The sequence below is a fragment of the Archocentrus centrarchus genome, chromosome 6, assembly GCF_007364275.1.
Source record: "Archocentrus centrarchus isolate MPI-CPG fArcCen1 chromosome 6, fArcCen1, whole genome shotgun sequence".
NCBI classification, from domain to species: Eukaryota; Metazoa; Chordata; class Actinopteri; order Cichliformes; family Cichlidae; genus Archocentrus; species Archocentrus centrarchus.
In genome coordinates this window covers 9,063,139-9,135,227 of record NC_044351.1, presented here as the reverse complement: position 1 = coordinate 9,135,227, position 72,089 = coordinate 9,063,139, and the positions used below count along the sequence as shown (strand labels likewise).

At 39.7% G+C, this 72,089-nt stretch overlaps 2 protein-coding genes across 2 annotated transcripts; both read left to right on the top strand.

Moving 5' to 3' along the window:
• Window positions 1-14,480: 14,480 nt before the first annotated feature.
• On the top strand, window positions 14,481-50,149 carry lrriq1 (leucine-rich repeats and IQ motif containing 1). Its single transcript, XM_030731819.1, has 26 exons — window positions 14,481-14,766; window positions 15,573-15,669; window positions 15,750-15,829; window positions 15,941-16,049; window positions 16,836-17,011; window positions 20,314-20,388; window positions 20,663-22,324; window positions 22,658-22,810; window positions 22,898-23,048; window positions 23,710-23,903; window positions 24,686-24,813; window positions 25,104-25,177; window positions 25,857-25,950; window positions 29,906-30,085; window positions 33,600-33,989; window positions 34,524-34,707; window positions 36,798-36,923; window positions 37,438-37,527; window positions 39,293-39,411; window positions 40,089-40,160; window positions 40,261-40,349; window positions 41,265-41,366; window positions 46,904-47,018; window positions 47,273-47,333; window positions 47,857-47,977; window positions 49,953-50,149. Exons 1-26 carry the CDS (start codon window positions 14,689-14,691, stop codon window positions 50,078-50,080), a joined length of 4,848 nt encoding a protein of 1,615 aa, XP_030587679.1. The 5' UTR covers window positions 14,481-14,688; the 3' UTR covers window positions 50,081-50,149.
• Window positions 50,150-55,426: 5,277 nt separating this feature from the next.
• On the top strand, window positions 55,427-60,516 carry alx1 (ALX homeobox 1). Its single transcript, XM_030731933.1, has 4 exons — window positions 55,427-55,735; window positions 56,029-56,333; window positions 56,680-56,808; window positions 59,384-60,516. Exons 1-4 carry the CDS (start codon window positions 55,546-55,548, stop codon window positions 59,717-59,719), a joined length of 960 nt encoding a protein of 319 aa, XP_030587793.1. The 5' UTR covers window positions 55,427-55,545; the 3' UTR covers window positions 59,720-60,516.
• The last annotated feature ends 11,573 nt before the right edge of the window (window positions 60,517-72,089 follow it).

Genomic DNA, 72,089 nt, shown 5'->3' with positions numbered 1-72,089 from the left:
CAGTGGTGGACTTGCTGGTGTGTTTAGGATTATTGTCCTGCTGCAGAACCCAAGTACGTTTAAGCTTGAGTACACGAACAGATGGTCTGACATTCTCCCTCAGGATCTCTTGGTAGACAGCAGAATTCATAGTTCCATTTATCACAGCAAGTCTTCCAGGTCCTGACGCAGCAAAACAGCCCCAGACCATCACACTACCACCACCATATTTTACTGTTGGTATAATGTTCTTTTTCTGAAATGCAGTGTTCCTTTTACGCCAGATGTAATGGGACACACACCTTCCAAAGAGTTCCACTTTTGTCTCATCGGTCCACAGAATGTTGTCCCAAAAGTCTTGGGGATCATCAAGATGCGTTTTGGAAAAATTGAGACGAGCTTTAATGTTCTTTTTGCTCAGCAGTGCTTTTCTTCTTGGAACTCTGCCATGCAGGCCATTTTTGCTCAGTCTTTTTCTGATGGTGGAGGCATGAACGCTGACCTTAACGGAGGCAAGTGAGGCCTGCAGTTCTTTGGACGTTGTTGTGGGGTCTTTTGTGACCTCTTGGATGAGTCGTCGCTGCGCCCTTGGGGTAATTTTGGGCGGCCGGCCACTCCTGGGAAGGTTCACCACTGTTCCATGTCTTCGCCATTTGTGGATAATGGCTCTCACTGTGGTTCGCTGGATTCCCAAAGCTTTGGAAATGGCTTTATAACCCTTTCCAGACTGATAGATCTCAATTACTTTCTTTCTCAATTGCTCCTGAATTTCTTTGGATCTCGGCATGATGTGTAGCTTTCAAGGATCTTCTGGTGGACCTTACTGTGTCAGGCAGCTCCTATTTAAGTGATGTCTTGATTGGGAACAGGTGTGGCAATAATCAGGCCTAGGTGTGGCTAGGGAAATTGAACTCAGGTGTGAAAAACCACAGTTATAGTATGTTTTAACAAGGGGGGCAATCACTTTTTCACACAGGGCCATGATGGTTTGGATTTTTTTTCACCTTTACTAATAAACACCTTCATTTACAACTTGCATTTTGTGTTTACTTGTGTTGTCCTTGACTATTGTTTAAATTGGTTTGATGTTCCGAAACACTTAAGTGTGACAAACATGCAAAAAAACAGGAAATGAGGTAGGGGGCAAACACTTTTTCACACCACTGTATATATATATATATATATATATATATATATATATATATATATAAAAGTACATATTTAAATGAAGATAAACTATGTTCCATAAGGAATTGGAAATAAAAAAGGGGAATTTGGTCTTGTGGCAAGTGTCACAGCAGAAACAATCATCATCATTTCAAAGCACTGAGACCCTGGCTACTGTTTCAGCTCTAAATGGTCCTTTTCAGTATATTAACTGTCCACAGACTGGACAAATCAAACAGAATACAAAGAACTGCTGAGCTAATCAACAGAGCAGACAAGTCTGGGTTACTTTACTGGGGATTGGGTGCAGTGGATTTGTGGCATTACGTCTTATGAGGTTCTTTGGTAGTTTGTTAAGTTATTAAGCTAAGAAGAAGAGCCAGCAGCTTTGGCTTCAGAGCAGCAGCCATGAACTTTAATACTCATCATGGTCATCAGTTCCTTCCTCCTGATGTGACCTGTGGAAACTTATAAGTCAAAATCAATATGTCACAGATGAACTGAGAAAAATGTCTGTACAAAATAAATAAGCTTAGTGAACACTGTGTTAAAAGAAGGGTTGTTTTTTTGTCAAAGGACCTTCACGGTCACAGTAATAATGCGGTTATGGTTATGTAAAAGTTTGTAAAGGATAAAAACACGACGTTCAATGTTTTGTTGACTTGTATGGAGATGCAGTCACACTGCATCTGTGGCTGTGAGTGTGACTCCACATGTTCTGAAATGAGCTGATCCTCATGTGGTAATGCAATAAAGATCTCTTTGTAGTATCACCCAAACAGTACCCACCAAAAATAATATCAACTCAGTGAAAGTGTTTGGTGTGTGTTTACCTTTAATGAAGGTTTTTGGATTTGATGCACCTTATTGTTTCATTGTAAAGTTGTGTAGATCAGACCCTGTGCTAAAGTCATTTAACAGCTGACTGCAGCTGACTGTTTACACATAAAAGAGATGGCAGTGGGTGTTCGGCCTGTACTTTATCTCCCGAGATTGCAACTGGAGCCAGCAGAAAGCAAGTGCAGACCAGAGAAGACCAAAATACGTGACTATAACTATAAAAAAAAACAGCTAATCCATGAGAAAAGAAAACAAAAACCACAACACAGGAAACAAAGGATAGTACAAGTACAGTGGAGTGGAAAGAGAAAGCTTGCGGACAAAATAAACAAAAGGCAGGTCTCCTGTGGAAAACAGCTGCAGCTGATGACAGAAAAATCCTTCGAGCTATGAAAAAGAACCCCAAAACAACTGTCAGTGATGTCAGCACCAGTCTAGGGAAAGCAGGTGTTAAAGTACCACAATCTGTATTTTGCTGAAGACTCAAACAGCAGAATTACTGAGATGATGTTGCAAGATGCAGATATTATCAGCTGCTGGGATCCAAAGGTAGGACTGAAATTTAGCAAAAAATATTAAAGCCAAGTCAGAAGGCTCTTGGATAAAGTACTATGAGAGCAAAATGAAGCTTTACCAAAGTGTTTGGAAGTGTATTGAGAATGCTACAAAATGCCCACAATACAAACGAAATAGTCCAACCTACAGCACAGAGAAATTCAAAAGCCATATTTTACCCGTCAGTTCCTCCAATCCTGCTGGCCACACATTCATAAAATACTAAATGTTTAGTTATGTGTGTAGGTAGACTGAATAATTTGATGAGGATGAGAGTAATGTAAAACACATATTAATGATAACATATTCATAGCAGTGAAAAGAAAACGTTTATTTACAGTACATTGTATTTAATTGTGCATATAGAGCATTAGCAGTTTTTTTTCCTCTCATGCCTCTATATATTTGACAAATGAGACTTGAATTCATTTCTACATTTATTTATTTGTTCTTCTTGAAATCTATATTGATTTAAAAACATGGCCCAAATGTCCCAGTTTCAGGTTGGTTGTTTTGAACAAGGTATAAAACATATGGTTAAGTACGAGATGTTCCCCATCCTGTGACACTGTTTTGATTTTGTGATGGTAAACACAGTCGGTTGCAGATGGCAGCTTACATTGGTGACCTGTTGAATACTTCATGGACTGACCCTGACTTTGGTAACATGATGCCTTTTGGTTGTCACGAGTTTTCCCCTGATGGAAAGTTGTGGCGTGTTGGTTTTCACTGTGTCACACAAATGCAGGTTGTCAGCCAATGGGAATCACCCACTTGATGGAGGAGAAGTATTTTCATCTTACAGACAGTGACATTGCTTTTATTTTGTTTGAAAGTATTCTGGATAGTGTCATTCAGTCCCCTGATTATTCAGTTAATGAATCATTCATTAATAACTATATATACTGTATATACTACATATATACTACACTACTGTATGTACCACATATATGGCCTGTCTCTAGTTTATGAGAATGCATTACTGGAAGACATAATTACACACTAATCTATGTAAATTTATGAGTGCAATATTCTTTTTTCTATTAAATAACCCCCCAAAACTAATGACTGTACCTTTAGCGAGTAAAGGGTGATTTCTTAAAGGTACAGTCAGTCACTTTTTAGGTTATGCAACTGAACAAAAAGGATATTGTACTCATAAATATACATAGATTAGTGTGTAATTATGTCCTCCAACAAACTGATATATTCTTATAAGCGTATAATTCCATCCATCCATCCATCCATCCATCCATCCTCTTCTGCTTATCCTTCTCAGGGTTGTGGGGGGGCTGGAGCCTATCCCAGCTGTCACAGGGCGAGAGGTGGGGTACACCCTGTACAGGTCGCCAGCCTGTCACAGGGCCAACACAGAGAGACAGACAACCATTCACATTCATATTCATACCTATGGACAATTTAGAAGTGTATAATTAATCCATTAAAATGAATCCATTAAAAATGCCGAGCAGAGGGTGCTGGTTTGTGTGAATCTTAATAAAATGTCATCCTCTTCCTCTTCACCTCATGCCTCAACTCCTGAACAGAAGTCAGGGCTCTAACACACACAAAAACTTGCATAAACATGCCTATTTATTCCCGACATTTTGTCCATCATTTTGTCAGCAGATTAGACATGTGAATGACCCTCCCGTCTCCAGACAGCTGACGAGCTCAATAAACAACAACAACAACAGCTGGTTAAAGGCTAACATGTTTACTGACTGTCTGTCTGAGTGGTGTCCATCTTTGAAAAACTTCCATCCATCCATCTTCTTTCACTTATCCAGGGCAGCCTAAGCGGAGAAGCCCAGACCTCCCTCTCCCTAGCCACCTCCTCCAGCTCATCCAGGGCGCACACGAAGGTGTTCCCAGGCCAGCTGAGAGATATAATCTCTCCAGTGTGTCCTGGGTCTGCCTCAGGACCTCCTTCTGGTAGAACGTGCCCAAACACCTCACCCAAGAGGAGTCCAGGAGTCATCCTAGTCAGATGCCACCTCAAATGGGTCCTTTTGATGTGGAGGAGCAGGGGTTTTACTCTGAACCCCTCCCACCCTTTGGAGGAAGCTCATTTCTGCCACTTGTATCTGTGAGCTTGTTCTTTTGGTCACTATCCAAAGCACGTGACCATAGGTGAGGGTAGGGACGTAGATTGACCCGTAAATCGACAGCTGTCTCTTTCACGCTCAGCTCCCTCTTTACCACGAGAGACAAGTGCAGCATCTGCATCACTGCAGATGCTGCCCTAATCCATCTGCCATCCACTTCACACTCAGTAGCGAGTTCACACAGAAGTCCAATAACAAAACACCACTGGGGGTCAGATCACGCCCTTCCAGGTCAGACAGTCATTGCCCACGTGAGAGTTGAAGTCTCCCAGTAGAACAATGGAACACCTTTGAGCACTCTGCCCAGCAACTCCAAAAAGGGTGGGTGTGCTGAACTGTCATTTGTGAGTAAGCACAAACAACAGTCAGGACCCGTTCACAGGCCTCACCGCCTCTCACCGAAGGCAACTCCAGACTGGAACAGAGTTCAGCCCCTGTCCAGGAGCCTGGTTCCAGAGCCCAGGCCATGCGTTGAGGTGAGCCCAATTATATCTAGCCAGTTTCTCTTAACCTCACGCACTAGCTCAGGCTCCTTCCCCACCAGAGAAGTGACATGAAATGTCATGTCTCGACAGCCTGTCTTGATAGCCGGGGATCAGTGCGCCAGGGCCTCGGCCCTTGGCCTCTGCCTGACACACATTGCACCCGACCCCTACGACGCCTCCTGTGGGTGGTGGGCCTACAGGAGGGTGGGCCCACATCTCCAGTTCGGACTGCGCCAGGTCGGGTACCACAGGCTAATGCCCGGCCACCAGACGCTCTTCTTCTAGCTCTATAGCTCCTGAGATCACTGGGACACACAAACCCTTTCACCACGATAAGGTGGCAATTCATGGAGGAGCAATAAAAAAACTTTCTGGGGAAAATCTGGTCTTTTTAGGAGAGATGACATCCATGCCACTTTGGATGGAGCAGCTCTCATTTCCAGAAATCTGGCCAAATGTATTAAACCCCCAAAAATGTGACTATACAGTGTTCAGCCCAGGAAGCAGCACCACAGTCTTACATGCCTCTCTGCACCTTCTCCCCTCCTGGGTCACCAAAAAACAAACAAAAATCCATCCATCCTCTTATTCTGTTCACGGTCACAGGGGGGGTTAGAGCCTATCCCAGCTGACATAGGGCGAGATCAACAGCCAGGTCGCCAGCCTAACACAGAGAGACAGACAACTATTCACACTCACATTCACACCTATGGGCAATTTAGAGTGACCAATTAACCTAACCCTGGGCCAAGGTGGAATCAAACCTTCTAGATGTCATTCTAGCTGCAAGGCAGTAGTGCTAACCACTACACCACTGTGCTAACAAACAAACAAAAAAATCAGGAAAAAACTAACTAGAAGGGCACTCAGCAGAGCACATACCACCCCAAATTTTTCATGTGCTGTTACTACTCTGCAATACATACCACCCAATATTGTCAAACTCTATCAGGTTCAGCTATATTTTGGAGTTGCATGTCACTGGGTTTATTTCTTACTCTGCAGCAGTGAAATTGTTTTTCTTAATCCCAGAATTTTCAGCATTCTGGATCATTAGATCCAGAATCCTCCATTAATCATGAACAAACTTTGGTATGTGACACAACTTGTGGTCATGTTGCACCCAAATTCTTTTTAGAAGATTCTTACTTTTCCTCATAAGGTTAGAAGCAAATATGTAAATATTGTCCCTGTCTCACAGTGATTAAGAATCTTTTTACAAAATCCTGGATCCAGATCATGATGCGGATCACCACCAAAATTTAAACAATTGTCCCTTGCACCACCCCAAACAACTCCATAAATTTTAATTGAAATCTTTTCATAATTTTCCAAGTTAACCTGCTAACAGACAGACAGAGAGACCAATGTGACAGGAAACATAACCTCCCTCCACCTATCGGTGGACAATATGACAATTTATGCAGAAAAATTCACAAAGAACAATATATAATCTTCAACTGCACCAAAGAATAATGTAGATTTTTAAACATTTTATTTTTTATTAAACATCATGTTGCATCACCGCCTCCTGGCCAGCCTGCTCCTTCTCCTCCCTTCTGCCTGTGTGTGTGGGTGTGCTTAGGCTCCGTGGCTGTTTCTCCAGAGTAGCCTACGTAGCTACGCACCTGCATTCCCTGATCCATGTTACTCACCTGTGGGCTATCGGGCTGATTGGGATCCCGGCTTTAAAAGACGGAAACTTTCTTCAAGCTGATGACAGACTGTCTCATCACTAGCGCTCACCAGCAGCAGCCCCAGAGCCACGGAATTGGAGATGCTCACACAGAGGAGTGGGAAAGCAGAAGAAAATGAGTGTGTGAAAATCCAGCCTCAGCCACATTATCTACGACAAAAGACTGCTTATGATTAATAAAGACTGACTAAACCTTACCACCATGCTCTGCGCTTGTGTCCAGGTTTACAGAGGGGCTTAACGCATCATCTAGTAAATGATTTAATAAATGATCAACATACTGATTTATTCCACCTTACAGAGACCTGATTAGTGCAACATGTATATGTTAGTTTAAGTTAATCAACACCCCTGAGTCCTACTAACTGTCGAGGAGGAGGAGTAGCAGCAATCTTCCACTCCAGCTTATCAATCAATCAAAGACCCAGGCAGAGTTTTAATTGTTTGTTGTTTAATTGTTTGTTGTTTGTGTTAGCTATCATTGACCTGGCCCTTATTACCTCGCTTGCCAGTTGGTTGAGGGAGGTTATGTTTTCACCTGTTTGTTTGTCTGTCTGTTAGCAATATAAATGTTTTCAACCAAAACTGATGAGACTGTTATTCCTTAGGTGGCCAAAAGCGATTTTATTTTCTAGGTCAAAGGTCAAGGTCACCAAAAATTTACAAAATCCCTCTCATCATTGCTGAAAATTCTCACTGAACTTTTCATGTATATCAATAAAATTTGGTATTAAAAAAAATCCTGTTTTTAATTCCTTGTCTGTTTCAATTTGAAATTAAAATACTCACAATAATACAAAGTGAACTAAAAACCCTCCACAAAATCACATAAACATATACAATGCATATCTCAGCAAGTGTATTTTTTTCACAAATTATTTGACTACAAAGACTAGAAATTTGTGGAAGGATGAAGTCTGAAGTTTTAGGACTGTCAGTATCCAATATTTCATGTACAGCATATGGCTGCTAAACAGAAAAGCTTCAGAGTCTGTGGATCTCAGACAGCATTTAATCTAAAATAAAGATCATTCTAAACCCATTATGCAGTTCTATGATATATATATGTTGTCTTGAAAAGCTCTGATTTTGCCCACGGGACAGAGCGAGTATTTCATGTAGTGTGTGTGAGCTGCTTTGAAAAGCCTGTGTGCTGTGATATTGGCAACGCGGAACTCAAGCCTAACTTGATAAAAACAAAAGAAAAAAGCCAGTGGTGAGACTTCACTGTAACAGCCTTGAGTGTAAATGTGACCGCGAGGTCGTGAGAATTGTGATGGTTGGAGTATAGATGGTAAAAATAAGAATGGAAATACTAGGTGGTGATGATAAATATTATCTGCTCCCACCATGTTGTGTCTTCTTGAATCAGTGTCACAGGTGGTTTCTCCAGGACATTTTTTTTAAACAACTCTATGGATTTGTTTCCTGGCCCTTTTTTCCTTTTCCAGGAAAAAACAGACCAAAGAGCTCTAGATACAGTGCAGTGAAAAAGTGTTTGCACCCTTCCTGATTTCTTAGTTTTTTGCATATTAGTCACACTTACGAACTTACTACTTGGTTTTATGTAAAAAAGTAATTGCCCCATAAACCTAATAAATGGTGGTGCCACCCTTGGTGTGGCAAATGAAACTGAACTTTTTCTAAATGTGGTCAGTCAAAGTTTGTGATCTGACAAGGGAGCAATTATTTTATCACATGCAGCTACGTAGGTCTGGATAGCTTTTTCCCCTTAATAAATTAAGTCATCATTTAAAAATTGCATTTTGTATTTACTTGGGTTGTCTTTGTCAAATATTAAAATTTGTTTGATGATCTGAAATATTTAAGTGTGACAAATAAGCCAAAAAAAAGAGAAAAAAGTCAGGAAAGGGCCAAATACTTTTTCACAGCAATGTCCTACAAGGGACTTTGTAAATTTTTGAAAATTTTTGGTGACTTTGACCTTGAAAACAGGATCATATGTTCATGCAGTTAAGGAATATTTTCACCATGTTTCAACAATTTTAATTCAAAACTTTGTTGGGTTATATGGCTGGCTGACAGACAAAAACAAATTAGAAAGTCACTCCATAGAGCGCATACATCACTCAGCAAAGAATCCATTTACAAAATCCTGGCACCAGAATTTAATCAATTGTTCCCTTGTCCACCCCCAACAACTCCAGAAAATTTCTTTGAAATCTGTTCATAATTTTCCAAGTTATCCTGCTAACAGCAGACAGTCAGACAACGCGCCTGAAAATGCCCTCCACCTGTAGGTTGGCAAGGTAATAATTCTCCATTCAACTTTCCAACAAAACCTCCACTGGAAAATAACAAAATAGTTGCACGTATGTAGATTTCTGGATGCAGGATGAACTAGACAGGCACTCAGTAGAGTGCACACCTCGCCCACCCCAAATTTCCCATGTGCCAATACTATGCTGCAATAGACTCAATCCAATATGTCATATTCATCATAAAATTACCATAACACAATAAAATTTGTTTTATTGACTTTTAAAAACTGTGTTCCCAGGCCAGCCGAGAGATATAATCCCCCCCAGTGTGCCCTGGGTCTGCCCGAACCACCTCAACTGGCTCCTTTCGATGTGGAGGAGCAGCGGCTCCACTCTGAGCCCCTCCTGAATTACTGCACTCCTTACCCTATCTCTAAGGGAAAGGACAGCCACCCTTCAGGGGAAGGTAATTTCTGCTGCTTACCTTCACAATTTTGTTCTTTCGGTCACTAAATGTGACCACAAAGCTCGTGACCATAGGCGAGGGTAGGGACGTAGATTGACCAGGAAATCAATAGCTTCTCTTTCACCCTCAGCTTCCTCTTTACCACAACGGACCAGTGCAGCATCCACATCACTGCAGACACAGTCCCAATCCATCTGTCAATCTCCTGCTCCTTTCTCCCCTCATTCATGAGCAAGACTCCGAGATACTTAAACTTCTCCACTTGGTGCAGCAACTAGAAGCAAGCCGGAGTGGGCACTCCACCCTTTTCCAGCATAACATAAACACATACTTACCTACACTGTACAGAAAAAAGAAAGGGTTCTGTGAATCAGAGATGTCTAGAGGTTCCATCTCTTCCACCAGATTCAGAATTGGTTGCCAGGTAATACAAAAGTTGTGTGCACAACCTCTTACAGCATACCATATTTTTTCCAGAGTTAAGTGATGCATAAGATCTCTAACCCATGAAGCAAAAGTTGGAGGAAATGTATCTTTCTATTTGAGTAGTATAAGTCTCCTTGCTAAGAGGGTGGCAAGTTAAGAGTTGTGCAAGTTAAGATTGAGCTCTAGTGGTACCACGTCAAATATTCCCATAGCAGCAAGAGGTTCTATATACCTTGCATACTTGTGTACAATGATAATAAAGTTGAATCTAAAATATTGCTGTTTTTGTAGTATGTTTGTTCTTTCACATTAGCAGAAATTAAATACATATCAGTGATCAGAGCTTCTGGTTTCATGCCCTTTCCCTCTGTATACTGAAAAAACTATAACAGTTAGTGTCCTCTACAGTTCACCTCTGTTCATTCTGTCTCTACACAGTGGATTTCTGTACACTATATACTGTATGCTCATACAACATAGTTTTAGCTTGGGACAATCTTAGTAGAGATACAATTTTCTGTTCTTTTGTGTAGTTAACAAAAGAGCTGCATTCCATTTTGCCACCGGTTGTCAGGGTTACTATTGATAGACACTCTTCTTAGAAGGGTGACTGTAAAAAATATGCATGAAAAATGTGAGCAATTTTTTTTGGAAAGCCTTGTATTACATACAGGAAAGGTTAATATGACAGCAGATAACTGCAAGAATGCAACAGTCATTAAGCTTACAGAGGTATTTGTGCAGGATTAGCTTATTCCCCCATCACACGCGGCACCTGATGGTATCTTACCATCAGGTCCATTTCCTTTGTTCTCCGAGGGCAATAATCTGACTGTTCAAGCCCGCAAAAGAGACAAATGTATGTTTTCAGGCATAAAATCAAAATTTTCAAATGATACTTTATTCATCATTTAAACATAAATGTATATTGCAAATTGCATCTTTGCATTGTGCGGTAAGAGAAAGTTAAAGGTTAGTTGGGATACTGGCAATTTTTCCCCTGCAGTCCCTTCATTTGTCAGATCCCCCAGATGGAAATGATAGGCTTGATTTGTTCAATGGCTGCCAAGATAATGGCTACAGACGAGTAACAGAAAACCCTTGACAGTGTAAACACATGGCTGCTATCTAAACCTCTGCTGCGTTTGGGCCGGAGCCACCATTGACTGGTGTAATCTGCTGCATAAATCTGCAGCTTGGCCTTGTCTGGCCGCTGTCTGGGTTCCGTGCACTTGGACAAAAGCGCTGGACACCTTGCCCACTGACAAAGGGCCTGGTCCTAATTGGAGTAGACAAGGCTTGCTGATGGAGCCTTTTTAAGCAATTGAACTTGGTCAATGAATCTTATGGGACCTAATACAACATAAGGGACAGGCAGTTTGACTCCAACAACGGGAGTAGCACCAAACTGTCCTGTATCTGCCCATCAGCCTCAGCACTGAAGCTGTGCCATGACCCATAATGACTTTTTATGAAAGTATGTCTGTACAGGACTGTGGAGGTGTTGATCTTGTGCCACATTAGGGTTGTAGATGGGCTGTCGTTCATTGTTATTGTGGAATTCAGCTTTAACTTTTAAAGGAAAAATTGTTCTGGCTTGGCGCCATTCTGCTGTTTTGTTTTCATCCATTAAAACAGAGAACAGGCCTCTGTGTCTGTGTCTCCTGACCAAACAGTTTGGGATGGAGGACAAGCTGTTCTTCTTTTGAAACTTTCAGGAAGGAGACTGGGTTCCTTTTAGAAAGCTATCAGGAATGTGTATGGGAAACCTGTGTGGGCCACTGGAATCTCCTCAAAGAGAAGTGTATAGTATGAGTGCTGAGCTCTCACCACGGGAGAGAGGAACTGGTCTTTGTGATCAGAAATGCCACAGAAAAAGTGTGCATTGTTCACAGCCCAACAGCTTTTTGTCCCTCTGGTCCTGTGATTCACCTACAAGGTCTCAGGCTCACTGACCCCCCCCCCCCCCCCCCCCCCCCTCGCTGGCTGTTAGAATGCCCACACAAGTCAGTGACACCCAGAGGTGGCAAAAGTACAGACATTCTGTACTTAAGTAGAAGTACAAGTACTTGTGTTCAAAAATACTTTGGTAAAAGTCAAAGTACTGGTTCAACTTCTTTACTTAAGTAAAAGTAAAAAAGTACAGGCTCTGAAATGTACTCAAAGTAAGAAAGTAAAAGTAGTTCTTTGGCAGACATTTCTACCTGCTATTTTTGTGTAAAGCTAACCGAACCTCATTATATATTATTGTAATTATATAAAATAAACATGAGAACACAAATGTTACTCCAGTCTAAATTTTAATCCTAATGAATGCACTCAGCTTGAATCTGTTATGTAGGACAAAAACTGTGAAAGGCAATTTAAACACAGCTCTGTTCTCTGTGTCCTCCATAGTAGAGGGTGACTGTGCCTCCACCTAAACACAAACATGAGGATACTCAGGGGTTACAGTGGGATTCAGAAGGTGGAGGAACCCTAAGATCAGCTGTAGTGGCTCTGCATGGGGAGAAGAACCACAACTTTCTATTGTGAGCTGCAGTAAACGATGTTGGTGTGCAGGCTGTGATCAGCTGACCTGCTGCTGCTGCTGCTCTGAGGTTTACTGCTCTGTGTGGATGAACTGAACTCACAAAGATGTAACCCAGTATTTCACAGCTATCTGAGCTGATCTCCTTCCCCTACACTGACAGCATACAGGCTGCATAAATGTTGGATTCAGTGAATGAATCTCAGCATCAGCAGCTTTGATTCAAACTCATCTCTGCTGCACTGATGTAACCTGTAACTCTGACCATGAACACAAACACTGTGCTCCAGTCCAACACAGAGCTTTACTGTAAATACAGTACAACAAGCTAACCTGTTTATCACACTAAACTACAGTATTTTCATACAATCTTTGAATTACACAACGTCAGCATACCTCAGTTTATTTTGCGGTCCTTACCTTTAAATCTAACCTCTCTTCTTCCTCTCCTGTCCTCTTTCTCCATCTCTGAGTGAACTTCTCTCTCTTTGCTCTCCCTGAAATACAGCAGCTCTTCTTTTAGCTAGCAGACACACTGTGTTACAAACTGCACACACTTTGTGTGTTTGCTGATATTTGTTGAGCATTTAGAAACGTTGCATTTACCTGCCACACGTTACTCCCTTCATGCTCGCTCCTCTTCAGTAGCGCTAGCTAAGCTGTTTATGTGCCGCAGCGCAACTTACGGACTCGGTCCGGCCCGATTATAGCGCTATAAATGATACATTAATTATACGGGTTTACGTATTTAATCCCTTTGTACCCTTTAAGCCCCGGAGGATGGAGGATAGGCCAGTACGATTGTCTCGTATCTGTTATTATTCCTCCGTTTAGCCTCAGATCGTTTGTTTGACTGCGCACTGACTGGAAATGCAAACTTCTCCCTGACGTGTTAAAAAGTAACGAGTCTGTTTGAAAATGTAAGAAGTAGAAAGTACAGATACTTGTGTAAAAATGTAGGGAGTAAAAGTAAAAAGTACTGAGAAAAATAAATACTCAAGTAAAGTACAGATACCTAAAAAATCTACTTAAGTACAGTAACGAAGTATTTGTACTTCGTTACTTCCCACCTCTGGTGACACCACATTTTCTTCACGCTAAGTAGTCAGCCAGCTATGCTGACCTCGCTTTCAGCAAAACTTTCATTAATAAAATTTTAATTTTTTGTGTCAAATTCATGAAAGGACGTTTTTTCACATGCCAACTACACCATATTTTCTTTTCGTATTTTATTGCATTTAATATTCTTTAAGATTATTTAGATATTATTACACTTTCAATTATAGCTTCAGTATTTTCTAGTGTAGCTTGACCAGGTATATAAATGATATGATATATGTCTATAAAAAAGCAAAATATTTTTACTCAGACCATTCTCCTGTAATTTGAAAGAAGATTTTGATAAAAGATGGTGCATTTGGTGTTTTTTCTACTAAAAAAATCTATTATTTCCTGGACAGCTGATTCAAGAAATGACTTACATGTATTTTGGTTTGGGGACTTCTTCCTGTTTCTTCTAGAGCTGTGATCGCCATCGTGTGGTGTTTTTGCTTCTTTTTTTTTTTCTGCGCACCTGTTGGCCAACAAGAAATTTGAACCGACGGTGTTTAAATAAAATAAATGTCTGCTGTTTTCTCATGTCTGAAGAAGAGCCTAAGGATCAAATCATGAAAATAATTAATAATTAAATTATTAAATTGCAGCCAAACATTGTGCAGACATTTTATTTTATATTTATTGCAGCAACAAATTGCGATTTTTTTTAGGACACCATGTAGGTCTGACACGTAAAACTTACTCTTTTTCTAATGGTGTTAAACGAAGACTGAAGATAAGAATGCAGAAAAATACAACAATAACAACTGCAGTCTTTAAAATACATTTAAAAATGTAAGTGACCTTTTTCTTTGTCGCAATTGTTTCCTTTTGCGTTTTGCTCGGTGGGTCCCTTTAGAGACTTCGTACTTCACAGCGTTGTTTCCATAGCGACAGAAGTTCGTCCGGACGCGAGAGGATGTTTCAGACGCGTTTGTTCTTCTAAGCTTGCGAATATATCAGTGCAGTAGGAGTGCAGGAAATTATAAACAATTCATTATAATTCAGCGGCAAATATACTTCAGATAATATATAATAAGATATTATAGCGCTAAATATCAGCCTAGCAGCTCGTCGCTTCATTTTCACTGCCTTGAGTGACGGATGACTGACTGAGTCATGCTGGAGCTGAATGAAGCTTTAATCTCGGATGAAACTATAGAAGAGCAGGAGCATGTTTCATATCATGAGGAGCAGGTAAGTGTGTGGGTCAGGTTCTGAAACCTGGACACTAAAATGCTGTATTTGTTAAATGCAGTCATGAGCTGCCTTTAATTGTGGTAAACTTGTTGAACGGCACTTGACGCGTGTTTTATGTTTCTGCTATTCTCCAAACTTTTCGCTGCATTTATTTAATTTTGTCCGATTCTGCAAATGTTCTGTCACCTGGAAAGTCGGAAATTAGCAGCTGTTGTTCAGGGTAGGCCCTTTGCCATGCTTTCTTTAAAGATGCAGTTCATATTTCTATCATAAAAACACAACATAACATAATTCTTTTAATAGTCATTTGTGAACTTAGAGTGACCCTGAACAAGTCAGTGAAGCTAGACTCCATACGATAATAGACAAAAGATGAATTATGTAGAACATAAACTGACCCTCCATAAATCCACTTACTGCCTTATCATATTGGCCACTCGTCCAGGCTATTACTTTTTCATATAGTGAGTATGGATAGATATTTGACAACAGTTTCCAGTAACTTTTTTCTACTTTGTTTTTCTACATTTGCACTGACACTGAACGCCTGTTGTCCTACTTTTTTCAACTCTAAAAATGAATAGTAACTCAATAAGGAATTTGGTGAGGAATCTGACCCATAAGCACAATAGACAGTGGATTTGGTATCAGGAAGAGTCATTGCTTCACTTTTGTCTCCACAGTGCTAACTAAATAATGGTGTCTGATGTTTAGGCAGATGGAACACTTAACCTTTTCTTAACATTTATATTTTCCATTTGTGGAGTTACAAAAATAATAATTAATCAGTTTTCTGACTGTAGGCTTCAGATGATTTCCCACCATCCCTTCTCAGCTACTTTGAAACATCTAAAACCAGAGCAGCAGTTTGTGAGAAACTCATACTTGAGGAACTTGAAGGTAACTCATAACATGTAGTATTTAAATAGTCTGTATGGCCATGAAACACAGATCTGTGCTCACTTTGAATTTCATCTCAGACTTTGCACCATCAGGTTGTACTGAGAATATGATGAGTTTGTCAAAAGAATTCAGTGATATGGTGAAACTGAATGAGCAGGTAAATCGGTCTCTTCACAGTTAAATCTCAGTTGTTTTATCTGTTTTATCTAAAAAATAGGCACATGGCCTATTTTTTTTTTAATTAATTTGTTTGTTTTTTCTGATACAGGTATCTGGAGAAACAGAAAATGAGGAGAACAAGACTGATGGGTGCCTTTTTCACATGCCAACAAAGACACAAGCTCCTTTGACTCACAATGCGTGTCCTGATAATGAAGGTAGATAACATTTATACCTACAGTGCCCTCTGTAATGTTTGGGACCAGAGCACAATTTTTGTAGTTTTGCCTCTGTGCACCACCACAGTCGATTGTAAATCAAACAATCAATATGTGATTGAAGTGCAGACTTTCAGCTTTAATTCAAGGAGTTTTACAAAAACTTTGCATGAATTGTTCAAAACTACAAAAACTGTGTCTTTCTTCCAAATGTTATGAAGGGCCCTGTACATGAAAAATTAATGCTGTCCAATCCCCACAGGTTTGTGTCCTTTAAAAAGTATTTCTGCTGAAATTTTGTGAAAAACAAAACAAAACAAACAAACAAACAAACAAAAAAAAAACACATACATGCCATTTTTCTTACTTAACATATCTTGAAAGGTATATTTTTTCACATTAAGGCATCATCAGATTTTGACTTGATAATACTTCTTGTGAAATTACTCATAAATACAAAAACCACAAATTATGAAAAACAGTAGTGTTTTGGAACTTGATAAAATCATTTACAGGACAGGTTAATGTGAGGATGAAAATTCTAAGTGAACATGTTGAGGCTTACTGAAATTCTGATAATGGATAGTACACCAAAAAACTTTGGTAAAAGAACTGACCACAAGAGGTCACTATTGTTATACATTAACAATAGGGTCACATGTTATTACAGCATAATAATCAGTAGAGGGGCAAGGGATGTCTTACTGTAAGCCAGATTTGAACCACATGGTTTTCTTTCCTTGCTTGCTGAGCTATTGACACCATACATTTTTGTGTTTGTGTTAGATGGAGCTGGAATAGATCGATATATGGGGAATGAGAATTATTTGCCAATGGACATTAGCAAATATGTGATAGAGAAGGAGAAGCACAACAGCGAGGAGATGTATAAAAAGGAAGAAAGGCAACAAAGAGAAATGAACTTCCAAGAGGAGTTGAGGAAGATTATGGAGGCAGAGAAGGTAAGTTACTCTTGACTCTTTTTTTTTTCTCAACGAAGTACTTTTGGATCGAGGTGGCAGAACAGCTGTCCCATAATTGCTAAGAATGGAATAAAACACTGATACGAAAATATATTGTATCACTTCCTCTTGTGGTACCAAATGATAGACTAGCACCAAATGTCCACATATTACATAATGAATCCTTGTGGTGTCTTGATGCATGCGCAATAAACCAGGTAAAGAAATCAATCCCAGAAGGCTGATTTTGTTCATCTGGAGGTAGCATTTTCAGTGGGAGAAACATTTCATCACTAATCCAAGTGACTTCTTCAGTCTCAGCTGACTGATGGTTTCCCCAGCCTAACTTGTAAATGGAGGAAGTGGAAAAGAGGGCTCTGATATCCTATCCTGGAACACCACCGAGCCACTGGTTTAGGTATATGGATGACACCTGGGTGAAAATCATTTCTCAGGATGTACCACAATTCACTGATCACATTAACTCAGTGGACAAACACATCACTTTCACCAAGGAGGATATGAAAAATGACAGGCCAGTGTTCTTAGACTGTGAAATTACCAACAGGGGACATCTGTAAGCTGATGCGTACCGCAAACCAATGCATGAAACTGGGTGTCATCAGGACACTGCAACAAACAGCAAACAGCATTCCTGCAGACAGAGTGGCCAGGGAAGCAGAAGAACGTATCAAATAGGCTCTGAGTAAATGTGGTTACTGCTGTCATGGTCCTGGGTCAGTTACACACTGTTTTGAGTTAATTGAACCTTTTAAAGTTTATTTTGTTATTCGTTGTGATCCCTGATTTGTTTAATGTTTTTCTTTGTGTATTTATTAGTGTGTTAGTTTGCTTTTAGTTCATTATTGGTTTATATCATTTTTAGATGGTTTCACGTGTTTTCTCTGTAGTGTATTAGTTAATCCTTGTTCTATTGGTTTAGAGTTTGGGAGGACGACTAAAGAATAGTCCAGGTGGTCAATGAGAAAAGAAGGAGAAACGGTGAAAATGATCATCAATGGTGAAAACCATGTCCTATGTGTCAGGAGTGCTGGAACAGCTGAGACATATTTTAAAAATTCGGTGTCTCTGTGGCTTTCCAACCCCAAAACATGCAATTCCGAAAGTTTTTCCTGCTGATTTAAACTGAAACTCCGATGTGCCTTGAGGTGACTGTTGGTTGTGATTTGGCGCTGTATAAATAAAACTGAATTGACACTGAATTGAACATAATCTGCCTGGCAGTCCTCGTTTTTATTCTCAGCTTTAGACTCAGTGCTGTTTAAGGGTTTCAGAGTGAAGATTAAATATAAAAACAGAATTCAAACATAGGTTTAATTTAAGGACAAATTTGATATGAGTTCAGCAAGTTCAGTGCAGATGTCCTGTTTTAAGATTAGATATGAATGCTTACAGAACAATAAAACTGTAACATTCTTTGCTGCTAACAAAAAATGGATCAAGGAACAAAGTTGCTTCTGAGAGTGTGATTCTTACTGATGTTCATCAGGGAAACACAAAGACTTTAGACGCTGCTGACAAACTTTACACCCTCCTGTTCTCCCCGCAGAGCTCCGAGGGATCCTCCAGGAATGGAGATGCTATTTTAGTAGGCAGTGATTTCATAATCTGCTGACCTGTAATTTGAAACCTAACTTGCAGGTTATGTTCACAGCATAAGTTATATAGCGATTTACCTCAGTAAGAAGTGAGCCACCTTTGTAGTACAGAAAACCCAGGTTTATCCCTGAAGTTACCTGGATAAGGCAAAATCCTGCTTCATAGTACAGGCCCCAGGACTCTGCAGTCTGTTTACACCCTCAAGGCAGTGGTCACCCTTTCAATGACAGAACACAGAGGAATGCTGGTGTGAGCGGGGAGTGAAGGAGGCCATTTATGTTAAAAGGGAATGACCATCTCTGAACTGAGGATGGGGCCTAAGAGTATATCTTTCCCCATCCTACAGTGCCGTGAGTGCAGCCATTCCTCATCTCTGTGTGAACAGCACTCATGGCCATGACAGATTGGATGCCATGAAGCTCATCTCATGCCACATTGTTAGGCAATGGTGTTAATTTCAATCAGCTGCACTGTTTATAAGGTTGAGGAAACCTGCAGTCAGCTGAGACTGAAGCAGTCATTTGAAGGAGTGATGTAATGTTACTCCCACTGAAAGCACTACATCCAGAAAAACAGTGGTGGCGCTATCAAAATAAATGAGGATGAAGTGTTGTGAACTTATTAAATGATTTCCAATGATGACAAACTCACAGAGAGAAAAGCAAATCAGTGCGCTAATTCACCGCACTGACACATGCACTGAAAAAATACAAATAATAAATCTCTGCTTTGCACCTTTCAATGGGTAGTTTTTCTTCTGCAGTTACACAGGTAATTAGGATAGATTGCAAAGTACTGTCATGCAGTGTGTAGAGTCCTGCAGCATTTTGGTAACCTGTGCAGTTATCGTGGGCAATGTATTGTGATAGACCTGTGCTGCTAACTTTGGCAAGTTAGCAAGATTGGTGTGTGGGTGTGTGTCTAAATGGGTGAATGAGAAACACTGAAGCCCTTTGTGTGTTAGAAGATACAGTACTATATAAATTTGACCCCAAAATGGTAAATATAGGTTTTTGTAAAGATTTCAGCTGAGCATTTCTGTGTTTGTCTCATAATTCCTTAAGAATTTGTATAAAAAAAAAAACCCTTAACAGAGGACTGAACCAGTCCTCTGTTAAGGCTTGAATTTACATGCAGATGGAGAGGGTAGAAAAAGCACAGCCAGAAAGTAATGAGGTGAAGTCGTTTACATGGTGAACTTTTTCTTCAGATAAATTAATTAAAATAGTTTATTTGTACCTTTGACCTTCAGATCAGTTTACATCTGTTTATTTTGAATAAGGTGTTTATGTGAAGCACTTTTAGTCCATGTAGGCTTTTAAACTCATTTGAATAGGAAATTAAAATAAGTTAAAGGTAAGAAATACCGTATTTAGCCAAAAAGTTGGGAAATTACTGTGTTACAACAGCCAAAACATGAAAAACTATTTATCTCAATAAATAACTATAATAATCCATATTAGCTTTTAGTGAGATGGGGTTAAATATGCTGAATGCTGGTATGTATGAGATTCATTGCTGAAAATGAGCAGCCTGCTGCCTTACTGTTCTTGAGAAATGGGGTAAATAAATGTATTCATATTAGATGTTTCATACCCTTAAAAGGGGTTACAAAGAATAAAGTGATATCAGTATAAATGGCCATGTTATTTTATATTATGTTGTATTTATTCTGGTTCCAGCTCCATCAGAAGAAACTTGAATTTCTGGAGAAAAGAGCTCAGGAAAAACTTGAACAGGAGTTGTTGCTTCAGCAGGTATGCCTGAAAATGTCTTTTATGCATTTTTCAACAGCCGGGTGTACTGCAGAGGCTCCCATAGAGGAAACAGGGTTTCTCATTGGTGACTGTATTAGATCATAAATATATTTTTTATATATCTATATATTATAGATTCTTATTCTATTTTAATTTAATATGTTTTGGGATGTTTATAAATTCCATGTAGTTTGTTTAATATATTTCAAAGAATACATTAAAGAAATGGTGCAAATACTTTACTTGTAACTCTCTAACTATCTTCTCCAATTAGGAAATAATTGGTAACTTACAAAAACAAGTGGAGCAAGAGAGGAGGATGATCGAAGAAGAGAAGAAAAGGAAAAAGGAAGAGGACAAAAGGAAAAGGAAAGAGATGCAAGAGAAAAGGAAGAGGGAAGAGGAAGACAAAAGTAAAATGAAGGAGGAGGACAACAAAATTAAGACTGAAACGGAGCAGGAAAGGAAGATACTGGAAGAGAGAAAAAGACTGGGCGAAGAGGAAAAGAAAAACATGGTAAAATTAAGACTTAAAGAAGAGAAGAAGCAAGAGGAGCTGTGGAAAAGGGAAGAGGCAAGGAGAAAAAGGGAAGAAGAAGAGATCAGAAAGAAGGAGGAAGAGAGAAAAATGGAAGAAATACAGCTGAAGGAAGAGGAGAAGAGAGGAGAGATACAAGAGGTGGAGGAGAAAAAGCAAAAGGAGGAGAAGGAGAGAAAGAAAAATAGGAAAAGTGAGGATAAGGAAACAAGAATAAAGGAAGATGAGAAAAATATGATGGAGGTTGCTGGGAATAAAATGACTGAAGATCAAAAGAGACAAAATGAAGAAATAATAAGCATTAAAGAAGAAAAGAAGAGGAAACATGAGGATGAGGAAGAGAAGCCAAGAGAGGAGGATGTGAGATTAAGTACAGAGCATAAGGTTAGACTGAAGCAGGAGCAGGTGGAAAGAAATGAGGTACAGGCAAAAAGTGAAGAGGAAAAAGGAAAGACTGAGGTGAAGAAAACGATGGTGAATGAAGACATCAGGAGAACAGATGAGAATTTTAGAAGAATAGATGACAAAATGCAACTGAAGGGAAGTGAGGAAAAGAAAAAGAAGGATGTGGAGAGCATGGAAACTCGAGATATGATCAGGAAGGAAGAAAAGATAAAAGCAGAAGAGTTGATTAAAATGTGGAAGGAAGAAATGAGACAGAACGAAGAACAAGAACACAGAAATGCAGATGAAGAAAAGTCGGAAATGTGGGGGAATAAAGCGCATAAAGCTGACACAAAAATGCAACATGAGAGAAGAACAAAAGATAAAGCAAAGAGGCCGGAAGAGGTGAAGAAACACCAAGAAGAGGATGGGACAGGGAACAAGGAAGATGCAAGGCATTATCAAAAAGGGGACAAGGAAAACATACAAACAGAAGAAGGAGGGAAAGAAGGAGTCATAAGTAAGAATGAGCTGCAGGAGGAGAAAAGAGAAAACACCAGCATGAAATCTCAGAATGAGAATACAGGTGGGACTGAGCGCTCCCTAACCTCACAGCCAGGAGGCAACACCACGTGGACCTCCTCAAGTCCTGATCCATTGCACAGTGAGTCAACAGCCAGCACCACCAGCTCTGAAACTGCAGAACAACAAGACCTAGACAAGAACATCAGTCAGATCTCCATCTATAAAACTAATAACCAGCAAGATCCTGCAAAGCCTGGCACTTCTTCTTGCTCTTTACCTGCAAGCCTTCCAGAGCACACAGAGCAGAAGAGGCTGTTGTGGATGAAGGACTGCATCCCCTGGTCTAAATTAGCCCTCCAGAACAGGAGGAAGCAGAAGGGATCTGTCCGGAGCAGGAGAGGGCCGAGGAGGGCGGCAGAGGGTAGCAGTCTGCCCCCTCTGTGCCCACGCGCTCTGCTTCAGTCTGCAGGCTGGAAATCCCTGCAGGAGGTAGCATATGCTTAGCTGTGATCCAGGAACACTGATGATAATATTTTAGATTTAAATTTGTTTATTGGGGATTTGCTCAAAAATTTAATAGTCAAAAATGGTAATTTATTGATTGAACCCAGTATTTTCATTTGCTATCCAGGCACTGAAAATCTTTTACTTGAGGAATCTGATAACATATTAAAAAACTCATAATAAAAAAACAAAAAAACTGTTTAAAAAAAATAAATTGGTGCATTTGTAAGAATAATAATAATTAAAAAAAGGAGTCGCAGATGCAAATTTAACCTCTCAAACTTCAGGAGCCCTGAAATATGTTTGGCTGGCTTTCAGGTTACCACAGTGACCTTGGAGGACTTACCTGGATGCAGCCTTTTCACTCTTGCCCAGTGTACTCGACTACGATCACTCAGCCTCCGGCGCTGTGGCCTAAAATCCTTGGAAGGCATCAGCCACTTACAGGAGCTCTGGTACATTGACCTACAGGTGAGTACTGAGTAAAAAGTTATTACTGTGAATTTTTTGTTTTCCAAAGATTATGCCCTACAGTTTTCCTTTTTTTTTTTCTCTTAGGAAAATGACATCTCATTTGTGGATTGTGAAAACATGAGCAGCTTGCGAGTCCTCCAACTTGCCCACAACAAACTAACTTCCATCCACGGCTTAAACGGTGCTGAGAATTTGGACATTATTGATCTCTCTCATAACTCCATCACCCGTATTGGTGAGAACTACCTCACGAAACACCGATACTTATTGAAAAAAAGCCAAAAAAACAGACAAACAGATGAAGTTATTGTCAATATAATGTCTGAAAGTGTTTATATAATAATTATATAATAATAATTTCCCTACAATGCGTATGTAACAGCTTGACTTGAAGCTTGACAAATCTGAACTCCCGGTAAGTCCAAAATACTCACAAAAGAGCAGCTTTCACTTAACATGTTAATTAGCCTTCATGATCTCATGTAAACATATAAATTGCACATCTGGTATGAGTGTCAAAAGATAAAGTATTACAAATACATATGGGCTGCTTTATATTAAAAAAAATATATATCCATGATCCTGCATCAGGGCTCATAACACTCCAAGCAAAAAGAGCTAGAGGAATTTCAAATTTCCCTCCAGTTCAACAAAACTTCCTCTTCTGGTCAAAACAAATGTAATCTGAAAGAAGACACAAGAGGGCAGCGTCTCTCTTCTTTCCAGCCCTGGACTTGACACCATTCACTTTACAGTGAAAACTGTAATCTTGACCCCATTTTTGACTGTATCATTTCAACTTTTAAGACTCATGCTTTGCTTTCTGTATATTTAGACTCACACTGAGGTGTTTTCCCATTTGGACAAGTGGCTACTCATTTCTGTCTGCTTCCTAGCTGGCCTGGAGTCTGTAAAGAGGCTGCAGCGGTTGTCCGTGGACCACAACCAGCTGATCAGCACCAAAGGGCTGAGAGATGTATATACGCTGCTCCACCTGGATTGCTCACACAACCACCTGGCAAGTGTGGAGGGTCTGGAGAGCAATGCCCTGCTTCATACACTGGATCTGATGGGAAACAGCCTTACTGAGGTAAACACCCACAGCAGATGACTGGAAGCGCTGAATCTGATATCACTGTTCAGTGTGGATGTTTGAGAGAGGCGATGGGCATGAATGAAGTCCAAATTGTGCTTTTACCTTTTGTTTTCTGCATGTAACTGCATGCCCTTTTTATTGAGAAAGTTTGCCTTATTTCAGAAGGTACATCGAGTGATAAAACAGTGTCAAATCATCAAAATAAAAGCTACGCTATAAAGTGTGACAAATGTATATGAGCTGCTTTATTTCAGTATCAAAAATGTTGATCCAAGAGATCAACTCCAGCCCAAGGAGAAATAACAGCATCTTGATCAACTACACGCTGCTGTTTGCTAATAAGCATTTCTCAGCTGTGAAAATAAATTCTACCTGTAACACTGAACTGGATAAGGGGCCATTTATGGATGAGGTGATGGATTTCTAATTTTATTTAGTCCAGCACATGTGCTATTAAGAAAGAATGCAATGTAAAAATGTATATTATTGCACATGTGTGATAATTGACATGTGTTATATTCCATCCACAGTAATTAAGTAAGTATCACAATTCTTAAAAAGCAGTGGTTTGATACAGTGTGAAAATGAACCTGATGAGCTTCACTTGTGGCAGACACTCATGACTTAGGCATAGCAGGACTAAAACAACTGACATTGATGGATGGGGTCATTTAGTTGCTGCTGCAGCAGCAGCAGCAGGAGCAGCAGTGGAAAGTTAGTCTAACCTCACAGTGTGGAGAGTATTAACTGACAGCTTTGCCCCGTTTCTTCATCAGCCCCCCAGTCTGAACAACCAGGTCCTCCTCAGAGAGCTGCATCTGGATGACAACAGCATCTCCTCCCTTCACAGCCTCACTGCCTGCTGGCTTCCCCTAATGCAACACCTCTCCGCAGCTCAAAACAGGTATCCACCATTCCTCCAGTCCTACTCGCCATCTGTCTTTGCCTAAGGTTTGTTATGTGATATATATTCAAAGGAGAAAATAACATATGTGCTGCAATTCTTTGGTTTTTCCTTTCTTTAAAAAAATGTAACTTGATATAAAAAATTGCAATCAATAGGTTATTTGGAACCTTGACAAGTCAAAACCACACAGTCACATAATTTAAATTGTTTCTGTGTTTAACACTGACATGAATGATAGATTAAGATGTAGTCTTGCTTATAATGTAATTTGTCTCTTATTTTCCTAGAATTACCCAGTTACCCTCCATGTCTGATTTTGTGTCCCTTGAAAATCTGGATCTTAGATACAACTGCCTGTCAGGTAACATGTTGTCTTTATTAAACAGTAAACGGGCTGCACTTATATAGCACAGATTGCTTTATAATGTTTCTTGTTCACTGTCATGCAAGGCAGTGCTCTTAAACTGTGCTCTGTTAGGAGCAACTTGGGGTTGTTTTCAGGTCCACTCTGGCACATAGATGGGCCTGGTATAGAATTGATAGTCCTGTGATTAGTGGTCATTTTGTTGATCTTATTTTGTTGCCTTGTGTAAAACACTTTGTAACTTGGATTATAAAAAGACAGCTAAAAATGAAATATGGTGTATATATAATATTATTACCACTACAGTACTTGCTTGCCAAAAATTCTTACATTTTTGCTACTCATCACAGTCCCTCTGTATGGCCCCTCTGCAGTCCATTACTCCCACTCACCAACAGACCCGTTTCTTATAGAAAATAAGTAATAGTAGCTGTAGATTTATATGCTCCAAACATTTAGGCATAAAGCACTTGATGTGTTTTATATGATAATATTGTACTCATACTGGTTTTGTCCTGGCTGTCTAAGCACCCTATGTAACTCAGTGGGAAAAAAAAAAATACATAACTTCATAAAACACGTCTGCCTATTGCATATGGGTTGATGTAGCCTGTCAGATGGTGATATATATTGAAACTGAGGAATATATTGAAAAACTGAACTTTGTCTCTCTCAGAGCTGCAGAATGTGTGTGAAAATCTTGAGGGATGTCAGTTCCTGCGAGAAATCCACCTTACAGGGAATCCTCTTCAGCAGGAGAGTGGCTGGAGGTAGGGTGAGCACTGGATGTTTAGAAAATGACATGTTGTTGCGTGTATGCATCTGCTTTTAGGACCAATCATGGAGTGATAGTGCATTAGGCTAGTTTCAGTAATCTTTAATTTTCTGGATGGCTGTTTGCCTCTCGATTATGCACGTTTTCCCCAGCGGTACCCGCTCCACAGCTTCAAATTAAAATACAGTAAGTAGAAATTTCTGTAGTTCTTTCTGGACATTTTCTGGACAGAAGTACAAAAGTTTCTGCTTCTTTGGTCTTGAATATCACTCGTCATGATGGATGTTCAAAGGAAAATACCACTGAAAAGTCAGTATTTGTCTATCACAAATTTAGTCTATAAGCTCAGGTAGTCTAAACATTCCAGCTGAACACTGGCCTCCCTGTCCACTTCCAGGATTACCACTCTGATCTGCGTTGCCTATTAGATTACCGACATCTGTGTGTACGTATGCCGCACTAAGTGGTCATAATTTCCAAAATATTGATACAGCAGAAAAATCAATGATCTTTTCATTGTCAATTTGCTCATTCACTTACATTGCCTAAATATTTCACCCGTGTTAAGACGGTTGCAGTGAGTTTATATGAAAACTATGCAAAGAGCGCTTGCATTCCTCGAGGTTCTGTTGGGATGTCATGAGCGGTGATGTCAGCTGTTACAGGTTTGCAAAGTTATTTGGCTCCTCAGAGTCAATCACACCCACTTAACAGTAAAATAAGCAAAACTTATAGTTTCCCCAAAAAGCTTTTAGAAACTTAGAAGCTTATGTGATATTCAGACTTTTGGAATTAGATTTGCACTTTAAATCAGCAACATTACTGCCCAGTAGATTAAATAAAACTGACAATATGAACATAAAATATATATATTTTTAATTTTTAGATTGACTTTTTTAGAGGGCTCTTCACTGGAATAACCTTAAAACTATGGGTTACTTGTGAACACTTTTCTGTCTTAAGCCTTAATATTTCACTGAACTTTACTTAACCTCCAGTGCCAACAGTAGAATTAACCCTCAGTATTTCCACACTCATGCCCTTGCCCTTTCATCCAGAGCCAGTGATAACACTGGTTAACTTAAAGCACCGAAAGGTAAGCTCTAAGAATTACAATCCCTGTAGGCAGCCCCTGATCCAGGAGAAATAGGTGAAGAAAATACTGAGCTTGATTAATCACGGTCACTTTAAGAGCCTGTGTTTTGGAGGAAGTCTTCACTAAATGAAATGCGGAGTTGTGCTCATAGGAACTGGAGTATCAGGATGAAGGACTGTGAGCCAAAAAAGTGTTGTTTTTTTTTTTCAGAACAGGAGGATGAAATTTATCAGTTTAGTAATCAAGCTGAAGTTCAAATGTATCCAGTATACTGTGGATATAGCTGTGAATAATGAAGCCCTTATGTTAATTTGAAGAATAAGTTACTTTAGCAGAAATATTTCTGCTTTGAAAATGTTAACTCTGTAGCAGAGATGATCAAAATGCAGAAAGATAATCAACAACTGGTGACCATTTCTCAGTTCAGTTACGAGCCAAAGCTCAATGATCTCATGTAAAGACTAAAAAGTCTGATTTGGGTTTGGAGCTTCGTTTGAAGACAGCAAGCCAGGGTGTCCTGATCAGTGTGTGACAGACTCAGTGTGCCACATCAATACTGGAACTTTGACAGTTCACAGATCCAATTTGCTCCAGTTGTTTTTTATTTGTTTGTTTATTTGTTTCAGGGTGACTTCAAAAACACTGTAAATATGTAAATATCTGTCCATATATAATTTTAAGAATCAGAAGGGTTTACATAATCTGTGGCCAAATAAGTGCACGGTATACTGTTGATTTGAATTACTCTTTGTTTAATTGTCCCATTGGATATATTCACACCATCCAATCTTAGTAGTCATGGTACAAATATGATAAAATCAAGTCATCTGTGTAAATATCAAGTGTTTTTGTTTTTTTTTAAAGAAAAACACTATAGTTAACGTTTCCATAAAGGTAACAATTTTCTTTGTTAGCTACAGTCCTCTGCTGAGATTCTGAAGCCAGTGAAATAATGGTTAAACATTACAGAGAGAAGAAAGCAAACCCACTGTGAATACACAAGTACATGTAAAGTACTTTTACATTATAAAGACCAACATACTCAAATATTTTTATATAGACCCTTTATGAATCCATCTGAAGCAGTAAATGAAAGGCTGGACCTCAACACATGTTTTATTCTCTGTGGTGAAGTCGTGGGACAGATTTAAGAGCATATAGTACTCTGGGAATCAGTTTTAGAAAACGCAGTTCTTAATGTTTTAAAAACTGACTTTGCAGCCTGAAGGCTTGTATTTTTACAAATTTTATTGTTACCATTCCCTGGTGTCCTGTAGAGTTTCCAGCTCCACATTTTCCCACTGCATAGAGACCACATTTGGCCAGCGCTCCAATAGTAGATGCTCTGAGTCTGTTTCTCTGGCAGATAGCTGAGATTCCTCCGCTTGCACATCCTTAGCCTCGGGCAGTGGTTACCTCTCCCCCAGACTCACAGCCATTCAGGACCCCCCCCTCGCCAGTTGAAGGCTGACACTACCTAACATATGCACTTTGGTGAGGGCTTCCATTTAAAGTGGCTGTGTAACTACACTTTTAGAAAACAGCATCACCTTTATGTTAATGAGTTCAAATAGATTCAGATTGCAAACTCAGACAGCAGAGTATACCATTAATACCAGGCCATAACAAAATCATTGTAAATACATTCATTTAGTTGGTTCACAGGACAAAATGGGCTGCGTACAAAATAATGTATATCACGAGTGGAAAGTTTAAATGGTTTCCTCAAAATATTTCAGTCTAAACAGAGAATGGCTGCGCTAACATTCAACATTAGAACAGCTTTCTGCCCGAGTGATACAGCTGTGCATATTATTTTTTTAGTCAGACAGTGATGGTAATCTGACAGTTTGGCACATTATCAGTTGTGTCAATTATTCAATTATTGGACTCAAATATAGAACAGAATAAAAATAAGCTATGTCTATTTGTGATATTTTTTTTTTTTTAACTGCAGAGAGTATTGAATAAAAAAGTGAAAGTTGTGACATACTACTCCATAATAAAAGTAAAGCTTCTCCTGTTTCATAGCCTCTGCATAACCGTAGCCTCAGTTACTGAGCTAAACCTGAGTTCTGGTCATGTTGCTTTTATTGTCTTTATCATCTTCAAATAGTGTTGTTTGTATAAACTTTGGGGACTCACCAAGATGTTTGCATTTAAAGCAGTGGTAAAGAGTTCATTCAAAATACTTCACAGATACACAACAATGCAAATAGCTGTTAAAAGGGTATGAATGATTCATTTAAGGTGCCGTGGTGGTTAGCACTGTTGCCTTACAGCAAGAAGGTCCTGGGTTCAAATCCACCTTGGCCAGGACTTTCTGTGTGGAGTGTTCTCTCTGTGTTTGTGTCATTTTTTTCCAGGTACTCCAGTTTCCTCCCACAATGCAAAGACATGCAGTTAGTGGGGTTAGGTTAATTGGTGATCCTAAATTGCCCATGGGTGGGAGACTGAGTGCGAATGGTTGTCTCTCTCTGTGTCAGCCCTGCGACAGGCTGGTGACCTGTCCAGGGTGTACCTTTGCCTCTCACCCTATGGCAGCTGGGATAGCGACCCTGAAAAGGATAAGAAGAAAATGGATGATAAATGTATTAGTGAGCTTGGTTCTGTTTATGCTGAATAAAATTAATATTTTTTTTGTTATGCACGCAGATGTGAACCATTGTTTTTGGGTGTTGCTTAAGTCTTCACAATTTTTTAGAGAAATATTTACAAAATATAACTTTTGGGCTGATATTCTGTTTTGTTTTTATGAGGACGGTATGCACATCAAGACTTTTAATTATCAGTGCAGATATTACAACTAAAAAATGAGCGGTTCATATTTTACTTGTTTTGCTTTCCTTTTCAGATCCACACTAGAGAAATCAGTGCCTGGCCTCAGAGCCATCGATAGCCAACAGACAGACTCCTTTTTCTTGCCTCCAGCTGTTCGACAGGTCAGCTTGGCTGCAGGCTGCTTCCTAACTTTGTGCCAGCTTCAGCTTCAGCAGACTCGTGATTTACAGCAGCGTCACAGCAGGGAGCTCAGGTAAGAAACAGCCTGCTTGTGTCGACATGCTGGCAGTGTGGTATGTGTTTAGTGTGGATAGCTGCAAGTTTTACTTGTGGTTGGATGTACGTCTGACCCCAGAGTTTACTGCTAGCCCTTTCTAAAGTTATCCACATCAAGGAAAAGAAAACAGTCTGTAGATGCAGGTGCATATTGTTAAATTGGTTTTCATATTTCACGTTATCATAGTTTCATATTTCATACTCACACTAGGTTTCTTACACGATCTGTATTTGTAAGCTAAAATATTGTGAGAAGGCTGCAGATTTCTGAAGAAGCTTGAAAGCTTGGGGAGGAGGTGTGAAATGCTTGGCTACAATTTTGTTTTTTTTGTTGTTGTTGTTCTTTAAATTTGGTTTTAAGGTCATAGAAAGGAGGTACTGTACTGTAGTTTCAGTGGCACTGAGCTTATTTACCACATAATTATTAAGACCACACCAAAACCCCTACAATATCCCCCTATATTCTAGTAAATGGGGAAAAATCTGATTAATCAGTCACCACTTTATGTCTGACTGAGAATGCTTCAAATATAAAGAGAGAAGAAGAAGTGATAAGGTCAAACACTGAAGGGCTTGAAAAGAAAAGCTGAATCAAATACTAAAAGAGAATAACACTGAACAGGGCAAGAAAGCAAAAAATAACTGGAGACCAGTTTGGAGGAGGTTATATTACACGTTTTTATCTTGTGCTGCTCAACCTGTCAGACTTACCGACATCAAGCGGTGAGGAATGCTAGCTATCCTCTTGTTATGTCTGATACATAGGGCGTAGTGAGCCTAAAGACAACGTCCAACTATTTTCTCAAGTCCTTCAGTGTCACTGGCCTCTGCACATATTGACACTCCTATACAAGGAGGACCACCAGCATTTAACACAGTGGTCAACTTTCTGCTTATCTTCTTGACCTTTTCAAATTACACCGTACAAAAGATGAAACGTGGTGGCGGCTTCTCGTATGGGTCACATCGAGGACTCCTATGGCTCGGGGGGTTAACATGGCCCGCCCCTTGCTTCGCCCCCTCACTGTGTGCCCTCTAGCCTTCTGGCCTCTGGACAATGAACCATTTTGGGGGCTTTGCAAGAGCCAACACAGCCATTTAACCCCTGGCCTGACCTTGTGTCAGACTGAGTTTTTAGGGGAGTTGAGAAGAGTGCCACACGCCAGTTAACTGGTGACTGTAAGGTGGGATACTATGGAGTGTGTAGGGGTGTAAGGTGTAGGGGTCCTATTGATATACCTCGGTTTCACACATATATATCTTACAATCCAGGCTTGTATGCCATTAAATCAAAACATTTTGTGTGTGTGTGTGTGTGTGTGTGTGTGTGTATGTGTGTCGGGGGGGGGGGGGGGGGGGGGGGGGGGGCAGTAAACCCATCTTCTACCACAACCTTCCCACTCTTTCCACTGCATTCCATGGTACTAAACATCTGCAGTGGGTTTCATTTGTGCACTTCAAATCATTCAATATGAATGTGCTTCATTGGCTTACCGAGTTGTTTTGTGGATAATTTCAGATTTTCCGAGCTCTATCTAAAAACCAGTACTCACAAGTGAAGTTGTTCCTAATCTGATTATACTGTAAAAAGAAGTGGATCAAAAATTTTCAGTACTATGTCATGTGAAAAAAGATGTATTTTAGAGTTCTGCTAAAGCTAACGTGTGGTTTCAGCAGTCTGAATTAGACAAATCAGTTGAGTGCTTTCCAAAGTTTGTGCTTTCTGTTTGTGGTACCATCCACAGTAAGGAAAGACTGTTAAGGCAAAAAGCCACAACTTTGAATGATACCAGAATTTGTCCAGTTCCGATGGGTGAAGCTTCATTTTAGCATTAGCTGAACATGCCCTGTGGATTTTGTCTGTCTTTGGATTCTTCTTACAAAGGGCCGCTGTCATAGAATCCAGATACAATGCAGAAAAAATAAACGTATGAGAACAAACAGCAGCATTGTAGTTACGCAGCACTTTTCTCTTAAATATATGTCATTTCTGTGTTTTGTCTGACAGTTGCCACAGACACAAATGGAATTTCCGAAAGGACCGTAAACGCCTCTGTAATATAACTAGTATAGGTCATGCTGCTGGCTCAGGAATTTCTTACTGCTCTCCACCTTCGTTTTTGTAGAGTGACCTGCCGGGAGCACCCATCTGATAAAGCAACACCAGATATCTCAAAATTTCCTGTCATGTAATGCAGAAGACAAGTAACCATTACTCTACACATGGTTGGATACAATCACCAGTTAGTAATAATCAGTATCCGACTTTTCATTTTCCTGCCATCAACATTGTGTACTGAAGCTTTCTTATATCAGTGTTGTGGTGACCCCGGAGTGAACCAGCAGGTAGAGGGAAGGGTCACTGGTGTCACAATCCTTTAAGACCCCCTGACTCTTCTCTTTCTTGTCCCACTGAGAATGAAGAGCTGGGTCTTTGTGGTGAAGAAGTTGTACTACTTATGGCTACTGGCCTTCCAGACTGGCCAAGTGTCTCTGCCCCCTTAGGGTTGAAGACAAGGAGGGGAGCATAGCTAATAGATTAATTAAGTTTCCATTGAGGTAGCTTTGTTGTCAGTTTATCCCCTCAATGAAAGAGACATTATATGGTATTAGGGCACACACAGAGCAGGCAGAGAGCTCTCGCTCCCTCTTACATCCCCCTAACCCCTCAACCCTAACCATACATACACGTAAGCACACACACTGACCTCAGCTCACACAAACTGACCAAGAACAAGAACTAAAAATGGATTGAATCTGATATTTTATTATTTAATGTTATTTTGTCTGCTGTAGCAGAAAAATACATTAAATAAACTTTCTCTATAAACAAACAGATTTTCCTTTTCAGTTTTTTTTAACTCAAACTGGAATGGCTTTGATCCTTTTGGTCTGAATGATTTAATTTTCTAACACTGCTGATCTTTGTCTCTCTCACTCTGTTTTTTGAGAAAATCTTTTTTTAGTGTTTTGGTTATAGAGCATTAGTATAATCCTCAATGTGATTAGAATGTATGTGAATCTATTCTGGGAACAAAACAAATTTGTAGTGTAATTAAATCTGACCTGCATAATAGCCTACGCTGTAGCTTACTTGCTTTTCCAGTATCAGAGTACTCTCCTCCTCAGATTTCACCTCACAGGATATAGAGAAAACATATTAAAAGAAGCCCATTCTTGCATTAAAAAAGCCTGAAAGTGGGAAACTACTTCTCCTAAGCTCAGTACAATTTGAGAACATTTCACCATTGCTGTAATTTTCTTGAGGGTCATGAAATACCCCTCACAGACTGCACAGTTGTTATCTCACACTTGTTGTGCAGGAGGGTATGTTGAGTCCACTCAAACCACTGCTTCCAGTAAAGCTACTGAGTAAGTTTGATTGGGATCCATGTGGTCTAAAATGCAGTAGGTTCTGCAATGCATTGCCAGTTGATACAGTTTTCCAAATATAGTAAGCATGAGTGACGTTTCTGCGTGTTTGTTTACAGCAAAGCTTCATCTCCCTCTGATCACGTGGAAAGCTTCTGCCGGCACTTCACTATGACTCTGAAGCTGGCCGAGGACCAGAGATTTGCCCATGAATATGGTGACACCGCTGTGTCTGCTGAACACTGGGCTGCGAGCCAAACAGCGCCTGAGAAAACACTGGATAGTGTCATTGCTGAAAAGCTTACGGATTACCAAGAAATTGAGTCCACTAACAAAATACCACCAGTTTTTTTAAATAGGGATAACATGAGATGCAGTTATTGGAATTTTGAAGAGATTCCAGCTACAACGAGCCACGGTGACACATTTGGTCCGAAAGAGAGTCCAGCAGCCTCCTTCAATGATGAAAAAGCATCTGCCTCCAGCCATCAAGAGTTGAACCTCAAAAAGTAATTCACTCTGCGTTTTATCTGTGCCAGTGATGTGTACATTTGTATATCCATTCTAGTAAACCCTGTGCTGTTAATGATAGATCAGCTGATAAAATGTGTGCAATGAAAGACTCCAAATTCTTTCATGGTACAAAACTGGATGCTGTTGATTTAAAGCAAACACTCTGTTTTGATGTAATTCTTTTAACACAGCTCAGCATTTTATTAGTTTCTGCTGCAAAGCATTTGTCATCATTGGAGCCTCCTCTGCTTGATTTACAGCAAAGGACGTTGAAGATTTTATTCATTTTAACACGCAGCTTTATCATTAACACTGTGCTATCTTTGGGTGGACAATAGATCTTTGATTTGAAGGGTAGCTTTGGACAGGCTTAAACTCTCCAGAGTCCTGCTCTCCAGATGTCTGCTCAGATATAAATTCATGTTTTGAAAGATGAAGGTGCTATGATATCATGTGCAATACATCCCTCACTTTGTGTGTATTTAAATGCCTGTGTGTGTGTGTATGTGTGTGTGCCCTTTTTGGAGCAGCGCAGCAGCAGTTGTGATTCAGCAATGTTGGAGGAAATACAAGCAGAAATGTGGGAACCTTAATGCTCCCCCAGTCACAGAGAAGGAAGGAGAAAGAGGAGGAGATGGAAAAAAGCCAGAGCCAAGACCTTGCTATATTAACAGGAGTGCTCTTGGCAAAGACTACGCGGCAACTGTCATCCAGGTAAAACATTTGTAACTTACAAACCCTTCTCCAGCATCCTACTTTCTCTCTTAGTGACAACTTAGAAATCTATCTGCCATTCAAATCAATTATTGAATTGAATAACATCAAATTATTTACTGGTAATTATTATGTTTTTGGTCAGTTTGCACAATCTACCCACCCATTAGGTCACTATGGCCATGATGTCTATTTGCATATTAATATACCGAATGCATAGGCAGAAGATTTTGGACAGCAAAAGCTTTTTGCTTTCTGCTTGTGGCCTGAGTTCTGTGTGTGTAGTGCAGATGCATTGCATGATACATCACATTTACTGAAGTGCAACCTTGAAATGATTGGCTATCATATTTAGCTTTTTGTGAGATGCAAAATAGAGACTCCCGACCCTATGAAGGAGTATTAGGGCCACATTGAGAAAAAAAAATGTAATTGTGCATTTTGAGAATAAAGTCAAAATTTTGAGAATAAAGTCAAAAATCTATTTCGAGAATAAAGTCAAAATTTAGAGAAAAAAGTCAAAATTTAGAGAATAAAGTCAAAATTTCAAGAATAAAGTAAAAATTTCGAGAAAAAGTCGAAATTTCAAGAAAAAAGTCAAAATACTATTTTGAGAAAAAAGTGGAAATGTGCAGATTTAAGTCGTTTCAAGTCAAACACCTGCCACGCCACGTCTACTATAACCTCCAGAATGTCTTGTATTAGGAGTTAGCGAAACTATACTTTAGAATCGGTTTTAGTAACAAGGAATTTATTTCTCTTTTAGTACACAAACACAATGTAGTGATAACTATGAGGATGGTAATGAGATGTGCAGAAAGCTGCATTGGCTCAGAAGGAAAACCACACAAACTGGCAATGGTCAGATGCAAGGATTTCGATGATTGCACCTTCGTGCAGTACAGAGGGGATTGGCAGAATCACAAGTCACAATAAGGGGCTCGCCACACAGGGAGCGACATCGCTCGCTCTCTATTCATTTCCTATGGAACTTGTGCGATGAGGCCACAATCGCTTCGCAGAAGTTCCATGAATGGAGAGGGAGTGTCGTCGTTCCCCGTGTGTAGAGCCCCTAAGACAGCTCATCAAGTTGTTTCATCTACCCAAGGCATTTTGTAGAGGGTATAGCAGCCGTGGCTGACTTGAAATGACGTCTTCGACTTTTTTCTCGAAATAGTATTTCGACTTTATTCTCAAATTGCACAATTTATTTTTTTTTCTAAATGTGGCACTAATACTCCGTCGTACGACCCAGGCGTGGTATCTGCTACACCAGCCCTGAAAGATTGACTGTCGCTCCAGCAGAGTCAAAGGCCACTCTGATTGCTATGTCCATTATGCACAGAGCAGCAACTACTGAATATTGTAAATATGAAATTGTTGATTTGTTATAGTTGTGGTTCATCAGAGTTTGTCATAGCTTAAGATTATGTCTTCAGAAGAAACTCCTCATTAGCCTTTCAGTGTGTGATTAAGGATCTTACTGCTACATCTAGAAAGTGTGCCTGAAGTCACTTCTATTCAGTGGATATCTGAAAATGGCCATTTTCGTCCTTGAAAACTGAACTTAAGGCCTCCTACGTACTTTGGAGGCTTACTTGGTTAATCCTCTGCACAGAGGTGTAACCTGCTCTTCTGAAAAACATGCTACTCATCACTCCTCTCAAATCCCTTTTCAACACAAAAAGTGTTTGATGAGTCCTTGAGGGCTAGGTAGAGGGTGGGAGCTGTAGTGTAGTGCAGCTATGTGTAAGTGTCTGTGTGTGTTGTGTGCATGTCAGAGGGTAATAGAGTGATTAATCAGATTCCAAAGACGTGTGGTAGTAAGAGTTCTAAAATTCCTGTGCAGCTCAACTTGAAGTGAAGTGTGCCCCCCCACCGGCCCATTGGGAATTGGAGGATTTAGAGGCACACTGGAGCTCTATTTGTCTCTGAGCAGCCTGGAGTCACACAGAGTTCAGACAGCAGAACACTCAGCAATTAAAAGAGGGGTTAACATGTTTTATCTTCCTAATGGGATAACATGCAATATTTACCTTTGCTCCGTGATTCATGGAGCAACTACCATTTCTTTTTCGGGGTACCTCCAGGCATTTTGGAGAGGCTGCACTCTGAGAAGGAGGCTCACATCTGCTCTTGCTGCTGTGACATGCACCAGTGCTGGAGAGGATGACACCTTTGAGGAGGTGGACATAGATGAATTTGTCTTTGATGAGGTATGCACACAAGTTTGCATGTTCTTCACTTTCCCGATTCAGCAATTCCCCATCCCACATCCCACCAGACCCATAAACTTGGATGGAGGCTAATGCATAAATGCACAAAAGCATATATCTTCTTACCCAAAGCTCTACACACACACACACACACACACACACACACACACACACACACACACACACACACACACACACACACACACACACACACACACACACAAATGTGTCCACATGCACTAAAACCTGCGGATTTTCTTACAACAAACAAACAAAAAACCCATAAAGGTTTACACATAAACTTGCAGACATGCAAGTTTGGACATATACATACACACAAACACATTGAAAACATTTACATGTCATTTTTTTTAACCTGTTCTTGATCTTTATTATCATGCTGTGTTGTATACATACTGTAAGTGTGCAAAGTACTATATACTTTGTTCCAGAGTTTGCTGTGCTGTTTGTTGTTGCTGACCAGAAATGAAAATATGTTATATTTTCAAAAAAGGCAGCCCTGGAGGAACACTGTAGATTGATGCTTTCTCAGGACTCACCTCACAGATATTACCCTGTGTCAGAGCAGCCATCATCTCTGAAGGTAAAGTTCTGATATTCTTAAAACCTGGTAGCCGTGCATTGATATTATCTAATACTTTTAAAACCTGCTGTGCATAGTGGCCAGTGAATTCTGGGATTTACCAGCCTGTGTTATGTCAGTGTTGGAGTTATTCTCTTGCCTTGTCCCTTTCTCATCTTGCTCACCCCCTCCTTCCCCTCCCTTTCAGGATTTGTCTCACCCTCCCTTATTGATCTCTAAATTTATTCGCTTGGAAAAACAGGATTATTTCCTGGAGGGCTGAAGGTTGCACAGCACTAGCAGATGTCATTTTTCACGCTGGCTGGACTGTCGTCCTGTTTTTTTTCTTCATTTACCTCTTGCTGGATCTTTTCTTTGGAGAGTGCTCAGCGCTGTACATCATGGTAGCCAGTTTAGGCCAGCTGATGTGGTGCAGCTGCTGGCGTGGTCGGCCTTAATATGTTGACACTGAGGTACAGATCAAAGGCAGGGATGAACAATTTAGCACGTCGACAAAGAGAAAATAGAATCTGGAGAGCAATTAAGCTGTTACTTTGACTTACATATGAGCATTCCATAATTGTGAATAATTCACTCTAAGTGTTAGCCACATACCTAAAAAGAAAATATGCCCCTGGGTTAAATGTCACTGGATATCATAGTGTACAATATTACAGATGGCTCTAATGTCATTCCATGAAAAATTAATCAGTGTCTCACACCTGACCCTGTCAGAATCATCTAGTTATTTTGTAACTTTAATGAAGTATATTTAATTATTAATTATATTTAATGAAGGCATGCAAAAGTCTACCTTCATGCTATGAATATAAAAACACATTAAAGTCTTATTAAAAACTGCAACCAAATCAATTTTACACCCACTCCAAGTGTCACAGTCTAAAGCTAAAATCCTGCTTTGTTCAACACGATTTTATCTACGACCCACTTTGAGCATCAGTATCATAACATGTGTAATAACTGAAAAAAAGGAAAAAACTGCCCCAATTTAATGTCTGTGATGCAGAGTAACAGATACAAACATCGGTACCCCGGACGTGTTTTTTGATAATTCATTAGAGAAAACTTCAAAAAGTGTGTTTTGGTAAAATTTTAAGGGACAAATAAAATTATTAAACAAAAAAAAATTGATCTTTCATATGCTATAACATTGTTTTATAGCATATGAAAGATCAATTTTTTTTTGTTATCTATCAGATTACAGGCTCATCCTCTAGTTGTTGTGATCGAGCAGTCAAAGCGGTTTATACAATGTGTCTCATTCACCCGTTCACGTCCATTGGTGCAAACACTTTTTCTATGCCCAAGCGTTTTCTATCTAACATTTGCGCTCCGATGCGTTCATCGGAGAGCAGCTTGGGGTTCAGCATCTTGCCCATGGGTACTTTGGCAGTGCGGACTGGAGCAGCCCGGTGTCGAATCACCAACTTGCTGATTAGTAAATGACCTGCTTTACCTCCTGAGCTACGTTGGTGTTCTACATGTTCCATAGTAGTATTGAAACCTTAAAACCTGAAGAAGTTTTTCAAATTCCTTGCAATTTTGGTATGCAGACAGGCCTGGATGACAGAGGATCTCAGCATCCTTTGATTTTCCGATTTGATTGATTTATTTTTTTTCCAGATCTAGCATCGTAACTTTCTGTACACCTAAAAATCTAAAAAAAAAAAAAAAAAAAAGATGTGAAAACAATTAAGCTGATGAAAATTTACACAAGTATACAATTATAACTTATGACTGTCACTCATTCATATATGTATTTCAGCCTCCTGGACCCTGTCTTGATCCCTCCCAGGACATACTCCCCCTACCAAAGCAGGCCTGGGTGACTGGGGACCATGTGGACTCTGCTGCACAAAGGATTTCAGCAGAGACTTCCAAAAGGTACAACAGCTCACAACCTAACCATTCGATAAAGCTCTTGGTCATGATTTGTTCATTTTAAGCTTTATATAGTTTACATAATAATTTGACTGAAGTTATGTAGAGAAAAAGAACATACTGTACCAGTGAAAAGTTTGAACACACTCACCCATTCATATGAATACAGATGTTCAGATTATATATAATTAGATTTTCTGGCTATAAAAATGAGGATGACTCATATTCCAAATTATATTTATGCTGTGTTTGCGATCCACACATTCAGCTGAAACACTCAACCAAGTGGGTTCACCGAATGACTGTTATTTTTTAATTACTGTGATACAAATTTGGGGCACGATCATAAAATTCAATTCTGTCTATAAAGAAAAAAGTTTAATTTATAGCATGGCTGTTTTTTTTTTAGGTCGCTGAGATTCAAACTCATCCGAGATTGCTAGTAGATGCATCCAAGGTGTGAATTTGGCAGCGATGCTTGAAGATATACTGCACTGCTCAAGGAGACAACCTTGACTCACACATCAACCACATTTAAATCTTAACAGATTTAAATGTGGTTGCTCTCCGATACGTTTAAATACAGATCAATCTGTGTAGCCACATTTTAAAGATGAATTTGTGAATTTCTGTGAATTTCAGTTATGTTTCTAAGGACAATAAATTCTTTATGATTCCAGAAGCACATCTCCTGCTTCCACCTCGGTGCTTAGTGGTCTCTCTGAAAGATCAGAAAAGATTTTGGAAGAATGGTAAATCATCAACCCCTCTTTACAGCTTTACTTTAAGTGTGTGTTGTTAGTGAATTGAATGGAATTTTCTATTTGTCATTTCTTTCCTCGCCATCTGCAGGGGCTTTACTGACAGCCGCACAGCACTTCTGATGCTGAGGAGAGCTCGGAAGATGAAGTCAAAGAGACAGCTGCAAAAGAAACACAGGGGTTAGCGTGTTTAGAATGGGATATGTGGAAATTTGAACACAGAATTAAATGTGCCTGACTTTTTTTTATTTGCTTTGTGTGTGCATGTGTGCTTGTTTATGCAGTAGTTCAGGTTTAAAAGAATAATTTTCATATGTTTCTGAAAAACTCTTGATAAAATTTGAAGGCTGATTACAGATCAGACATTCTTGTGGTTTCCTTCTTAAATCACCTCATATGCAATGCTTCCTTTGTTCATTAATCCTGCACCTGAACTCATGTTTCTCTCTGTTTCCTCATTCTTAATCTTTATATCCCTCACAATAGGGAAAGAACTCACGTTAAGACATACATCTATTGTCTAAAAGGGAGAAAAATCCATTTTTTTTGTCTCTTTTGATTCTCTTCTTTGTTTCTTCAGCCATGCTTTAGTAGCAGTGAACCTTTCCACTGCATGTATGTTAATGAGCCATAACAGACAGCAGAAGCCAGGGCCTGTCACCTCTCATTGGACTTATTTAAAAGCCTACAAAGGAAATAACTATTGCCAAGAAACCTCACGACAAGTCATCTCGTGGTGACTTTCATTCCATTTCATTGTAGTGGTTTAGCGTAGCTGCAGTGAAAGGTGACCTCACCTCTACTCTGCTCCAAGAAACAGTTCTGCCATGGGTATCGTGTCATGGTCATGTAAAGGGAGGTTGCTCTTTGATCAGACTTTCAAATGCATGATTACATTAGTGGTGCTCTTGTCATCTTGCTCCACCAACACACAGGTCTTTGTCGGCTTTAACTCCTGATGGCATCTGCCTCAGTTGAACCAAAGCGATGTATTGCATATGTACTAATATTTTCCGAATGTTCGATCCTGGTTTTCTGCTTCTGGTTTAAAGCCTGGCGCGTCCTTCTTTGACCTTCTCTTTCTTGCTCTCTTAGACCCCTCTGTCCGACTTGCCTTGTTCCGAAACTGCAATTACCAAGTTAGTCCAGTAGAGGCACGGAACAGAACTGGACAATACAACAGAAATGATGGAAAAGGTAAAGAATGAGATCAGCAACATTTTCTAACCCTGCAGTATTTTAAGTGTTTGGATTGTACACAGTGAACACACTATACTGTCTCAACATGGAAACTTTCATTTGCTACATGAAATAATTTAATATGCTACTAATAATTTTGTTACATAAAACTAATGAAAACACACCCTGTGCTTCTGGCCCACGTGTGAGCATGCGAGAGCACTGTGAGATTTAAAAATGAGCCTGTCGTTTGCGAATGCCAATCTTTTATCATTTATGCATGAAACTGACAGTATTTGGAATCTGTGGAACTGCTGACTTAATATTAGAACCAGTTAAATTGGATTTTACTCATCACATGCAGTCCTGTGAAAAACTAAGTACACCCTATGATGACCCTGACCAGCAAACTGCCAAAACTTCTGCTTTTATCTGCTCACAATCACGTGCATTTGATTAGCAGCACCTGGCTGCTAATTATCCTCTTAATTACTATGGCAGCACTAAGGGCATACTTAGTTTTTCACAGGACTGTATGGCACATGTTTTTTTTCCAAAAAGTTTTCATTGTTATGAATATACAGTTTCCAAAAAAGGCTAGATTGATTATAGTGTGAGGTAGTCTGGTTGTTTGAGAAGAGGCAAATGCTTCCCTCCATCTTATTCCGCTGTGGCCTGGTGCCCTGCCCTGAGGTGCAGAGATGATTTGGCATCGTGACATACACAGACAGACTTGAAGGGAGGGAAGTGCTGGAGGGAGAACATAAGGGAGAGTGGGGGGGAAGTCTGTTTTTATCATGAGGGGCTGTCTCACTCTTTCCTTTGCACCCCACCACCACCTACTAGGGTCAAGGCCTCACATCATGGCGTAAGACTCTTGCGGTCATCCAGCAGTCAGAGGGATGCTGGAACAGCAACATTAGCCAGCAGAAAGTGAAGCGATTGGTCCAAGTCCTTTGCTGCTATAAGATTTAGATACTAATTAATGAGTTGTGGAGAAACAGAACAGATTTGCTTGTCATTTTATGTTGGAGTCTGAAAAAAAAAAAAAAAAAGAACAACCATGATCTTGAATTGATCTTTTTTGGGTATAACAATTTGGTCATTTATTTTTAGAATAATTGCGATGGACTTCTCTCATTTTCCTTAATTCTGAAGTTCTGTGGTCAGCAGCCACTGTTTTCCCAGTCTTAACAAGGCATTTTCATCAGGGCACTGATGAACCAACTTGTGACGTAGTGCAAACGCATACATTTTGTTTTTGGCTGTTTATTCTTTTCTAATAATTATTTTCAACTGACAGTTTGCGTGATGCATGAAAAACTGAGCTTGACTTTGACAGCATCATCCGTTTCTTCCTCTTATCCAGTTCAGGGTTGCGGGGGGAGCTCGAGTTATCCCAGCTGTATGACAGCATCATTATGTTATCTGTTGTTTATTTGAACTGCAGGTATATTATGTCAACTTTCCAACTTTGTGAGTACTGACAGTGGAATTATGTGTGAGTACAATACTGCTGTGGATAAACTGTCAGCTAACTGGCAATCGAGGAATAGCCGTATCCCAGTAACATATTACATTACAACAATATTTCCAGCTCTGTTTTTTCCCGTAGCTTCATCGCTCCGCTCCACCCTTGTGTTGACAATCTGTCTAATGGGACTGATGCTCTTGAGCAATAATATGAAGCAGCTAATTCAGCTGATAACGCAACGAAAGGATCTCTGGTTAGGGAGTGCTCCTTCTTTACGGTTTATATTGCATATCCTCAGTCACTTTTATGATCTGACAGAGTGGCATCCTGTAAAATGTGTAACTCTATCCAGCTTCAGTCTAGAGGAAACGATTCTTACTGTCTTTTTACAGGATGGCTATGAGGCTGCTGAGAGAGGTGATGTGTCAGTTATTGACTTGTGGTGCTGTGATCTTGGGTCGTTGTAAAAGGGCCTACCTTCTTGCTCGCTATGTCCTGACCTGTGTAAGGCACCCCCTCCTCCGGATTTATCACCAGTGCCCGGGGCCTGGCTAGCCCAGCCCAGACTGGCCCAGCCAACGCTCCCCGACAGGGGCTAACGTTTCAGGCCTCGAGTCAAGCTCCTTCTGGAGGTGATTAGCCTCAAACCCATGACAGATTCTTTCCAAGATATCTGACGCTGCGTGTTTATTTTATCCGGGCTCTTTGTGTGGATGTGCTGGACATGAGTAACCCACTTGAAATGGGTATCAGCTTACATACCCAGAGACTGAGACAGAGAGGGAGCGAATCGTGCAGAGCCACAACAAATTTTCTTTTAAAAGTAAAAAAAATATATAGATATGCATTTTCCTGTTTAAAATTAGGTGTATCTTCTGCATGTGTCTGGGTGATGCAGTGCGGTATGCCTCCAAGCAGTTCTCCTAATTTCTACTATTAATTACAACTCAACTCTTACACACACACACACACACACACACACACACACACACACACACACACACACACACACACACACACACACACACACACACACACACACACACACACACGCAGTTCTAGTCATCCTCTTCCATCCAAACTGAGATCCAACTCGACCAAACATCCGTCCACATGTCACAGGGACGCAGTGGGATATATTTTTGTTTCAGCCTGGATCCCCTACCTCCTGAGCATTTAACTTGATTTCACACTTGATGTCATCAACAAAGTCAAGCTGAAACACAATCATTTTGTTTATCATTGATCAGTCAAAATAACTTAGGCTATTCACCACCATTCATATGTATTCAATTTCAACCCCATAATCTCTAAGCTTCTATTTATCTCAGGCAGTGGAGCCTCTCTCCTCATAGTACATGATTGAGGTGCATTGGCACACTGTAGAAGCAGGCAGAGCCAATGTGCATTGGGGCATCAGTCATTCACAGAGACAGACATCTAAGTAAAACCACTGAGTTGCTCAAATGTCACATATGCTCTGATTCTCTTCCCACTTTGCAAATGCCTCAAAAACAGGATTATAAAATGCTTTTCATGATGATATTCTAGATTTTCCAACATTAGCCACACGCACAAAACAGAAAACAAAGTAAGTACTTTAGCTGTTTTATGGGATGAGATCCATGTTACTTAGAGAGGGTCCATTACAAGTCTTCATAATCAAGAAGCACATCAGTCTGTCAATTTTGAAGTTCTTTCGGGAGTAGTGCCTGAAAATTGGTAGCATTTTTAATTTCTGATGTGTTTGGAAAATATGTAATTTGAACTTGTTCTGTTCAAGCATTGTCATAAACATTTTCCTGTCAGTGTCGCAGTGTTTTTACAAAGTTGACAAATAGATCTTAAAATGGTTTCAGGTCAAAAGATAATTAGCATATATCAATTGTTATGTCCTACTGTGGTTTTTATTTTCATATTTTAATAAACCAAAACCAGCAACATATTTTCAAGCGGCAACTTAATTTTACAGACCTTATTTTGATTCTGGTTAGGTTCAGTGACATGTTTGTAGAATAATTTACAGAAGAGTCGCCAAATGCACAAAACCAAGTTTTGGGGGTTAGAAAATGGATAGATTCCAAAAATGTGCACTGGTACCCATCCATCCGTCCATCATCCGTCCATCATCCGTCCATCCATCCGTCCGCCCGTCTGTCCATCCTTCCGTCCGTCCGTCCATCCATCCATCCATCCATCCATCCATCCATCCATCCATCCATCCATCCATCCATCCATCCATCCATCCAAAGTCTTCAAAAAATGATCTATTACCCACTTGATTTATGATTTCAGTGAACACTTTTCTATATATATGGTCAATATATGGTCTCAAATGTTAATTAATGTATTGATGAATACAAAATGATGTCCATTTTATAAATTGTGGACCCCATTAGAGTCAAAAAGGAATATAAAGCAGAGTATACTTTGGGGTGGGGCTACCTGTTGATTTACAAGTCACTACAGTGCCCTCAGTTCCTTAGTTTCATCCCTCTTGTTATATCTGGCTTCAAAAAACAAAGCTGCCTAAGTTGAGGCATTAAAATGGCAAGCCACAAACTATGTCCATCTTTTATCTACAGTTTATTGTTGAAGGACACATCATTTGTATCAATTATCCTCAGACCTTAAATTATGTCTGTCATTAAGTGACCTGGTTGTTCAGCTTGCTATATTTGTGCATGCTCAGAGGTTTTCTGTCCTTTAAGGTGACTACCAGTGGCTTAAGACTTTTTTTATTTGTTACTGGGGTCTGCACTGGGACTGATTCATTGCATGACCCCATGTTTTAAGTTCTGTTAGTGACGCTGGAGGTTTACTAAGATTATTGGCGATTACTAAGTGCCAACATCGTTTCGTCTTCATCTCTGCTTTTCTGCGGGCCAAAGCCTCCATGCTGTTCCTCCTCATACCTCTGATATTGACGAGCTCACGTAATGTGGTCAAAAGCCCCCCTTAACAGGCATGACTTTTACAGGCCCCCTCATGATGTCCTGGAGGAGTACTGGAGGGGGATTCAGAAGGTTGCAGGAGGTCAGGAGGAAGCTGTAGTTGGGGGTTCTGAGGGGAAAAGGGAGAGAAGAAGTCTCTATGCAGCCCAAGTACATCATACTAAATGATTTTTTTTCATGGTTCCTATCTTGCATCAGTGTGTATAAGTGTATGCATGTGTTTACTTACCCTATGTATTCACTGTATTTACTGTACATGAGCAAGCTGCTGTTTGAAAACAGATTTTTGGACCCCTTATGCACCGTCGCTCTCTCTCTCTCTCTCTCTCTCTCTCGCTCTCTCTCTCTCTCAACTTTGGGAAGTGCAAGTAGCCACTTCCTGCCATTTGCTGCCCCGGGGGAGGCATCTGTCACTTGACGTTTTTAGTGCAGCTTCTCAATTAACCCATGAAAACTGTAAAGCTCTTCTCTTCTTTTTACAGCTCAGCAAAAGCGAGTAAATGGCTTAAATAAATGCATCATTAGTTCCAGCACTGGGCTGTCAAAATAAATTATCAGTTTACACCCATCTAAGGCAGCATTACTGTCAGTGCAACATAAATGTTTATTTTGAATTCTGACCTTATTACGAGATTTCTGCATAACCTGTAAATCACAGGCTTTTCAGATTTTTCTCTTTAACAAACTTTTGAAACATTGCTTTGATTAAATTTTACAAAAAACCACAAGCCACAGCAATTGTTGGAACAAAACAAGGCCTTTGCTGTTGCACCTTTCAGCCAAGTTTCATGACTTACAGTCGTGCCCCTGTCTCCTCCAAACAAATACACTACCTTCAGCCCTGACATAACTTTGACCACTAATCTGTCCCAATGAGGGAAAGCTGGCCCACTGTAACTGCAATAAAACACGTCAATCTTTGCCACAGATCAGGCTCTGCAGCTGTTTATTTGTTCAGCTTGCACATTGGTAAACATCTGTTAACACAACCCCTGCACTGATGCAGTGATTAGACTTCCTGATTAGGTAGCATGCTATTTCTTTGTCACCGCTGTCATCAAAAAAGTTACTTAAACAGCAAAAGGAATAAATTAACAGTCTGTGATGCTGTTTTCTGTTGAGTGCAGTTGGTGGGGCTGAGCCGGGCCGTCAGCAGGCAGAGAGGACAGAACACGTTCAGCAAGATCAAACTCAACAGTGGCTGCACAGCCAGGCTTCTCAGGCTCACAGGCAGTCAGAGAGGTGAGCTTCTTAATGTAGCTCATAAGATGATGTGGGTGATGCGTCAAGTTTATGTGCCTATCTGTATAAATTCACATTTAGGCTTCTGCTTTATCCGTCATGCCTGGGAAAATGTTTTTTTAATTTTTGAACAGATATTAACATTATCATCCATGCAATCTTTATTTCTTTTAATTTAATATCAGTTGTTGTGCTGGATTGGTGTGGAACATGCAGAACACTAATTGCCTAAACATTTCGTGACTCATCCTCAGTGATCATTTCTTACCGGACATAAACTCATCCATTCTGAATGGAGGCAGAGTGCAGCTCGTAGTGAGTACTGTCCCCTGTTTTCCCCCTTTGATTTGAATCTTTTCTGGGGAGCAGTTGCATGCATGTAAGGGTATGTAATCTTTACATTTACCAGTCAGAGTTACATCCCACACTGTAGGTTCTCTCTCCTGGAGTCTGTCTCATGGACTTTGATTTAAAGGAGGAAGGGGGTTGGTGAGGCTGAGGTTTAGCTCTGTAGTGACACTTTCAATTGGATCAACTGGATGCTATTTCTTAATTTCACTTGTTGAAATCCCAGTGTCACATTGGAGCAGTTTGTCTGGACCAGAGAACGATACTGATGGTTGTGAAGTCTTTGAAGTCAGAAACCGCAGGTCTCCCAGTGCCATTATAGAGCAGTTTGACTTATGTTTACTGGCAAGAGGAGCCACCCCTTTCCTCCAGTTTCGTAGATACACTCCGCCACTGAATGCTTTTCAGAATGCTTGACTACTTGCGTGAGATGTGTCATTTTGGGCCTCATTTATGTGTGCGTGTGTGTTTCTGTGTGTGGTGCATCCAGGTTAACCCAGCATATGCAGATTGTCTCCGTCACACCAGTGGACTGTGGCCCAACAGCAGTTTAGCTGCCCAGGGTTGCAAAGTGAGCAGTTATGCCTGCAGAAACTCCTCTAGTCACATAAGTGAGTCTTGTAAACTTTTCTCCACAATGTCATAGTGTTACTGGGAATTATAAATTGAACTGTCCTTAATATATATATATATATATATATATATATATATATATATATATATATATATATTTAAATTAATTAATTAATTTTTTTTACATAATTGTGTGTTTATTACATGTGTATATAGATCTTGCATACACACACGTATGCTTATTCAGCCTAGATCGAGTCCACTGGTCGTCTGATGCGGGAAGGGAGGGGAGCCACAAGGTCGGGCTGGGGACAGAGTGTCGTGAATTTCTCTGACAGGAAACAGGCAGTGAGGGAGAGGGGAAAAAAAATCAGTCCTTTCAGTGAAGAATGACTGGCCCTTCTGTCAGGAGCAGTGGGGCTCAGGAGTTTGAGTGACAAAGATGCTACTGACAAGGCTGACAAGCAGATGACCACATTAAACAAGCCCAGGAATCCAAGTGAAGGAGACCCCTGTCCATGTTAACGAAGCCAAATTGGATTCCGATGATGATTTCAAAATGATATCCACGAGGTGCAGCAGCAGGAACGAGTATTTCCCTGTTAAGCAGGCAGACTCTACCGGCAGGGAGAAAGAAAGCCTCTTTGTCCACATTGATCAAAACACCCATTATCAAAATTGTGAAGGGCAAATTGAAATATGGATGTATGTGTAAGGAAAGAACATTTCTTAAAGAGCCAATTAGCTATTTTATAAACTTGGAAAGGGCATCTAATGATCCCAGTGGTCACCAAAAAAATATGGCTTGGAAATGTTTTATTGAGTGAAATCAGGAAATGCAGCTTCTTTGATGTAAATCTTCAAATTGAATCTACATGATCCTCTAAAATGTCTGACTAACAACAGCCTTTGCGTCTAAAGTGGCACGCATCATCAAAGTGGGGGTTTAAAGTTAGAGGGTTCACTTAGTTTGGCATAGCAGTAAAGACTACATAAATAGTCTGTAACCTGTTGCAATGTGATACTCACCTCTTGCTGGGACAGTACCATAAAATGCATTTCCAGGCTCACACAGTATTTTCATTTGGTGTGCAGAAGAAACCACTTAAGTTCCATATCTGCTCTCGCAACCCTATTAGGAGCAAAATGATTGAAAACAATTTGTTTGGTCACAGTGGTTTGTAAAAATCTTTGTCTCATTAATAACAGAACGCTCAAATAGCAGTGATATTAGCAAAATGTGCAGCAACATTCTGTCTTCTGTTTCTCATTTAGTACACATTACTGCACAAACTTCCTTAATATACTTGTGTTTAATTTTAATAAACTAAGCTGCCAAAGCTGACCCATGTTTTCTGAAAATAAGCACAAAAACACGGCACTGGCTTACAAAATCTTTAAAGTGTATTAAAAAAGAGACCACGAGGAAAGGAAAATCACAGTGTTAGCCCTGCAGACAAACAAAATCAAAACCTGGAGATGTGTGATTAGGTGTGACTTGTGAGTGGATGGATATTCTATACAGTTTGCCAGCTGTGCAGATATTTGGAGCTAGCATGGAACTTGCGATGCATCTCAGGCCCCCCCCACCTAAGGAGCCCTTCGTGCTGTTGGACTCCCTGTGCGAGGCAGCCGTGGAGACCGCGGGTTCGGGCTCCACACGTGGAATACATCATTCCCTGTAGAAGCGCTGCCTTTGTTCTGTGTGTTTGAAAAGCTTTGTACTGATCCCCAGGTGAAAGTGGAACGCCCTCTGATACTGCACACAGTGCTCCTGAGAGACGGAACAAAAATACTAAAAGCTGCTGCTCACACTTCAGTCTTTAGTGTGAGATTTAATCCGGTGTTCATGAAGTCATTTACAAAGTGTTTACGAAGTCTATAAAATGGTCGAGCAGACACAAAATTATAAAGTGAGTGCTCACTATCGATTCTCATTTAAAAACACTAAAGCCTATGGAAGACTGAATATACACACAATATTGATGCAGTCTTCTTCCATTTTGTGTCCAGGAAAGGAAGTTCCATCTCCCATGCGAGTCACGTCTGCGCCGTCAAAGAATGAGCGGATCTCCTTCCGCGACAACCCTGTTCAGCTGAGTGGCGGCTGGGGGGGAGGCAAGAAAAGAGTGCGCAAGTAAAGTGCAAAGTCTTCTTCAACAGGTCACCACTTTTCCTGCCCCGACTCTGCAGCCGTTAGGACAGATACAGTTGTAGTTTTCTACAAAAGATTAATAAAATATGCACTGAACCAGCTCATGTGGTTCCTTTATTACAATAGTAATATCTTCTCTTGTAATCATAGCACAAATCTGAAATCTTAGGGTATACATTTTTAGACATTTAGCCATTAAAAATCAATGTGATTTTTAAAAAAATGTGGTGTGGCCATTTCTTTCATTGGTGGAAAAGTGGTCAGTTTGACTTTTATTGCTGGTTTATTGCCTGCACCAAATTCTCCTGCAGCTGTCCTCTTTAAACTTCGATGAAAACTCTGTAAATTAATTAAGACCAACAGGACCTGGACCAGCCCAAATATCTTCAGGCAGTTCCATTATGTTCATTCAAGTGTCAAATACTGTGTTCTCAAGTATCGTTGCCTGAACCTCACCGTAGCCAACTAGCGCTGAAACACATGGAACAAAGTCACAGATCTTTAGTGAATGACATGCTTCATATGCAAATGATGGCAGGAAATAAGAACCAGGGCTTTCACTGCCTATTTCTTAGGATGTTGTCATTTTGTTTCCATGCTGATTTTAAATATATTTTGGAACTATAGACAAGTCTTGCTTTTTTCACTTTTCTGTCTCTTAAGCGTAGACTTTATGAAAGTCCTGAATTTTAGGTGCAGTTTTGCTGTTGCCAGCCGACAGTGGACTTGAAATGACTGCTTTTATGTTTATGCGCAAACATCGGTGTTAGATTTTGGTGTTGGAACTGGCTTTGTCTGTGTATTTGAATTTGGAGAGCCAAGGCATCCATCCACAAACACTGCCCTACCGAAAGGCAGCGGACCTCAGGCTTGAAGGCTCCTTGCCGGCTCAACTGCCTGAAAATGATAAGTTAATGAATGTCAAAACAAATAGTCAGAGTTGCAGAGCTGCTCCCTGGAAGGAAATGCACGTTGGCCTGTTTATTTTCCTTCTGTCTTTCACTTAAGCATGGCTGGAGGGTGTATTTTGACTGTACACGAGCTGATGGGGATTTTTGTCTCGGTGAGTGGCGTATGCCAGAGATGTCGTGGTCCTGCCCACTTGGGGGGCTGTTGTGAAACCGGAGAACACTGCAGGGGGGAGACTGATTCTTCAGGGGGCTTTTTTTGTACACTGTGATCATACCAGTGCTGTAAAGGTCAAATCTGATACTATACAGACAGGTGTGTGTAGTGTATATGGATGTCTTGTCACTAGTATGGCTTGAAACAAGTTCAGAATTGCCATTAGAGTTCTGCAGCTGCCTCTTCTGAAGTTATATTGTTAAACTGTAGTCCACTGCTCTTCATTTCATTTGTTTACTTTTGGGTAAATTATATGTAACCCAAGATATCCAAAACCTATTGCATGGTAAAATGAGCGCTCCACCACACATTTAGATAAGACGAAGAATGTCCCTCTCAGCCTGAACTGCCCTACCAACCGGACCTCAAGTCAGCAGATGTCGTCTTCATGTTATGCAGTCGGAGGCGTTTTGTATCCGGATCTCTCCAAGTGCCGTCTTCAAATGCATTAAAGTCTATAACACCACATTTCCATGTTTCTATACATTTTTGCTTCACATTTTTTCAAGTATTGTTGTGTAGTTACAGATGCCTGCAATTGTTTGAAAATAAATTAACAGATACATGAAACGTTAACTTTTGCCTGTGATTTTCTGTTGTGGAAATATTCAATGTTATTTTATGAATGTATAAAAACCAGTGGCTGTTCGGAAAGATTTCTGACGTACACCAGCATACTAGCAAAATAATTCACTGTGATATTAAGTCTGAATTGCTGAAAAAAAAAATTCTGCAATAAACCTTTAAATGTATTTCTATTGGCCCAGCTAGTGCAAATAAATAAATAAGTAAAGCTGTGCTGAGGCACTGCAGGATGAGGGTGTGCCATCAAATTTGTGTGTTACAACAGCCAAATAAATACTTTGCAGTGATTATAATTTTTTTCTAGTCAATGGTAAATCTTAAAGATTTAAAGGGTTGGAATTAAAACTTAATTTTGCAGATATATATTGGTTTGTATTTATTTCTACCTCATGACACAATTGGCTCTTTCAGAGTAAGAAAAAGGAACATGCAAGCTGTCCTCAAAATGTGACTTTGAGACTTTTGAGAAAAAGTAAATGGAAATAAACCCAAGCTGAAAGTGACGTGTCCTGATTAAGTTAATGCTAATTTATTTCCTGAAAGATTATCATGAGATGAGATTAAGCTGACATGTTGAGAGTTGGTCTCAGGGTCTCTGGATGGAATAAGGTGCAGATATACATGTGCATGAATATGTTTTCATTATGAAATGGATAATAAAATTAATATTTACACATATGCAATTTGTTTTTTTGTTTTTTTTAAAAAAAGATCCTTAATGTAAAAATGTGTTTTATGAAGAATAATTAAGAAGCACACATTTCGCAGTGCAATATATCCAAGTGGGGAGATTATGGAAAAATTTATATAATAATTGGTAAATGATGTTATTTATTTTAGCCTTTTTTATTTTAATCTGGTGCAAAAATGTCTAATCAGTGTTTTTACATATTTATTTTTGCTACTGGTTTCAGTGGTTACTCCAAAAAAAAAAAAAAAGGTTTATACCTGGTGTTTTGTCCTATTATGAGTACTTGATGTGTTTCACCACCACAAAGAGGTCACAGGAGCTTCTTGCTGTTTGATTCATTTTTAAATTTTTGGTTAAGCCTGAATCTGTTGGATATGTTTCAAAGTATTAAGAAAAACTGATTCATCTATGTGATAATGTGTTGATTAATCATTCATGTTGAATTTGTAGTCTATGAAAAGACCATCTTCATGATGAGATGACAAAGAACCAGAAATAATTTCCCAATTATTCTGATGTTTAAAAAATGATAAATTATATATATATACCCTCGTATTGTAGCAGTGCATTTGGATTTAGCATGACTGACCTAGCTGGCTGCTGTGCAGTGCTTTCAGTCAGATAGGGGACCTGTGCAACATGTTAACTTGAACTCAGATGACTCTGTGAAATAACTGAGAGTTGAAGTTTGTCAGTGCTCAGGAATGCCCGACTCCTGGAAAAGCAAAAGGCAAACAAAATGAAAACAAACTTTCATGACACTGATGCTGCTTTCACTTTCTGAAATTCAGCCAAATGTTCTGCAGACTCGAGTGGCATCAATAAGCTCTCAGTTTATTGTGCATTTGGGGGAAATAAACTTTGGTATTTTTCTGTGTTTCATGGAGCCAAAGTTTGAGGACATTTCATGAGATTGAATTATACTGAAGGGTAGCTTTGGGCATCATGATGTCATGTTCCTGCCTTCTGAAGTGGCATATTTTGGCCTGTTAAGCTTCAGCTTTTTGTGTTTGATCATGATCATTCACATTAAGACTCAAACGGTTCAGAATTAGTCCAGTTCAATCATATATAACTCTTTTTTTTTAATGAAGTTGCAGGTCTTTCCAGGTTGCTCACATGACAAATTGGCATTAGTATTTATAGAATTATCTTGACTGATCAACCCGTGACCAGTCTATTCATTTTCACAGAACCATGCAGGAGCTATTGTGACTGGAATTTCCAGCCCACGAAACCACAGTGAACTTTTAACATTTTCTCCACAGCATGGGCCAGTGTGCAGGGTCATGTTAGAAGGGCTAAGACACCCCCTGCTACTTAAGAGCACACCTGTTTATTTTTATTTTTTCTCCAGTGGCACCATGCAGCCCCAGGTAGCTGCCGCTGACCCTAGAGCGAACCAAAGCTATGCATGGTGTGCGTTGCAGGTGGTGCGGCACTGGGTGGAGATGTGGAGGTGGAAGCTCGGCTTTGGTTAGTGGTAACATAATTCTCACAATAAGAAAATACAGAAGAACAACTCTTCCTGTTCTTTTTTTTTTTTTTTTTTTGAAAAACTCCCAGCTGGGTCCTGTGCGTGTCTGCTCTTCAGGGCACCTGAGTTTAATGTAGCTTTCCTGCCTCAGAAGGATGTTTGGTTTTCAATTAAGAAAAAAAAGTAATGATCAATATTCCATTAATACATCAAATATTAACTGGAATTTGTTGTTCGCAGTTTTTTAGATTTATTGCCAAAGATCAGAAAATTACCTCTTAACCTGGCAGATGGAGTATAAAAGCCCTGAGGCTTTTATACTTTTGTCGCCAGTGAAAATAATTTCTCGTTTTGTTCTCGTGCAAAAAAAAAAAAAAAAAAAAAAAGAAAAAGAAAAAAGTTTTCAGTTATTTTTGCAAACACCAAAACGCAGCTTCATAACCGCTGCAGTTTGGTGGACATGTCAGTAACATCAGATTCTCGTTATAAAGCAGCGAGTGCACACGTTCCTCCGCGCAGCTCCAAATGTGATTTAATTTAGGACGCAGAGCGCCTGAGCTAAAAAGAAATCTTACTCTAAAGCCACCAGACATCAAATGTACATTTATTTATTTATTTTATTTATTTATTTATTTTTTTTTGGGGGGGGGGGGGGGGGGGGGGGGGGGGGGTTGTCTTCGTTTTCCTTTAAATTAGAATAAAAAATAAAATAACTTCATTAAAATCCATATGTGAATGCGAAAAAATAATAATTATAAAGATCTGTTTTCTGGGGGGCACAAATAGGTGAAAATAGAGAAAAATCTGGATCCTATTTCCAGAAAGATTTGAAATAAGAATTTTTGTAAGTAACACGTTTTCCATTTTCCATCTTCCTGTTTTAATAATTAACTATGATCACTTTACTTTTTCACATGACAGATTCGCAAATGTCAAATGTGAGTTATGACGTTTTTACTGGCTTGAAATTCAAGAAACTGATTTTCTTCAAAATGGTCATAAACCAGTCTGACTAACTATGAATTACCCTTCAAAATATAATACAATTATTTACATGTTTACATCTATAAAACAGCCTTCTGTTGGGAACATTTTACTGTTGACTTTGCTCTGCTGCCTACAGGTTAAAACACTCCTCTAAGTGAAATGAATTATGAACAGTTCTTATAACATTTCCAAAGACTCAAATTAAATCCCATTTTCAGCTATAACGTTCAGCTGTAGAAAAATTATTGCCTCATTTTGGATGTCTAAACATGCTGTAAATTAAAGTCAGTTTTGATTGTTTCCTCGAATTCGTTGTGGGTCTCCAGTCACTTTAAACCGCTGTTTGGTTTGGATTCTGGGCGTAGGAGGAGTGGGAGGAGGGTGCTTTTTCTTATTCGGAGAGGGGGGTGCTCTTTAAGGATCTCATTCTCTTTGGGGCTATAAAGACGTTGTGTCTTCAAGACAGAGCAAATTATCTCCATCAGCGAATTATTGCTTTACGAGACGTTTCTACTCGGTACGCGAAACGATTAGTTTCTCCCTTTTTTTATGGTGACATTTGATTAGAGAGCGGTTTTCGGTGAAGATGATGGAATACATGGAGGATAAGTTTGCCTTGAAAAGCCAAGCGATGAAGGCCAGCGATTACTACATGGATCAAGTCATGGAGAGCCTGGACAGCGCGCAGTACTTCACCAAGTCTTCCCCAAAATGCGTGCAGGCCTTTGGGCTGCAGAGCGGCGATCACCGCTCCTCTCCCTGCGCGGAGCAAAACGGTGAGTAAAAGTTTCTTCAGATGTGTGTGCGAGTTAAACAGAGTACAGAAGATTATATTCCCGAAGTTGTTTTTTTTTTTTTCTTTTCTTATGACATTTAGTATACTTGTTAAATACATTTTTGCTTATGATTTGAACGTTTTCTCTTTTTTAAATTAAATGTTATTGACTAATATGACTTAAAGGCGCAAATATAATATTCTACATGTTTTAGGTTTTGATTTGCAGTCAGTATAATGGTACGGCAAGCATAAAATTGAGACTTTTTCCAATTTATCACTTTTCCTTTCTAGCCAGTTACAATGTACCAAAAACAGACGAAGACACTTTGCACTCTGACCTCGGGAGGTCCTTGGACAATTGTTGCACTCTGCGGGCGTCTCCGGTGACAACCGGCTCGGAGAAAACCGATTTGGATGAGATGGGAGACAAGTGCGACAGTAACGTGTCCAGCAGCAAGAAGAGGAGACACCGGACGACCTTCACCAGCGCGCAGCTCGAGGAGCTGGAGAAAGTGTTTCAGAAAACTCACTATCCAGATGTTTATGTGAGGGAACAGCTGGCAATGAGGACGGAATTAACAGAGGCTAGAGTGCAGGTATAGTTTATTGACAGACTCATTTTTACTTAAACATAATGAAAAAAGGGAGTTTAATGCGACGGAGTAAGGAGTAATATGGCTGCATGCGTAAATATCCAAATCAATCAGTCTACATAAATATACATATATAAAGTATAAAGCTGTAACTATTTAAAAATAAATTTACATATGCAATTTACTTTTTTAATGTTGCAAAATGTTTTTATTTTTTTTATCTGCTGTAGTCCGGATTTTAAAAAGAAATCCCCCCCCAATTCAGTCGACTACTTTTTGTCGCATGTGAACCTTTGTGAAATAATAATTTAGTCTCATTGAATATTTTTCTCTTTCCCCCCCCAACAAGGTGTGGTTTCAGAACAGAAGGGCGAAGTGGAGGAAACGAGAGCGCTACGGACAAATCCAACAAGCCAAAACTCACTTCGCAGCCGCCTACGATTTATCAGTGCTCCCGAGGACCGACAGCTACACACAGGCAAGTATTCACCTTTTTTTTAAGCGTTCCTAAAATTTATTCTCAGCTTAAAAAAAACAAAAAACAAACAAAAAAAAAAAAACAAACAGAAACTCCCCCCCAGGAATTTATTTGTCAGCTGCATGTACTGGCGGCACTAATGAATATGAACCCTTTACTTTCACTCCTTTCTAAACTTCTCAGTCTATGTAGGTCACTTCAAACTTAAATCCGTATTTCTGCCATTGTTACTCTATTAATCACTAATTATAAAACCCATCTTCAGATAGGAGCCTGGACACTGATTAGAGTCTCTGTGAGGTGTCACGTCTGAATTAATGATCTTATATCAGATTGCACGTTAGCCCGAGCATTTATCTTGCTGTTTGGACAAAGGTCAGTTACAAGATGAGCTGAGGTGAGAAGAGAAGAGATGCAGCATGTCAGTTTGTCCTTTGGGTAGGTGTTCCCCATCAGAAATGGAGATTAGGCCTCCAAGTGTTGTGGAGACTTTTAAGTTTCCAGAGATGTAAGTGTGCAAGCAGCAGCTCCTTAGAGGGGGTTTGCGTTTACACCGTCAGATTGAATAAAACAGCTGATGTGTTTAATTCCAAGAGGCAAAACTAGTAAAATGTAGTGAAAGCCAGAGTCGCAGCTCTGCTGTGCCCCGGTCGAAGACCACGTTAGAATTTGGTTGGATTGTCTTGCATTTTTTCCTCACACATGTTTCTGATACATTCTCCTGGATGTGAGCCATGCCCGTTCATGCAGCTGATCCCCATTACTATCATTAGATGGACAAACCTACTTGTAGCCCCGTTGGCAGTGGCTGTTTCTGCCTCCTGAAACACACCGGATGTGGACTGCATTGTTATGGCTTTTAAAGAATTTACTTTTTTGCCCTTTCAGCAGTGTTTTGGCTGTCGTTGAAAAAAGTTGAAGTCATGCTTACCAATGATACATGTGATCAAAAGGGCACCACTTGAAAACATTTGACTGGCTAAGCTGATTCTTATGCTGCAGTCTCATTTTAATGCTACAAAAGGATGTTCATCCAAGTCCAAGTGGACTTTTAAATCCCAGCGCTTTGCTGTAAATTTGCAGTTTGCAGAGCATTTTGAAGAGGCAGATATATCACTTTCTGTATACTTGGGATGAATGTTGTAGTGAAGGAAGCTACAGTTACTTCATTTTGACCAAATATAACCAAGGAAAACGTTCATTTGCGTGCTGCTTACTTACACTGGCCTGTCCTCTCAGTGTGATTGAAATTTTGGCACTGTCTTTGAATAAAGTTATTTGAATGTGATCAAGCAGTCAGTAGAGTCTGTGCTTTTAAGTTAAAGACAGACATGCTTCTGTAAGGTGAGGTTCATGCCTTAAATATCAGTCGTGTGGTGTTTACTGTAGCTACCCAAATGAATGTGTCTCCTCTCTGTTACTACTGCACCCTGACCACCTAACAACATGGAAATAGAGGCTACAGGATCCTTTTAGAGTGAATTCAGGAACTTTTTAAACTACTGCAAAGTCCCTATAACTCTGGGTAAGCCACATACACATCACTGTCAAAGTATTCACAGTGACTGTTCAGTAGAAAGCGGTTTGTTGAAAAATATTCATTCAAAACTTAATGGAAAAAAGGACATCATAACAAACCCTTTAAACAGTCATTTTAAGTTTTCACTGTTCATGTCAAATATTTTTGTCCAGACTTACATTTATTATATTATTAATGTGCAACTGATCAAATATCGACAGTTTAGAATTTTCATTATTGATGATTCCTGTAAGCAGTTTTTCCTGCAGCCACTGTCCAGCTCTGGAAAATGTCGGGAAAATCAGGTCCAGTTGTCCTTTCACATGTAGCACACGGCGCACATTCTCAATCGAGCACAGTCTCACTACTGGAAATGCTCATGTCTATGTTATGAAAAAGCTCCACGCATGTCTCACGCATTCACTGGGAATCCCAGTTACAGTTACCTTTTTTATTCTCACCTCAGTCAGACGCCACTCAAACTTTGTAGGGAGCTGTTGGGGTGAAGGCCGTTTAACTACCTAAGACCCTGCATCCTCATATGGAGACATTACAGTTTGGTGTTTAGTGTTTTATGCTTTAGATTAGATTAAACTTTATTAATCCCTTTGGGAGGGTTCCGTCAGGGAAATTAAAGGCCGTATTTATTAAGCCGTATTGACTTTGTTGTGTTATGCTGTGAAATAAACTCATTGTCCCTATCTGAGGACATAAATAAATATATATATATATATATATATATATATATATATATATATATATATATATATATATATATATGTGTGTGTGTGTGTGTGTGTGTGTGTGTGTGTGTGTGTGTGTGTTTAACAAAAGTATTTAACAACCATGCACTAAAATATAACTTCCTGTTTGAACAGATAACTATATATATTAACAACAGAGGGCATATTTTCCTTGATTTTTCTAATTTTATGTCACAAACAGCAGGTTGACATACAGTAGCTGAATATGTACAAGTCCATAAAAATTAAATTGTAACTTATGCTCCGATGGACCCTCATAAATTTAAAGTTGTTCCCTATTGTATCCCAACAGATCCCCAACAATCTGTGGCCGAGCCCGGCTCCTGGCAGCTCTGTGGTCTCCTCTTGCATGCTGCCCCGAGGTTCCCCTCCTTGTGTCACTTCCTACTCGCACTCCCCTCGTTCGGCTGCCACTGCTGCTGACCACGGCTACATGGGCTTCCCCAATCAGCAGAACCAATTTGGCCACGTCTCACTCAATAACTTCTTCAGCGCAGACTCACTTCTCACGCCGGCCAGTAACCCGCCTTTTGACGCCAAACCTGAGTTTGAGAGGCGTTCATCCAGCATCGCTGTGCTGCGCATGAAGGCCAAGGAGCACACAGCCAACATCTCATGGGCCATATGATTAGGGTTCCTGGAAAGCCTGGATAATGTGTGGAAATTTTTTTTTCATTTTCACTTTTTACAAAATGTAAAAAAGTGAAATCTTTTTTCTTTTTAAGTTGTCTGTCACTCTAAGTGAAGATCTAACAATCTTTTCTTTGCTCTACAGACTTGATTTTACTGTCCTGCTAACTCATGGTTCTGTGCTTATTCTAAAAATTAATACACTCAAGCTAGGGCCAAAAAATTTAATTAGCCAAGACAATTAATGACAATCAACTGTGTTGAACTATTTGAAAGCTATCTTTCATCAGATGGAACCAACACATTCACATCATCCAGAGTTTCAGGGTATTCTCCCCTGGATTGATTAGTCCACAAAATGTTGTCCGCTCTGGTCAGAAGAGACATTTAACGACCCTTTGTGATCTGTAGGGGTGAAAACTGTGATGTGCATAAGCTTTGTCGTTGCTTTTTAACAGAGACCGGGCTCTCAGCATTTCCTCTAGACTGAGACACATGAAACAGCAAAAACCAAAGGCTGCAGTGGGACTTGGTACCACTGTGTGTACAAGTGGATCCAGAGCGAGGGGTCCAAAACCACTTCAGTATTTCCAAGCACTGTGAATAGCTTTCTTTTACCTTTCATCTTCCTCCCTGTCTCCGGACTGAAGATGAGCAGAGCGGAGAAGAACTTACTTGGTGTACTAACTTGTCCGTGTGCTTTGCAGCAAAGCTCTGTAATCTCTGTTTTCTGCCTTTGTTCTGTACCAAAGGAGGTAGTTTTTTTTAAAATTGTGTTTGTGCTATAAATTTATTTGGTGGAAGCATAATAAATGGATGTTACTTGATTCTGGTGCGTCTGCATTTTTATTTTTTTTTTAAAAAAAAGGATTACACTGAGGTGTAAGGCAGGTTAAAAGATCTCTTATCTCTTATTGTCAACAAACCAGAAAAAGACTGATACATGCAGTGGATTGTGTCCTTATTCTTTATTTTATTGTGCCATAGATTATTAAACTCATCAGAGAGCCACACTGTGTTACTGGGTGACATTATTCATCATTATATCATTAGCGCTGCAGTTGCCTCTTTACTTTGTATCACACACGACACCCACGTGTATATTAATCTGCAAATTTCCAGCAAATTCACTCTTTACTCCCAGTTTGAGAGATGACTGTAAAAACTTCAGTGACCAGCTGTTTAAGAAATTACCTAAACATTTTACAGAATTAAACTTGCAAATCAATTTTTTAATTACTATACTATATATAGTATAGTTGCATGTTTGCATGAGCAGGTAAGACATTTAAAGTCTTATATTTCCATCAGTTCGTCATAGTCAACTATTGATTTGAAATGCATGACTTTTAAAAATTTGCATTTAACTAAATTTTCATATTTGGATAAAAGTTAACATGGTCAGTAACTTGTAGGCTGCGGGGTATGACTGTCTTCATTTACAAGGAATTTAATCACAAGCAGCTACAGTCACACTGAACCATAATGTTTATGCTGAAAGGCTGCAACAAAGACATATTTTCTTTATTGAATATTTTTGATGACTTATTTTGTCTGTGAAATGTCTCATGCAGTGGGTTATATTAATAAGTTCAGCTTTTCATTTTACAAAGATAAAACACAAACAACTGTGGGCGGTACCAACATATTTGAGGATAGATAGCACAATCATTTGTCAACATTCGTTCACTTCATAAATCGATTCATCAGTGAATCATTTTGGCATTAGCTGCTGCAGTTTAAGCAATAATATTTGGGGTTTCAAATATATATCTGATAGGTATAAAGCCAATGAAACAACTAAAACAAGCCTGTATCTGCTGTCTTGGAGTACTTTCTCACTTCTCTGGACAGTTTGTGGCCTGGATCCTACTGAACATGTCCTTTCTTTACAGTGATCAGAAATGTTAGATTTGTCAAACAAACTGGACACTAGAAAAGTTACTCAAACAATGCATGTGCAGGGATCTGTTTTCAGCTGTGGAGTGACACATATGTGATGCTTTAGGCAGTAGGACAGTGGGATTAGGCTCAAGATAAACTACAGCTCCTATGGTTATAGTAATGAAATAGGATAGGAAAAAGGAATACAGCAATTAGATATATCACTGATATGAGACAGTGGTTGTATAAATGAATTGCTGGAATTTAGACTGCGGTATTTACATGGGATTTGTTAACAACAAGAAAAATGCATCTGGAGTCTTATCCAAAATCAGGCCTCTCCCTTGTAGTCTCTATGCATGCGAGTCAGCTCATTAAATGCAATTAATCTATTTATAACTGTGGCCATTTCCATGAGGCCATAACACCACAACACACACACACAAAAAATGCATTCCTTGTTCTTTAATCTATCATGCTGTCATGTAATTGGGAGCATGTCTTTGTCTTTCTCTGCTGTTTCTTTACTGATATCATCCTTTTGTTTTGCTTGAGATCACAGTCGGTGGTGAATCGCATTTTCAGGGAAACCCTGTCTATAGGAACAGCGGGCTTGATTCAATTAGGACCATAACTTATGTCAGATGCCTTGGTTTGGAAGTAAGTTTGTTTTCGTGTGGTACTTCCTGGTTGCTGCCATACTGAAGTAGAACACCAAGTCCCTTATCCGCACACATCATAACACGCGAGCTTTGATCCTGAAGTGTCCATGGAATGAGGGCTGCATGTGTTCCCAAAAGCTGCAGTGAGATTCATCAAGTTGACAGACTGTGTCAGTTTGACGGTGGCACAAGATACGGTCCAAAAAACTCATTTATAGAATAAAAGATAAATTCAAAAACGGGTAAGGTCTATGACTCATGATGACTCGTGATTTAGTAGTAATGACTTCTGAGTACTCATGAATCAAAATGTCAGCTTGTTGATGGACACTGCTACTTGTGTGATTCCATCACATGTAGTAATCTTAGCGTACGACAATCTGTCTTTACTTTGTGGTGCGCTTCTTGGCAAACTATAACTATGACCAAAATTTCACTGGGCAAATTCTTTAGTATTCTCTGCATAGGCTAAATCAGTCTTGAGGCTCCCTTAAACTAGGTCAAGGACAGAATGTCATGTCGCTTTTTTTTCTGTTGATATTTCTTAGTAAACCTTCCTCACTCGAAACCAGCATCATCTTTCATTTGTTCAGAAAGTGTCCTTGTCGAAGCCTTGTTCCAGGTCTGCCTAAGAAGTGACATCTTGGAGCAAAGTGAATAGAAACTGCTGTCTGTGAAAAGCAGTTTATTAGTGTTGTCATACAATTATTTTATGGGATTCCACCCGCCATAATCCTCAGTGATATAAACTGCATGTCTGAGAACTAATTAAAAATAAAAATCTATCTTCCGTTTTTTTGCCATATGCTAAATTTGAAACTCATGATTCTTTTCTGGTCTGCCTCTGATAAAAAATGCCTGTAACCAGAACTCTGATCTGCTCTTCTATATTCATCTTCTCTCCCCCCCAAACCATCTCCATGTCCCTGCTGTCCTGGCCGCCACACCATCTTTTATCTCTCTCCATGGCGCCGGTCATCACACTGTGCCTGGAGCCTGATCATGCAGTCAGGTCCACACTGTGTTTGTGTTTTTGTGTGTAAGAGAGAAAGAGAAAGAACGAGAGCGAGAGAGCGAGCTCCTGCAGTCCAGATCCATCAACAGCTCCAATGGGTTTGACCCTTCCAGGTTAACCGCAGCCATTAATATAAAAGCTTCCCTCCCCTGCCTCCCTTCTTCCCGCACAACCTTACGTGGGGGAGTACAAGCCTCTGTGCGTGCACGTGTATGTGCACACACATACGCACACGGCTATTGATGTGAAGAAAAAAGAGGTAGATCAAACGTTCTGGTGGCAGGAGGCTGAAAAATGGCACTGGCGGTCACACATGTTCCACAGCACATGTGTCTGCCCACTGTTGTTTTTCTAATCACTCAACAGTGATGTTTTACTTCTTCCTCTCCTCTGGAAGCATGGACCAGTTCACCTTTGCCATCCTCCTTGCTACATGTAGTATTCTAAGACTACATTTCTTCAGAGGTCATTTAATATCAGACTTTTTTTTTTTTTTGTCAGACTGGCAAAGATGCATTTCACAAATGACAAACTTATGTTAGCTGGTGGACAGAAAGCTTTATTTGATTTTCACAATAAAACAGATTTCAGTTCAAAACAAATGCAGAGGATGATGACTTGATACTTCACCTGAGGGAAAAAAACAAGGTCGGTTTTGACCTGATAAAACTTGGAACAATACACTTAAACAACACCAGTCATTTCTTGTGCATTCAGTTTAATTTTAATTTTAATTTTAATTATTAGCTATATGACTCATGGTTTGGCTACTTATCACACCAGGGGCTGCAATGAAAGAAAGAGCATTTGGAGAACATTACTACTTCTTTCACTGCAGCCTGCAGCATTCATACACAGTTTCCTGCCTTTATTTACTTACAAACACATGTTTTGCAGTGTTTTTCAGTATTAAATATCGGGTTGCTCAAAGTTTTGTATTTCTGTTAAAGTTCTGTCATAAAGCTTCATATATCCAATGCCATTAATACTATGGCTATGAGAAACAAAGTGCACTTTATCTGAACATGCAGCTTAATTGTGAAATGCTGACTGCATTTATAGCCCTCTTGTGGTCATGTGTAATGCTAGTACGGAAGAATGCAACAAAAATGACTTGAGTCACTGTGCAAAATTCATTTGAGCAAAACCCACTCATTGTGATATTGGCTTATTTGTAAAGAAAAAAGAAATCATTAAAATCCATTCAACAGCAGGCACTGTTTACTGCTAATACACATTTTACTATTAGTGTGTTCATTTGGGGCATGTTGGAGCACAAGCTGCATCAAGCTGTTTGAACACCCGTTTCTTTGGCACTTTTTACATGTTTTCTATGTTTCTTTTAAAATAACAATATGCAACAATATTTCTTTTGTTAATCACAGCAAACAAGGCCAATTGTTTTAAACAAATATGTAGGACCGCTTTTTTGCATTTGTGCAATATTTCTAAAATTAGAAACATCCTTTGTCAGAGTGACGCTGAAAAGCTCATTCATGCATTTATTACTTCTAGGCTGGACTTTTGTAGTTCATTATTATCAGGCTGTCCTAAAAGCTTCCTGAAAAGCCTTCAGCTGATCCAAAATGCTGCAGCTAAAGTACTGACAGCGACTAGAAAGAGAGAGCAGATTTCTCCCATATTGGCTTCTCTTCATTGGCTCCCTGTTAAATCTAGAATAGAATTTAAAATCCTTCTCCTCACATACAAGGTCTGAATAATCAGGCCCCATCTTATCTCAAAGACCTTATAGTCCCATATCACCCCAATAGAGCACTTTACTCTCAGACTGCTGGCTTACTTGTGGTTCCTAGGATACTTAAGAGTAGAATGGGAGGCAGAGCCTTCAGCTTTCAGGCCCCTCTTCTGTGGAACCAGCTTGGATTCGGGAGACAGACACCCTCTCTATTTTTAAGATTAGGCTTAAAACTTTCCTTTATGATAAAGCTTATAATTAGGGCTGGATCAGGTGACCCTGAACCATCCCTTAGTTATGCTGCTATAGGCCTGGGCTGCTGGGGGGGAAGGGGGGGGGGGGGGGTTCCCAGAATGCACTGTTTCTTTTCATTCACCTTATTTACTTTGTTTATACTCCACTCTGCATTTAATCATTAATTGTTATTAATTTCTGGCTCTCTTCCACAGCATGTCTTTTCTCTCCCCTCAGCCCAACCGGTCACAGCAGATGACTGCCCCTCCCTGAGCCTGGTTCTGCTGGAGGTTTCCTTCCTGTTAAAAGGGAGTTTTTCCTTCCCACTGTCACCAAGTGCTGCTCATAGGGGGTCGTTTTGACTGTTGGGTTTTCTCTGTATTATTGTAGGGTCTTTACCCACAATACAAAGTGCCTTGAGGCGACTGTTTGTTGTGATTTGGCGCTATATAAATAAAATTGAATTGAATTGTTTTCTTTTTCTGTGCTCTCTTCCAACAACTTCTTTTATAAAACCATTATATCTCTTTTTCCTCTTGTGAATGTAAAACTAGCCAGTGTGGGAGTATGTCTTTTGTCTTTACTGACTGCAGAAAACAAACATTTTTCTGGCTTGAAAATCAAACTGTTCATGGAATTGAGAAAACAAGCTGAATTCAACACAATTCCAAAAATTCTGAACCAGAATCACTTTGAATGCTACAACCATCCTCCTACTTCGTCTCTTTTTTTTTTTTTTGACACAAGTCCTGTTGTTGTCAAGGCCCCTCAGAATCTGCAAGGGCTTAATAACCCTGAGGAATCAGTGTGTGCAGCCAAAAATGCCTTTCAGGAGGTCCCTTATTCTCAGCGCAGGGAGGAAGTGGTCCACAGCAGGCCCGAGGCGGCTTACAAGAGGCTATTAGAGGCCTGTGGCAGGATGCCTCACAAATCCATTTAGGAAGAGTTGGGACTCGATCTGGACTGCAGGCTGTCAGTCAGGGCGGGAGAGAACAGGTGTCCGGTTACCAGAGATGCGAACGTGGAACATAAGCATTTGTGTGTGTGTGTGTGTGTGTGTGTGTGTGTGTGTGTGTGTGTGTGTACTGCATGTATGCCGCTGTTTGTTCCTATGGAAGCAGTTTGAGTGTATTTATGTGAAGTGTAAATATTCATGTTTTAGTAGCTATACCCTGATACATAAAGGCCATGTGGTAGTGTTGTTGCTGTGGGAAAGCTGCAGGCCAGGTCCCTTGGTAAATGGAGTCTAATCCAACTAGTGAAGAATCTAGATGACAATTACCTAATCTCTGATGTCATCTCCCTGCTGTACACGAGGTTTGAATCAGTGGATTGCAGCACTCATTTTTTCCTCGAGTTAGAAGAACTCTGGCTATAGTATCCTTAACTTGTCACCAAAGTAACAGTCTCTTTTTAAGTTTTCATTTTAGTGAAGTGAGTAATGACAAGTCTTTTCCCGGTTTCAGGGCTATAATGCAGCCAGGCTGACCATGGAAGTACTGAAGGTATTGATAATGGGAATGGTAAAAGACATAATCCCACTGGCTGCTCTCTCACAGAGAGGAAACTCAGCTCACCCAAGATATGCAGAGTCAGGAGCCCAGAAGGCAGGTGGTGTCCTTTTATAATTCACTGAAATGCCTAAGTTTAATAGGTTTCTTTCAGTAATTCACATTTTCTACAGATTTGTTTGAATTCTGAGCCTGCAGGGTGGTGCAGTGGTTAGCATTATCACTTCACACTGGTGTTCAAAGCTCCTCATCAGATGGGACTGTTTTGAACTGAATTCGCATATTTTCCCTGTGCCTGTATGGGTATTCCCCAAATGCTCCAGCTTCCATTTACCATCCGCTGACATGCTGGTTAGGTGATTCTGAATTCAGCGTAGGAGTGGATGTGAAGTGGTATGTGTGTCCTTATGTTATGGTGACTCATCCAAGGTGTACCCCTCCTCTCCAGAGTCAGGTGGAATAGGCTTCATTCCCCTTATTCTGTGTATTTGTGCACAGTTGACCTTGCCAGTGTAGGCTGAAAAATATAGAAATGTCACAAAAAAATGACCTAAATCCTTCCCCTGTCTATTCCTCTCCTTTTACTAGTGGACAAAAACACCCTTCTTGGTAGATCACCTTGTGGCTTATCTTTCCTACTGCCTTCCTGGAGATGCAGCCCAGGTTTCCCTTTGCAGTGGAAGTGGATTTCTAATCCATGTACTAGAAAGACACAGCTCCTACTGAACTGACTCTTCACTCCTGAAGTAGGATTTTGTCATTAATCCTGATTGATAGAGCTGTTTATCTCAGTGACACCTTTTTCCCCCCTAATATGCTCTCTTCATCTACTCCTTTCTCTTAATATCCTGCAGACTTTCCCAAATATTGATAGACACTACTTGGGTTGGTCTGCATGTAAGCTGAAGCCCTGCATATTTATACCAGATCATGTTCATCTGAAAATCTGAAATCTGAAAAACAGGTCAAATGTAGAGCCACTGAGCCAGTAACTGTTTTTTTGGTAGGCTTATCCAAGAAAATTAGCCTGAGTTTAGGATCTAGCGTTAAACTCACCTCTGTAGAGCAGCGCTCATTTCCCCCCACACCTCCCATATATAATAAGGTGTTTTGCAAAGTGAATGTAAAACCTTTGGGGTTAGATTCAGACTGTTTTTAGACCTAATCATTCTTCAGAACCACCTTCAATTCAAGACTCTATTGGACACAACTTATTGTGAGCTCCTCCACTGTTTATAGAACAACTGGACCACACCGATCTTTGAACTTGGCCTTCATTTTGATCTCTTCCCTGTAAATTTGAAAACTGCTGCTACGTTTTTATGAGGCACAATCAACCCGCTTTTTGTAGAGGTTTACCCGCATAGATGGGCAAACAGACACACTCACAAGGTGAAAACAATGCCAGCAAACAGCAAACATCTAAACATCGCACACATTTGGACAGTGAGTCATCAGTAGAAAAAACATCACATCTGCTTTGGAAAGTGCTTCACTCATGCGTAGTCAGATTAGGCAGACCCTCTACAGAATAATAATTTTGACACCGGCAGGAATCATTCAGCAAGAAGGAAGATTTTAGTGTTAGAATGACCTTGGTACAAATTGTTTTATGATGTTAAAGACAAAACTGATGAAACATTTTATTCCGAGTTTGATTGAAAAAGTGATGAGATTCTTTCTTCTTTCATGGGCAGAAACTGGATGCACCAAAGGGACAAGTAGAAATACAGCTTTTAACCTAAAAGTAAGGAGACAGAAGTTTAATAAGCAGAATGTATGCTCTACACAGTGACGTGCGGTGAGGGTCGTGACTGGTGAGGCACTGACGTCATCACATCAGATTTACAAACATATAGCTTATTCACCATTTGATTGGCAACAGTTGTTTTGTTTAACATTAACATAGTCTGAAGCAAACCTTTTAGCTCCGGTGTTGGTCTTCCTTTAATTATTATCTTCTGCTTCGATTGAAAGTCCAGTTTAGAAAATTCTTTCAGTTGAGTTATGTAATCTTCCATGTTGAACATAAGGCCAAGCAACAGGAAAAACTAACTGGCCTTGCTAACTGTTTATGGTAGCTTGCCGCCGAGGAGTCGTAGAGTCCCTGGGATCACCAGCGCCCCCTACCATGAGGCACGAGAACTGCGTGCCTCACCTAGTGTCTCTTCGCAGCAGTTTCATGATCGCTCAACACAAGAATGCATTACACACACATACAGTTGTTAATGAAAAAAACAAAAAAAAAACTGTGCATTATATACACCAGCTAAAATATGGAAATTTAGTTCATATAGTAAAAGTGTTAGAACATTTTAATAGCCACATGCAAAGGGAAAGTAATCCGGTCTCACTGCATAGCATGCCAGCACAGTTAGTAGTCATTGGCAATGACTATACTGAGCCGCACCACGGATTGCGCAATCCGTGGTGCGGCTCGCCGGGCTGGTGCCTCACCGTTCGTCTCTTAGTATTTGACCGGCAAATGCGAAAATTCAGCGATTTTGAAAAAACTAATCTAAAAATGGTGTAGTTAAATGGAAAAGAACTTTAAAATACAAATCACTGAATGAATATAACCATTTAATTTATTTTTTAATTTTATATTTCCACGATGACAGGTGAGGCCGTGCCTCACCTGCCTCCCCTGACTGCACGTCACTGGCTCTACAGTAACTCAGTATGGCCTAGGAGACATTTTTGTGTTCTATTATTACCTGCTGATTTTTCATTGTTTTTGTATTTTTATGTCAGTGCACTGTACCCATTGTCACATACTGCAGGTATGCCATACTTTTAAAGTAGACTGGTACTGAACTGCCATGCATCTAAGTCCCTTTCCCTCATTTGCAGTATTTAAAGGTTAGAAAAAAAAAGTGTTATATGAAGTTATAAAGATACTGTTAAGATGGACATTAGAACAACTGCAGTGTTTGTCATACTCACAGTCCCAGCAGGGTGAGGCTATAAAGGTGAGAAGATTAGGAGAGTGGGATCTTTCTGGTATATTTCTATATTGAGTTTGGCTGGAAATACATAACTACTGTTGATGATGGAACTGTCCTGCCTTCACCTTAAATTTGTACCACTGTGGATACCATATTTATCTAATAAATAATGATTTCAGAAAATGATCACCTCTTAGTAACATTTCAAGTTACAATAATGGATTACACAGCAGTAGGGAATACATTTCGTTACAGTAGACCATTGGTATTAAAGTTACTGTGCTGTAGTGGTTTGAATTATATCTGTCTAATAGATTCCAGTTTGTTCATGTAAATGGGGAGTCTTCATCACACACTAACGTTAATTATGGAGTTCCTTAGGGTTCTGCGCTAGGACCAATTCTATTTACATTATATGTGCTTCCCTTAGGCAGTATTTTTAGAGGGTGTAGCATGCATTTTCATTGCTATGTAGATGATACCCGGCTTTACCTATCTTTATCTAAAAGTAGAATGGGTGGCAGAGTCTTCACCTTTCAGGCCTGTCTTCTGAGGAACCAGCTCCTAGTTTGGATTTGGGAGACAGATGCTCCCTCTATTTTAAAGATTAGGTTTAAAACTTTCATTTTTGTGGAAGCTTACAGTTAGAGCTGGATCAGGTGACCCTGAACCATCCCTTAGTTATGCTGCTCTAGGCCTAGGCTGCTGGGAGCTTTCCCATGACGCACTGAGTGTTTCATCTTCATTCAGCTCATTTCACGCTCTATGTGTTATTAAACCACTCTGCATTTAATTGTCATTAATCTCTGGCTCTCGTCCACAGCACGTCTTTTGTCCTGTCTCACTCCCCTCACCCCCAACCGGTTGCGGCTGAGTCTGTTTCTGCAGAACGTTTCTTCCTGTTCAAAGAGAGTTTTTCCTTCCCACTTGTACCAAGTGCTTGCTCATAGGAGGTGTTCTGATTTTTGGGCTTTTCTCTGTATTATTGTAGGGTCTTTACTTTACAATATAAAGCACCTTGAGGTGACTGTTGAGGTGATAAATAAAATTGAATTGAACTGAACCTATAAAGATCTATGTTTTATTTTTCATGTGATTATGTAAAAAGATAAACATTTTTAGCACATTTACTGAGACAGTTAAAATTCTGTAATCCATGAGCTTATAACTCAGTGACAAGAGTTTTACTGTGTGCACTCTGACAGGTGTTACATCCACTGAGAAAACAATTTAATAAAAAAAAGCTGTCCAGGATATGAAAACCTTAATTTTTCCAGCCATGGAATCTGGACAATAAAGAGATACTATTAAAGATAAAATCCTCCACCTCCATAGAGATGAATGTCTTCACCATATGAAAGCTGACAGGGGAAGACAGGGGCTCCTGCTGTTTAATGGCCAAACCAAACTGCCTTACATCTCAGCAGCCTCAAAGTGGCCTATATATCTGACATAAGTGTGTTTGGTTTACACTTCTGGGTAGTTCATATGTGCCATAAATATACATAAGAGCTCATGCACACAGGCTGAGGGAGGGAAGAAATATTTGAATAGCGCTAGAATTTAATTTATGATTCATACATAAAAAAGTTATCACAGGTTTGCACAGATAATGAGAACATAGTTCACATATAAACATGTACGGAAGAAATGTACTAAAAAGTCTGTAATCTAAAAAGCCTGAAGAATCTGTCGATCCAGACCAATTAAATGCAATTATTATATTACTATTAATATTAGATTATGGACTTTAAACCTCTCATGTGTGAGTGTTCTGGCAAAGGCAGACAGCAACTCAATCTGCAATGGTTACAGAGCAACACACTGTGACACACAATGCATACTATAAGTCTACACATATCTGATGAATACAGAATAGGGTCCAGAAACATTTCACTTTAAAACTTTGAATCAGAGGCCTAAAGCATCACATTCATTACAGGTCAAATGGGGCCAGTTATGGTGATGCATACCAACTGCAGGAATACACGACTGCTTCCAAATCAGGTAAAATATTGTTGATTTGGCAGCTGCTTTTGAGTCAAAGGGCCAGAATTAAAAAAAAAAAAAAAAATTATATATATATATATATATATATATATATATATATATATATATATATATATATATATATATATATATATATATATATATATATATATATATATACCAGTAGTTACAACTTCAGCTTTATTTTTGTCACTATTTAGAACTTAGTTTTAAATGACACAAGGTGTCCTTTACTGTACCAAATGCTGAGATTGAGCCTGGTTATGAGTAAAAGGAACAGAGATAGAAAAATAAGGGAATTCTGATCTTGTCCACTAGATGGAGGCATATGATCATTTTAGTGATAAACATGCAGCCATGCTGTATGCTTTTTCAGGCACACAAAGATAAAATGCATTTATAGCATCC

Excerpts from the sequence above, each read along its gene's own strand:
- alx1 (XM_030731933.1), top strand. The coding sequence starts at position 55,546 with ATGATGGAATACATGGAGGATAAGTTTGCCTTGAAAAGCCAAGCGATG. Across the intron at positions 56,334-56,679 it reads TAACAGAGGCTAGAGTGCAG|GTGTGGTTTCAGAACAGAAG; the intron begins GTATAGTTTATT and ends CCCCCCAACAAG. Across the intron at positions 56,809-59,383 it reads GGACCGACAGCTACACACAG|ATCCCCAACAATCTGTGGCC; the intron begins GCAAGTATTCAC and ends GTATCCCAACAG.
- lrriq1 (XM_030731819.1), top strand. The coding sequence starts at position 14,689 with ATGCTGGAGCTGAATGAAGCTTTAATCTCGGATGAAACTATAGAAGAG. Across the intron at positions 23,049-23,709 it reads TAACTCCATCACCCGTATTG|CTGGCCTGGAGTCTGTAAAG; the intron begins GTGAGAACTACC and ends TCTGCTTCCTAG. Across the intron at positions 24,814-25,103 it reads CTCTCCGCAGCTCAAAACAG|AATTACCCAGTTACCCTCCA; the intron begins GTATCCACCATT and ends TTATTTTCCTAG.